Source organism: Carassius auratus, unplaced genomic scaffold, assembly GCF_003368295.1.
Source record: "Carassius auratus strain Wakin unplaced genomic scaffold, ASM336829v1 scaf_tig00217163, whole genome shotgun sequence".
Taxonomy (NCBI): Eukaryota; Metazoa; Chordata; class Actinopteri; order Cypriniformes; family Cyprinidae; genus Carassius; species Carassius auratus.
The window spans coordinates 123,841-186,402 of NW_020528924.1; the positions used below are offsets into that span (position 1 = coordinate 123,841).

General features: G+C 37.2%; 2 protein-coding genes across 2 annotated transcripts; both read right to left on the reverse strand.

The window, feature by feature from the left end:
- Positions 1–12,816: 12,816 nt before the first annotated feature.
- LOC113100087 (melanin-concentrating hormone receptor 2-like) lies at positions 12,817–21,660 on the reverse strand. Its single transcript, XM_026264960.1, has 5 exons — positions 21,359–21,660; positions 17,436–17,645; positions 14,791–14,985; positions 14,116–14,235; positions 12,817–13,200 (listed from the first exon to the last, which is right to left on the reverse strand). Exons 1-5 carry the CDS (start codon positions 21,574–21,576, stop codon positions 12,888–12,890), a joined length of 1,056 nt encoding a protein of 351 aa, XP_026120745.1. The 5' UTR covers positions 21,577–21,660; the 3' UTR covers positions 12,817–12,887.
- Positions 21,661–23,627: 1,967 nt separating this feature from the next.
- LOC113100081 (NADP-dependent malic enzyme-like) lies at positions 23,628–60,225 on the reverse strand. Its single transcript, XM_026264953.1, has 12 exons — positions 60,077–60,225; positions 42,904–42,979; positions 41,782–41,943; positions 36,415–36,518; positions 29,840–29,949; positions 28,654–28,751; positions 28,220–28,333; positions 27,500–27,605; positions 27,280–27,422; positions 27,019–27,192; positions 24,757–24,855; positions 23,628–24,648 (listed from the first exon to the last, which is right to left on the reverse strand). Exons 1-12 carry the CDS (start codon positions 60,211–60,213, stop codon positions 24,481–24,483), a joined length of 1,491 nt encoding a protein of 496 aa, XP_026120738.1. The 5' UTR covers positions 60,214–60,225; the 3' UTR covers positions 23,628–24,480.
- Positions 60,226–62,562: the final 2,337 nt, after the last annotated feature.

The following is a 62,562-nucleotide window of genomic DNA, read 5'->3' on the forward strand; positions in this document are numbered from 1 at the left end:
ATGCTGACATTTGGGAGTAGATGGTGTATGACCTGTTCTTTACACCACCCAACTCACAACCCATCTACCTGCCATATGCAGAGGTGTTGAAAAGCTGTTTCCTCATCCCTAACCCTAACCCTAACAAACTAATTTACAAACCAAGTCTTTGTTCATGACTATTTACTTCATGACGGAAGTTTTTATGTAGCTACTTGGTTGCGGTTGAGTGATTATGTGTAGAAAGCTGTCTGGTCCAGATTCTTTCTAGCCATTTAACTCTGCTAATGGTCTCTCTGCTGCACCAAACGGCTCTACTCTCCGCTCCACCACACAGTCGTCAAACTGATATGCCCTAATGTAAATATTTGGACCTGTACCCCCACCCCCTCTAAAGGGCAGAAGAGGAGCTTTTTAATTGATATACTGCACACTCAAACGGTTTTGGAACAAAGGACCCCATTAGAACAGTCTCTAAAGTGTTGGTATTACAGTAACCTTACGTGGGAATATCAATCTTTCTTCTACTCTAGGTACAAGCTGGTTCATCCCTGAATGGTTCAACTAATGGACAGTGCAAAATAAAACAACTGACATTGAAAGAATGAAGGGTTAAAAAAACAGCTTTGAAACATCTAGACCAACCTCCTACTGTGTAATTTTCATTTGCAAAGAATTTGCATATATATATATAGTTGTATATAAATATATTTCAGTTGTTAAAGTTCTGTTATCTATAGAGAAAATGAGACACATATGAGACACAAATGTTATTTAGCTTTTTGCTGTGATGGAATTCATCATGAATTTGATCTTGAACTTCTTCATAACTTCTCAAGGTTTAGCAAACATTAAATAGGCATCAAAATTTGAAACATGGAAATTATTCAAAACAAAGAATGAAATATTAGGAATATTAAGATTTGTGTTGTTTTGCAATATTGATAATAATTATAAATGGTTCTTAAGCACTAAATCAGCATATTAAAATGATTTGAGAAGGATCTTGCGACACAGAAGACTGGAGTAATGGCTGCTGGATTTCCAGCTATGCCATCACAGAAATGAATAACGTTTTCAAATATAAAAATAATAATAATATAATATTTTAAATTGTAATAATATTTCACAACATTACTATTTTAATGCATTTTTAAACAAACTTCATATATACACGGACATATATTAATGGATCACTGATACTGTAGTAATTTTATGAATTGTGGGTAAATTACTCTTCTTGTATTTTAAATGCCTATAGTACACAAACATATTGATGTGAATATTATAGACATCCTCTGGGTAATCTAGGTCAAAATGTCAGGAGTTCCATTGAGCCATGAGGCTCTGGATTGTCTTCACACCTTGCTGTGCTCGGGCTAATGGATTATAATTAACAAATTTACTGGTCAGTAATTAAATTTTGATTGTTTTACCCTCTCTCTTTGCTCCAGTGAATTTAAGAACCTTAGCCCTACACTAAGTGTCACGTCCAATCAACCTGGTGTGAGACAATACCCAATTAGCACTGTGAGCCGGTCCCAAAAAAACGGGGCCTAAAGGGGACATGTCCTGGGGACATAACTGAATTAGACAGCAGCTTCCATTTGGAAGGCAAGCTGGATTTGTGACTCCACATTTTTTTTATTTTAATTGTTTAATTTTGGATGGCAAAAAAAAAAAAAAAAAAAAAGATTATTTAGAATTCATCACTTAACAGACATTTACCCAACACAACAAATACAGTACACCAGTCATATAGGTAAATGAGTGACTTCTTGAATTATTTACCATGTCTATAGCTGGATTGTTGTTATATATGGAAATTAATTAAATTGCCTTCAAGCTCTAGCAGTCATGAGACCATACTAAAACTTACGTTTCCTTAAATAGTACCACAATCCTACAGTTTATATTCTATTTTACCTCCTCTTAGCAAAGTGTTACAGGCATTGAGGCAATCATCTCTTTTCCTCAGTATATAATTCTAACAATCTTCAATGCAGTGCTGAATCACTATAGAGAAGACCTTCAGATCATATTACTTCAGGACCATCCAAAGTGAAAGCCTGAACTTCTAACCTGATAGAATTTTCCCAGCCAGGATTAATGGGTCACCAGAGTTCCAGCCCAGTGTATTAGCACTATTCAGACCAATAACTTGCAGTCTCTATATCTGGGTCTATTACATGGACTTTACTTAAATGTGATGTGGCACTGCTGGGCCAAAGACCTGCCTCAGTTTACCAGTGCCTGAGGTCAAGGCCAGAGGTCATCTTAAGATGGGCGAAACCAGCAACCAGCCACACTATCACACAACCCTCTTGAGAACAGCTGGTGGGTCCCATCAAGGGTGTTTGTGAATAAACACTTCAGGAGGTGCAACACCTTAGCAATCAGCCACAAAAGAAGACATAGTGCACTTATACTCTTATCTTCAGAAGGAGATTTTAAAGTGGCTTATTTTAAAGTAGTGCTCATGATAAACTTTAAGGAGGAAAAATACCATAGAGAATCTTTCCAACAAGCAGAATTATAATTGTTTAAAAACAATTGCAGCCAAACAAGGGATTCATTTCCCACTCAGCATTAAAAGAAGCTGTATCTTTGAGTCTAATGGCACCGACAACTAAGAATCTAAAGGGGATGGAAATAAGGTCCTCACCATCATGTTAACCAATAAGTAGACAGAGAACAACCAGTAAATTTGCTGTACACACAGAAGTTGATAAATGAAGGAAAACCTAAATGGTAGAGTAGTTACAGGTGGGAGAAAAAAAGTACTTTAAAGCATGATATTTTAGATCTAATTATTTATCTCATAATACTCTATAAACATTTTCACACTCAGGATCAGTATTTTTGTTAAATTAACTATCTATGGGGTATTGTCAAGAGAAAAATGAGAAGCAAGAGACCAAAAAATGCAGATGAGCTGAAGGCCACTGTCAAAGAAACCTGGGCTGGCCAAAATCATCACAATTAAAATAACCAAAGACTTAAACTATTTCAGTCTGTGTGCATTGAATTTATTTAATAAAGGAGTTACACAATTTGAGTTGAATTACTGAAATAAATGAACTTTTCCACAACATTCTAATTTATTGAGATGCACCTGTAGCACTCTAAAGTCCCTACTGACACCCTCCCTTTCCAATAGTCTTTTATCTGATTTGATTAGTTTTATTACCACACACTGAGGTCAATTCATCATCTTCTTTTCGATCTTTCAGTGTTTTCTTGAGGGAAAATCCAATAGGCATAATGGATTTTATATTGTAAAAAAAACTGTATATTCTATCGCCCTTCACCAACCCTACACTTAACCCTAACCCTCACAGGAAACTTTGTGCATTTTTACTTTCTCAAAAAAAAAAACTCATTTTGTATGGTTTATAAGCATTAAGAAAAATGGGGACATGGGTTATGTCCTCCTAAGTCACCCTCTCCTTGTAATACCTGTGTCATACCCATGTCATTATACAAAGTTGTGTCCTGATATGGCACAAAAACAAGAGCACACACGCACAATCACACACACACATATACACATACTCTCCACCAATAGGTCTCTGCAATTTTTATATTATGCACCTATACAAGTCTATTATTGTTATGACAGCCTGGTGATCCCAGGGGCCATTTCCAATTAAGCTGCTGGCTGTTTACAGGTATTGTGCTGGACTTGTTGTACCCATACAGCCAGATGCTCTTGGCTATTGTGCCAGGCTACAATGGTTAATGAGCTACCTACCCACGAGGACCAAGCAGAACAAATAGACAATGTGCTCTTCCCTCCTACAAAACTCTCTTGTCTAACACATACACACAGACAATACACTGCACCTCTGCCACCGAACACACAAATACAAGACCGACTACTGTAAATATAGGCCACTGCAAGTTCTCTTCTTTGATCTCTATTTGCATTTCAGCATCAAATGAGCTGACCTAACCTTCCCCTTGGATAATTTAAATGGTAATGTTCAACAGGGACTGGTTTGGGCAGCCATTCATCTCAAGGTCAAGAGGGCTATCAGACATGCTCTCTTTGGGTTAGCTCATAACAACAAATGTGTTTTTAACCAACCAAATGCACAATGGAGTGCAGTTTTGACACTCTATGATGATTGCATGGGAGACGCTTTTTGGCCAGAACCGGTCAAAATAAATAAATAAAAATAAATTCAGAACAGGTGTGTAGCATTTGGACGAATCAGACAGACAACTATTTGTTACATTTAACAAATATTATCTAACGCCTCCTTATCTAACCAAAGGGTCTATGAACCCTTCCCCCAAAAGGCAACTATCACCTCAAAAAGGGCAGAACAGGCCTCTGGTTCCATAGTTATCATAGGCACACTATCAGTTAACATTAGGTTTACGACACCCAGGAATGTGGCTCTCAGAGTCTCTCAGAAACAGACACATAATGCACATAAAAAGGGACTCTTCTCTAATTAATTCATAGAAAATTTTTTCTTTGAATTAATTTACATATACTTTAGGGCATTGTGTATGCTGTCACTGTTCTTGTATATTGTGTTTTGTGGATTGTATATGTTTTATACATGCTTATGATGGATCACTAGTTAATATAATAATAGTTAATATAACCTCATCTATACGATGTTTGGTATCTATGAGTTCGTATATTAAAGATCTAAATGAGAGTGTATATTATATGTTGATGCTATATGCAACACATTAGTTTTATAAGAATCTTAAAGATTCTTCTCTTGAACCCCCCAATGTAATTTCATATGCAAGACACCAGATTAGAGACAAAGAGTTGTAAAACTTCCCTCCAAAAGGTAGCATTCCTCATTGGCTCACTCAAATCCTGAGGGTGTGACATCATCCCCCCTTCTAGATCACTGACCACCAGATCAGGGTGTTTCTTTTAGATTCAGGAATTCCAGGAGAAGATGCTGAGCTAAGAGCCTTAAAAACCACGCTAAGCTTGCGCTAGGCCTTTCGGCCTTGACTATTCATTCATCAAGATCCTCTGATTCTAACTGGTCTTACTCATTAACTCACTTCAGCAGAAACCAGCTGGAGCTCCAAAGTGCATCAGGACTCTTCAGACAGGCAAGACTTGCAAGTATCAAACTTAGTCTTATTAATTGATACATTAAGTATCATATTCACCTTTTACCAAGGTGTGTTTGAATTAAGAAACTGATGTTTCCTTCAGCCTGTAGATCTGCTGAATATCAAATTGTACGATAGCTTCATGCCTTTATTTCTTTTTCTCTTCACTGCTTAAGCTTTAACCCTTTTTCCTATGTATGTGTTAGACTAGTTTAAGTGTTTAAGTAGTTAATAAAGTCTTACTTGTATCACACTTGAGGTTGTTCATTGTTTGCTCATAACTGAAGTCCCTAATCCTGCAGATTTTTGCTACATGCTCCAAGTAGTATTGTACAAGAAAGTTATTTTCCTTAACCAGGAAATTAATATTCTTAGATTTGACAGACAGTTGACATTGAGAGGTCAAGTAAATACTTACAGTGGATCTAAATATTTATAATTACTTATAACTAATTATGATTGATTATTCATATTTCCCCTTTGAGCTGATTTGCTACAGTGTAATTGCATACACTATAATTTATAGCACACATATACACACTAAATTATACTTTTTATAATAATTAAACTAAAATAACTAAATTAAAGCTGCGGTAGGGAACTTTTGACGCTCTAGCGGTTAATAAACAGAACTGCTTGCGTCTTGCGGAAGAACATCGTAGCCGGAACTACTTCTCTCTGTTTATGTCTATGAAGAATCACAAAGGTACTGGGTTACTCCGCCGCGATACCCCCGAAGCAATCTAAAATAGTCCGAATATAAACACTTATTATAGGTGCACCCTAGTGATTCAGGACAAGCTAAAAACACGGTTTGGAAAATGGATTTATGGTTTACTCGCTTATTATATACATTTTTCTACATTTTGAACACAAACAAAGTTACGGACCGTAGCTCTGATTGGTTGTTTTTTAACGGGAGCGATGGATTTCTGCAAATGGCAATAGGACCAGTGGGAGGAGCCAGAGGAGCTTGATTTTTTCACAGATTATCTGTCTCATATTCTACTGTCAGGACATAATGACAGGTTTAACAAATATGTAAAAAATATATTTTTTACAAAAGTTGCAGCTTTAAACTACTTATACTTTGTTTGACCAGACAAGCATATGGAAGCCTGTTGCCATCTCAGCATAAAAATAAAAAGATATCCATCAAAAAGTTTAAACAGTTAATTTTATTAAAAGAAACACAGTAGAAATTACGAGAAATAAAGTTACACTACAAGACAAATAAGATGTAATTGTGAGATATAAAGATGAGATATAAACTCAAATATAAATAAAATTGCAGCTTATATAAAGTCACATTGTGACAGATAAAGACAAAACAATGAAACAAAGATACAGCTGCAAGATGTATGTGAGAAATTGGCAATTATAAAAGAAAAAAGTTGCATCTTCAAAAAAATGAAATTACAAGAAATAGTTGACAATAAGAGAAACGAAGTTGAAATTACTGAAATTGAGAAATATCACACTGCACTGAGAAAATATGTGACTGCAAGATATATAGTCACACTGAGAGACGTAAAATTACAATTGAGAGATATGAAGTCACATTTATGCTAAATAAAGTGCAATTCTAGCCTAAAGCTAGACAAGCCCTTCAGAAATAGAGCATTACCAGTGTTCATATTCATGTGTGTTACATTTACTGAATGTCATATAAAGAGAATCAATAACATCTAATGACGAGAAAAGCAAATGCAAACAGAAGCACATTCTTCCTAAAAGTATTTGTGAGAGGCTTGTTGGGTAGGTGACATCTCATGACTCATGCTACAACTGAATGCATATACAGACAGCCAGAACAAATGCAGTCGCCCTTGAGCAGGTAAGGAGATAAAATGCTGGCCAGATTTACATGCCACAAGTGAAGCAGAGAAAGAGCCACCTCACTCCACACTGCCACATCAAAGCAGGCCAGGTTATTAATGGGGCATGAAGAGCACTGGAGACCTCACTCATATCACACACACTATCTCAGCCTGATTCGAAATGGACAACACACACACAATATTTTAAATGTCTAATTCTGACATTAATGTGAGGCCTTGTTCACTGTCAATGCCCCTCACAATTCATTAAGCAACTTACTCGGCAAAAGATTCAGAATGCATGTTAATTTAATAGGGTTTCTGGTTGGGGGAAATTATATTTAAAAGAAAAAGCTTTGATGTTCACGAAGATTGGCAGTCAATCATTTTGCACTGAATTACAGCATTAATGAAGAATGGAGAAACAATGAGAGACGCTATTGTTTCAAACACATGCATGTTAATGTCCTCCATTAGAATGCATGCAATCATTTCAAAAACCATTAAAGCGGCATGTCTCGTGCGCGGTACAGGTGATTTCTGCGCCCTTTGTCTTCTAACCTGCTTCTAAGGTTAATCTGATTGTACATCCTAAACTGCATCATACAAAGCTACATCAGCCCAACAAACTGCAAAATGCAGGTCTTTATCCAAAAAGGTAAATATAAAAGGCCTCTATCCTCTGAAATTAACATGTAAACAATACTCTTATAAGACTACAGGCAGTATGCCCAAGGCAGAAGTATTTCAACAAGATTCACAACAACAGGTTATAAAGCAAGTCCACCCACACAGATTCAATTAACATGCAAACAAACTCTGATGAGGCTGTTAAAATTACTTTGAAGATGACAACAAGATTATGTTTTACTCCTTGAGTCTGAGAGTGGAAGCATGAAGACATTTATACAGGCAATCAGAAGTGATAGATTGAGGTCAGATGGAAAACGGTGTCTTGGTTTGTCGCATTTTCAGCATGTGTTGATAAATCTGGAGTTGTGGAGGCTGGATAATCAGCACAAGCCACACGAGCATGTGCTGCAGTTGTGGGAGCAAGAAATGTGCAATGTGCACCATTCTTTTGCATAGTCAAATCAACATTTTTTATCCACTAAACTTCATTAACTTCACACAAACTGAGAGTAGTTCTTATGTGGAAGAAAAAGCCTTAAAAGGCCTATTTTTTATGATATTACTTTCACTAAATCAATCTTCAAAATAACATATTTTTGTTTCCCACATTAGAAAGTAAGTCATACAGGTTTGGAACAACATTTGATTAAGTCAATTATGACAGAATTTTCAATTTAAAGGGTTAGTTCACCCAAAAATAAAAGCTCAGTTAAAATATGCCACTAAAAGAGATAAATTTACAAATATATCTAACACATACTGTATATCAAACATCTGATACATTACTATACACAGTACTATTCTAAATATGTATAGGTTTGACTTAAAGGGTTACTCCACCCCAAAATGAAAATTTTGTCATTAATCACTTACCCAATGTCGTTCCAAACCCATAAAAGCTCCATTCATCTTCGGAACACAATTTAAGATATTTTGGATGAAAACCTTGAGGCTTGAGGCTGTCCCATAGACTTTCATGTGTCATGGTCCATAAAAGGTATGAAAAGTTGTCAGAATACTCCATCTGACATCAGATGTGCAGTCTGGGTTATATGAAGTGACAGAAACACTTTTTGTAAGCGAAGAAAACAAAAATAACGATTTTATTACAAAAAGTGTTCACGTTGCTTTTACGGCTTTGGAACGACATGAGGGTAAGTGATTAATGACAAAATGTTCATTTTGTGGTGGAGTTACCCTAATGCCTCTTCTGGAAACTTAAAGGGTTAGTTCACCCAAAAATTATGTCATTAATGACTCACCCTCATGTAGTTTCAAACCCGTGAGACCTCCATTCATCTTCAGAACACAGTTTAAGATTTTTTAGAATTAGTATGAGAGCATTCTGTCTCTCCATTGAAAATGTATGTACGGTATACTGTCCATGTTCAGAAAGGTAAGAAAGTGTCCATGAGTCCATGTGACATTGCTTTTTCATGAGTCCATGTGACATCAGAGGGTCATTTAGAGTTTGTTGAAGCATCGAAAATACATTTTGGTCCAAAAATTACAACTTTATTCAGCATTGTCTTCTCTTCCTGGTCTGTTGTGAGTGTGTTCATGACGCTGCTGATGTGTTAACTTTGTTATTGGGCGCACCAGAAAACACGTCAGCAGCCTCATGTTTATTATAATGCTGTTTATTTTGTGCATTACTACAGTACTTCTACATTTGGTATTTGGCATGCTGTTTATTTTATACTGTTAAATACATACTGTTAATTTAAGTGGAAAATATTCTCAGACAGCAAGCAGTGTCAGTCCAGATCCAGCCCGAATGGATTTCACAAGGGCCAGATGTGAGCCGGATCTAGGCCAAGTGTTGGGTGTAACGCGTTACAAAGTAACGCGTTACTGTAATAATATTACTTTTTTCAGTAACTAGTAGTGTAAGGCATTACTCGTCTGAAAATGGTAATATTATTACAGTTTTCCCAAGCTAGTTACTTGCGTTACATTTGCCAGTAGCACCTTCATCACACACAAGGCACACAACACAGAGAACAGAAGGGAAGGGAAGGAGGGCGTGAATGGAACAGTGATTGGTCTGGGTTTGGCACGAGGTATCATTTACCATCACTGATTGGTCGACAGCCGGCAGCAGAGCGGCACGCTCAGACAGATGGGGAAAAATGGAAGCGTCAACAACGGCAAGCTCTTTTTCAGAGGAAGGTTCCCAGCAACAGAAAGCTAGTTTCGACGGGTGGAGATTCAGTAATTATTTTGTAGGAGTGCTCCGATCACGATCGGCCGCTCGTTAATGCGCATCTCAGTAAAGCCGGTTCTCTAATCAGCGGTTTATTCCATCAGGTGCGTGAACCATATGTTAATACAACCGTGCCAATAAACGCTGAAAATGAACGTGGATTTGCGAATCTTCTCAGTTAATAACGGCTCTGTGTAGTAACAGCTGCTCTATGTGAAATCACGCACCTGATGGAATTAACCGCTGATTAGAGAACAGGTGTACTGACGAGCAGTAATATAAGTGAGTTGTGTAAACAGTGATTTATGTGACTTCAATTATTTCTTATTAAACTGAAATCGAAAAGTAAAAAGTATTTTTTGGAAAAACCACATCCTGGTGTTAGTCTTCATATGCTGCTGAATAGTGTTAAGACGGATATAGAAAAATAAGGAGTGCAAGAGATTGATTCCTAATGTCAGTTTATTTTTAATTAATACTATAGTAGTTCGGTTCCCTTTACATCTTATTTACATTTATCAATTGAATGGGTGACCTATCCTCATTAATAGAGCAAACATTTGCCCCCCCCTGAGAGAATTGGCAGGAGCCGCCACTGATAAAGACCCTAAAGAACACTCCTCCTTTGTATGTTCTCCCTCCATCTGATGCATCTCAGGCAATCATAGAGTAATTAAGAAAAAAGATGTAACTAGTAATATAACTAGTAATATAACTAGTTACTTTCTCCAGGGAGTAATAAAGTAAAGTAAGGCATTACTATTTTTGAGAGTAATATGTAATATGTAATATATTACTTTTTTGAGTAACTAGCCCCAACACTGGCAACACTATATTGCTGTAAGGGTTGGCTTTTAAAAACATTTTAGGAGTTAGGGAGAATGGGAAAGTGTTCTTCCCATGAATGTAAATCCAAAATAAACATTTTAAAACAATTACCAACCACTCACTTACCACTATCGGTGTCCAGTGTTTCAGCTGAGCTCATGGGCAGGTGGTAGCTACTTCCAAACATTTATTATTAGACCTACACTGTGGCGGCGTACACAGCGTGTAACGCCATGCAACAATGGCTTTAATCTCTATGTGAACTCGACAGTATTTATGGTTTTCACCCTATACCTGTGAGGCAGGCAGCCCCGTATTGATTCCACAAACTCAAAGGCGCTTCCACGGAATACTGCAATCACGAGTTATTTCCAGGATATAAATGTATCACATACTGGCAAAGCACGGCACCCAAGGGAGAGAGGGACATTAATTAAACTTTACTTTGTGACGAATTAACTGATTATATTGACTATATTGATTAAGACTATGTATTTAGCCTCGTTTTCAAACGCGTCTTTTAACTCTGTATGCTGGAAAAATTGTCAGCACGTGCCCTCTACTGGCGAACAAAAATCCATTTTGTGTTATCTGTACGTTTAGCAGATGATTCAATGGGTCTGTCCAGTGTCTCCTAAATGAGAGATGTGGATGCGTTATTAGAAACTCCCCGTTTTTTGTGACAAACACGGCTTCACTTGACACCTTCTGTTCCAATTTTCTACTAGGCTAATCTTCTATCAATCCTACTACTAATAATCTGCCATAAATCTAATTTTAATAGTTCAGGGAAACATTAATAGTTCAGTAAACATTCAATAATTCATTGCAATAAATAATCTTTCAAAATAAAATACCAAACATAAAAACAAAAGCCAGTGACACAGACAGGAAGCCAGACTGTTGAGGTGGAAATAATAAGGTCAGTGTTATGTGTAGCAAGTTACAAACAAGGTCAAACAATGTCAGATTAGCAGCAGTCAAACACCTCGCTCCGAGACCAGAATGACAATTCAAAGTTTGAGAAAGATAAAAATGAATAAATAAAAATTTACGTAATGGGGAATATACAGGGTGAAGACTTAGCATAACATGCTTTAACAGAGTTACTGTAGAAACAGAAGAGTGTAAAACCACTTTGCTGCCCAGACAGAATACTTACTGCTGCACTGGAATTATTGACAAAACAGTTTGTATATTATTGTATTGAGTAGTATTATTGAAACGTAGGGCCTCAACAAGCTATGTTGACACTGAAACACAAATTTTGACAAGTATTTGAACACATCAGTTGGTATTTTGCCTCTGGCTGGTTTACTAGGCCATAAAAGGTACAACTGAGACAGAGAAAAAGCATTGGGGTGAGTTTCCAGCTATTGTCACCAGGCATGCTATAGGTCAGACATGGTCCCTGTCTGTCTCTGGTCTGAGAATTGATTCCTCTCTGGGAGCTGGGCTGCAAACAGATCCTTGCATATCTGCCGTCTGTTTGGTGACCACTTTTTAGAGCTGCCAGCCACTTCATCATGACATCCAAAGAGAAAAGAAACACCAAAACACCTAACGGAATACACACTACTATAATAGACAACCACGTAACATATTATTATACACATAACAATTATTATTATATTTTATTTTCTCAGATGATGAATACTGCAGACCACAAATTAATGCGGTCTGAAACTGACAAATGTCCTCAAATACATTAATTCAATTTCAATTGGAGGCAGGGTTGTTTGTCATTCAGAATTGAAACGAACATGCATTTTCAACTGAGAATATAGTTTCAGTTTCTCAATTGGAATGGCATAATTCCAATTCAAGTGAAATTAAGGGAAATAGACTTTTTAAAAAAGGATTGAAATTTTAAGACTTAATACATTTTAATGTAATTTTAGGTAGAAAAGTGAAGTTTGAAAAAAAAAAACTAACTTTGAATGTTGGCAAAATAAAGCCTTGTTTAAAATCTTAGAGAAATGTTTGAAGGTTTATAGGCATAATTACAGAGATAATTACATAGATAGATAGATAGATAGATAGATATCATGTAGAGTGAATTACATAAACTTAGCAGTAGAGGGAGCCAAAAAACACACTAAACAATAAATAACAGCACAACATTTACAACACAGGCCTACTCCAAAAAGTGCAAGACATGCATTCAAGCAGATGTAAAACATCTCATGCCTCCTGTATAAAATCACTCCCAACAACAAGAAATGAAAACAAGAAACAAGAATCTTTCTCCAAAACAAGTGTACTTTGCCTAAGATTGATTCATCCATTTACAGCGTAAATGTGTGTTTCAGTGTGAATTCAGTTTAAAAACTGGAGCGGGGGGCCTGGATTTCCCGTTCCACACTTGGCATGCTGGGTGCATCCCGACAGACCAGCCTGTGGCGGAAGTGTCCACTCAGCAGAATGTAGATGAAGGGGTTTATGCTGCTGGCGGCGTAGCTTAAGCACACAGACAGGTAGTAGCAGGTGTGGTATGCTAATGAGGGGCGTGGTACACTTAAGTTAACTAGCTGCAACACGTGGTATGGCCCAACACTGACCAGGAAAACCGCTACCAGAACCAGCACCATTTTAGTGAGACGGACCACACGTTCCCGAGGCAGGCTGGTGTTATACCTGAGAAAAAGTAGGGAATGAGGGATTTGGTCATACAGTAAATTGCCTAAACATTAACTGTAAGTTTAGGGTAATTACACTCAGGGCTGGATTCACAGACAGGGCTTAGACTAAACCAGGATTAGGCTGTAGTTCAATTAGGACATTTTACAAAGTAACTTTCATAAACGTGCATTTGAAAAAAAAAAAAACATTACCGGTACGCATCTTGAGACAAAACAAGGACACTGGCATATTCTAATATCAATCAGTGCAAGTTTCTTTCAGTTGAAACAGACTTACATATTAGTCTGGGACTAGGCTTAAGCCTTATTTGGGGTGTGTGTGTTGGGGGTGGTGGGGGGTTGCATTAGCATTCAATAGCATTTATGGCATATTGTTTAACACAGCAAAAAATCTTTAAAAAGACAACACTTGGTTACAGTGAGGTATGGCAATATAATGTCATAGAACCTAAAACCCTGAAACTGTCTAAAATGATTATTTAATTTTATTTTTAGATTAAGTACTTTTAAGAATTCTTAGCATAAACTTTCTGCAAAATTTGATGCATTTATGTTCACAGTATATGCATTTCTGTCATTTTTAGAAAACCTAGGATATTTTTTTTTATAGATTTGACTTATAATTCATGGTTTAGCCCATAAAATCTACATCACAAAATACTGTCAATCTTCAACTAAAACATTTATACTGTATAAGCCGGATAACTCTCAAACGGGATATCACATCTGACAGCTACATACAAGAAATTAACTTATTCACTTTCTATTTATGGATGGGGAATTAAACATTAATGAATGAAACCAGTGTAGACTTATTGTAGCTAGAATAGTCAAGCTTGTGACAGGCTTCACAAGCAATTCAATTTTCCAGTTTTATATCACATACTTGTTGTGATGAAGGTAAGTTCACCTGTGAGCCTTTTTGTTCTTGCGATACATTCTCCAGGAGTAGCAAAGGATCAGTATATAGCAGATGAGAATCAGAGGTAATGGCAGGAAGAAGGAGGTCACAGTCTGGTAGAGTGTATACCTACAGATATATGAAGACACATATTTAAACCCTTCAAATCTCCCTCTCTACAGCATGTTTCATCACACTTATTTTAATTAAACAAGAAGGCTGGATTCCTCAGAGCCACAGACTTCTGTACATGCAATTTTTAGTGAAGGGGAAAAGATACTGACAGAAAAATGTATTGTGTTGCTTTTAAGTGACTATAAGCCTATGTGCCACTATACTGAATAGCAGTTTTCACAGCAGATAACACAAAATAACTTATTTTTTAGTGTACTGCACTGGAAAAAAAAAATCTATATAACTTTGTAGGCTTTATAGCAGTTCTCAAACAAAATTCTGAAAATGGTATGTGAAAAACAGCTATTTATTTGTGAGCCACTTTCTTTTCCTTTTCAATAGAAGATTGTGTAACGATAGAGTAACAGAAGAATTGAATTCAGACTTTAAGGCAGAACTGTCAATAAAAATAAACAGAGGGTTGAGAGAAGGAAGGATAATCAGACCTGTGCAGCAGGTTATAATGCATGTATTACCTGCTGCATATACTTGTAAAGGAGAACCAATTACCAGAGCAATTCTTTGGGAGAGACCAGGTTAAGGGTACAGCTCTCAAGACCGTCCCTGAAGCGGATCACTTTAGCATGAACCCAGGCCGGCAGAACCATGATGAAGGAGGCCGCCCACACAAACAGGTTAATACGGATAGTCCTTGATCTGGTTCTGAGACTCAACAGACGAAATGGATGAACAAGGGCCAGGTATCTGGAGTACATCAATGAAAAACAATATAGATTTTACTCTCCATATGTTTTTTTTTGGTAGTTTTGCAATTCCTAAGAGGTATGCAAAATGAAAACAAAAGTTTCTAAGCTGTTGTACACATCGAAACATTTGTTTGTTTGTTTGCTTTTTCTTTTTTCTTCTTCTCCAGAATAGGTCCAGATAGATTTCAGCCTTTAGGAATTCCTGGATTGAATGACCAATTTCACATGTATTTGGTGTATTTTCAAAAAACATTTTTTTTTCCCCGTATTTGTATTTAAATTAGTGCTGTCAAATAATTAATAGTGATTAATCGCATCTGAAATAAAAGTTTTTGTTTATGTGTGTGCACTATATATATATATATATATATTTATATAGTATTAAATATGATAACATATATCTGTATTCATGTAAATATTTAAAAATATATATTGCATGAGTGTTTTTATATATACATAATAAATAAGCACAGTCACATATATTGTGTAAACAAAAACTATTTCGGATGCAATTAATCATGATTAATCATTTGACAGCACTAATTTAAATACATTTTTCCACACAGTATTTTGTATTTTTGTTTTAAATACATTTTCATGTATTTATGGCCATTTCTGTCCACTATAAATTCCAAGTTAACATTTCTGATTTATAATTGTGATAAGAGTGGCCTCTAGTGGCGAGTCAACAGTGTCACAACTTTAAATGAGACACTAATGCACCTGGTTTGAACTTTGTGCTGCATAAAAACACAGTAACTGCACTACTAGCCACATTTCAAAAATCATTTGCAATGCCCAATTGAGAAGCATAATCAAAACCTAATCAGCTTTCATCAAATTATATATTGTAGCTCTAACAATTCAGTAACTATTCATTAACTTTATTGAGGATATAGGTAAATATATTTATTTAATTTGCGATTAAAGGCATACACAAACTTTGAAGTATTCACTACAAAATAAGCCATTAAACATTTACATCATAATCGTCTGTGACAAATATACAGTTTATCACACTTATGTGTCAATATGTAAATATTCTACAATTTTTCAATAGTTAAAAATACAATATAGAAATTTTTGTTTAACTCCACCCTCATGAAGCTTATACAAATTATTAATAAAAAATAAATAAAACAAAATGGCTGATGAAAGTGGTTGTAACAAATCAAGCCTGTGTGGCTCCCTCCGATCACCACCAGAGGGCGCTGTAGTCAGAGTACTTATCATTTTACGGACTTCATTTCCAATCATCCTGTACCTGGTGCTGATTACACTCACAACTGAAACTGTCCCCTATCCCATTAAATATTTGGTCAGCATGCTCACACACTCTCTTTGCAAGGTTTTGTTTTGCCGTGGTTGACAATTCTGAACGCTATATTCCTTATTTATTACACAGCTCTGTGGTATTTATTCTGATTGGTCAGTTGCAACATTGCAAGTTATGTTATCCCTAGATAACAACCGGTAAAAGCTGATAACACAGGCTCATCCGAGTAACAGCAGTCCTCGCTGTACTCTTGATTGAACTAATTTTTCTTTGCGTTTGTTTAGCTAATAATGGGGGGGAAGGTTGGGAGGATTCCAAGGGCCCACTGAGGGAGAGGGGGCCCAGAACGTGATTTTTACCTAGGGAGATCCATAATTCATTATGCAGTTCAAGGGGCCCAGAAACCATAACAGAGGCCCTGACCTGAATCGCCCTGTTTACCTGGATTAGGTTTCAACTGTTTCCTGCCTGCCTTGACCATTTGCCTGCTTTGTGATTACGTCTCTGCTTTGCCTATTACATACCTGTAACCGGTGATTGAACCCTGCCTGTTTGTACCACAAGTACTTATTTTAAACAATAATAACATTTTCTTTTCCTTTTCCTTCCTGATAACAATTTCCTATTATTTAAGAACAACATTTACACATATTTATGATGAAACCAGTATACAAAACCACTGTAAAAGAAAACTTTTCTCTCAAAACCTCCAATAGTTACAGAGATAATGCCCTTTTAGAAACTTCTCCCTGTGGCAGTCTGCCTCAGATTTATCTGTCTCCTTTTCTTCTTCTCAGAATTCACAACATGAGCTGCTGTTTTCAGAAGAGAACAAATTTGAATTTAACATCAATGATTCAGAAATGCTACTTCTCTTTGAATATTTTTAATATCACGCATCAGGACACTGAATCAAATGGTGAGTCACAACCATTTCACATCACATTAGCTGCAGGAGTCTATATGAATGCATTTTTGGTTTTGAGTGCATCAATGCAATAGAGATGTTTTGAGTAGAATAAAATTGTGATTTAAACTGATATACTTTCACCAAATAAAAATGACTCTTTAAATGAAAAATGAATTACTTGTAAAATGTGTATTGATATATTTGCTGAAAACCCCACTTAATGCTCGTTTTATTAAAGACATTTTTCTGGAAATCTGATTACCTGTCCAAACTCATAGCGGTCATGACTGCAGCGCACGCCACCTGGTTGCAGTTATCAAGAGAGGTGATAATGGTGCAAAGGGTACTGCCGAACACCCACTGTCCTCCACGTGCCCACTGGTGAATCAGGAATGGCATGACAGTCACGTGGACCAGGTCTGCCACAGCCAGGTTCCCCATGTACACATCTGGCACTGTCTTTTTTGCGGACCTGCAAGAAGGACAAGAAAGAACTTGTGATCTGTGGTCTCTTGATCAGATACTGCTAAAGAAACAACAAAGAAATGTGTGAAAAGAAAAACTGCAAACTGCAAACAGGGTTACATAACCTCCAGTGAGTGACAGCTCCAGTGCGGTTGGGTCATGGCTAATTCCTGAGTGAATCCATCCAATGGAGCTGTGAAAATCCTCTGAGGAATTCCCCCACAGCTAGTTAAAGAGGCTACTCGAATCGTCATGGTTCACTGCTCACATCACTTTTCACATCAGCCTCAATACTGTTTTGTTGTGTCCCTTATGTGCCATATTTTATTCATGTATGCAGTATGTGTATGTATGTATATATGTATGTAACCTATGTATGTATGCAGTGGTGTAGTCTAGTTTTTAAGTGAGTTATTTCCCTCCCAGCCTCATACTCACCTCTCCCAGAGCGACACCACACAAGCACCACCACACTAACTAATGCATACATTATATCTACATATAACTGAGATCATTCTGAAAGACTGCTTATGGGATATCAACATGTCAATTTTGTTTTTGAGCAATACAAGATTTTAAAGGGTCAGTTCACCCAAAAATCTATATTCTGACAATAATTACTAGAACCCTTAAAACCTTCGTTCATCTTTGGAACACAAATTAAGATATTTTTTTGATGAAATCCAAGCCAATAACAATTACAGCTGGGACGACTGTACTGATTTTCTACTGTTTAGTGTTAATCATTTAACTCAGCCAGTTAAGAGCTACATTTATCATTAGATGTTACTGTATATGAATTTTGTTCCAGGAGCATTCCTGGCAATTTCCTATGCATATTTAAGAGTGCCTGTTTTTAAAATCCCTAGCCTGACATTCATCTCTCTCATCATCTGAAACAAGGAGATATAAACATTGTATTCGGTTTACTTCTGTACACAGACACACACATACACAGTATCTCAGTTATCTCTTCCCCTCTCCCACATTCACTGATCCACCACACTACAGTTAGTGAAAATACAGGTGCTGGTCATATAACTAGAATATCATCAAAAAGTTGATTTATTTCACTAATTCCATTCAAAAAGTGAAACTTGTATATTATATTAATTCATTACACACAGATATATTTCAAATTTTGATGAGTATAACTAACAACCAAGGAAAATCCAAAAACCAGTGTCTCAGAAAAGTAGAATATTATTTAAAACCAATACAAAGAAGGGATTTTTAGAAATCTTGGCCAACTGAAAAGTATGAACATGAAACGTATGAGCAGCATGTACAGCTCTCAATACTTAGTTGGGGCTCCTTTTGCCTGAAGTACTGCAGCAAGGCGGCGTGGCATGGAGACGATTGGTCTGTGGCACTGCTCCAGTGTTATGAGAGCCCAGGTTGCTCTGATAGTGGCCTTCAGGTCTTCTGCATTCTTGGGTCTGGCATTTTGCATCTTCCTCTTCACAATACCCCACAGATTTTCTATGGGGTTAAGGTCAGGCGAGGTTACTGGCCAATTAAGAACAGGGATACCATGATCCTTAAAAGCTTAAAGCTTTGGCACTGTGTGCAGGTGCCAAGTCCTGTTGGAAAATGAAATCTGCATCTCCATAAATTTGGTCAGCAGCAGGAAGCATGAAGTGCTCTAAAACTTCCTGGTATACAGCTGCATTGACCTTGGACCTCAGAAGACACAGTGGACCAACACCAGCAGGTGACATGGCACCGCAAACCATCACTGACTGGTGCCTCTCCTCTCTTCCTCCAGACTCTGGGACCCTGATTTCCAAAGGAAATGCAAAATTTACTTTCATCAGAGAACATAACTTTGGAACACTCAACAGCAGTCCAGTCCTTTTTGTTTTTAGCCCAGGCGAGACACATCTGACGCTGTCTGTAAGGAATGCGACAACTGAAGCCCATGTCTTGCATACGTCTGTGCAAAGTGATTCTTGAAGCACTGACTCCAGCTGCAGTCCACGCTTTGTGAGTCTCCCCCACATTTTGGAATGGGTTTTGTCTCACAATCCTCTCCAGGGTGCGGTTATCCCTATTGCACTTTTTTCTACCACATCTTTTCCTTCCCTTCACCTCGGTCGTGTGCAGGAAAAAGTGGAAAACCCCAGAATGCTCGATCAACATCAGCCATCTTGCAAACAAGAAGTGGATTTCGTCTCTATTTCGCTCTAGACGCGCGAATGCATTCAAAATGTTCAAGCGGCAAACTAGATGCGGTAGACGCGAATTTGACGCTCTATTCGCGTTTGGTGTGAACACAGCATTACAGTTTTCGTATAAATAATTATCAAGTATAAAACATTTCCCATAGACGTCTTAAGTTGGTTGAGCAAAATTGCCCCCTCTAAAAGACAATTGCAGTCCACTAGAGGGGGCATAGAGGATAAGAAATCTTACAACTCTCATTTACTTTCGTTTTCAGTTCCTTCAATTTACAAATAAAAGCATGCATTTCCTTTATGCTCCCAAGCAAAGCTAACATAGTGAAGTTGACTAGAACAGGACTCAAGAATAATGTCTAATGTAAAAGACTCGTATTTACTCGTATGGTATTACTAATTGTTCTTATATGCCATCAATACCCTGCGCCTGCTGTTAATAATAACACATATGCTATATTTTACTTACCATGTAACATTACTATATATTATGATTTTCTGTACCACGTAGGATATAGTAGCAGCCTCATCTGGCCTCATTTTCTGTAGTTTCTGTAATATTAACGTTTGTTGCACCTGCTGCAGCTTACGTTTGCTTTGGTTTCAAATCTTCTTTAGTGATTCACATTGAGTCAATTTCAAACTTGCATCTTGCACACACTCGATAGTCTACTGCGCAAAAGTTGCGCAATTGCATTGATTGGCAACATAAAGTGAGTGATTTTCGGGGTGAATTTATAAATGAACGTGTGAAAGTTCTGTAACAAAATGATGTTAGCTTCGCGCTTTTTAAAGTGAGTATATGGAACTCCTCGAACCTCCTAGTGCGTATACGGCTCATCACGTAGACTACAAACCTCTGTCTATGTATGTACAAGCAAAATTAATTGATACTGAATCAGTTTTACATTTTAATTAGAATTTTGATGCTCAGTGATTATGTTCATAATGAAAAGCAAATTAACAAATATGCACTGGATATACATATATATGTTTTGAATGATATAGTGGAAAGGAAATCTGGCAAATTGAAAGTAATATTTCTTTTAATCCGTTATTTGGATAATAAAAATCATTTTGATTAAGAAAAAAATTGTCAAATTAAATGATCTATTATTGTCATATAATTAAACTTGCATGACAAATGAATCACATAATATAGTGGCAGTATCTCACTTAGACTATCCAATTGTTAAAATCAAATCCAATTCTATCCTTTCAATAAGGATTACAAAAAAAAGTACATTTTCATAAACATGCATTATTATTATTTGTTATAATGTGATTACATTATACATTTTTGTTTGTCATATTTCTTTCTAACTACCTATACATATATAGAAAATCTTCAACCACAAATACCATTCCATGTAGAGGTATAGCCTACAATTTGAGGGAATAATGTATTCTGTTAGCAGCAACGAATTTAACTTGTCATTAAGTAAATGTATTTTTTATATTTATTTATTTCATATTTGAAAAAAAATGCTAAGTAGGCTAAATTTCTTAAAAATAGTTTTGCCTCGTCAACCTATAAACTCACCTTAAAATAGTCACCAAAACAAGAATATTTCCAACAAGCCCGGTGGAGCACAAAAATCCAATAAATGCAGGAAGAATTTTGGTTTCTGTGACGTGAACAATATTATAATACTCATCTGCTGGATATCCTGCTACTGTCTCGTTAGCGCGCGTGCTGTTGTCTGATTTGAGCGTAAAGTTCCAAACAACAGGTTCCGACTCCACCATGGCGCTCATCATTTGCGTTTCATTCTGATCGACGAGAATGCGCTGAATGCGGCAACATCACACGTAGTTGTATGTCCATGGAAAATCCTGGTAGGTTTCAGCATCCTCATCATACCACACACAGTGCGCACTGGCATCTCCACTCTCACCAGCGCGCACGCAGCCAGCCACTTGTTACCAGTAGTGACTCACTCCAACTCGATATCATTGACTGAAAATATTGACAAGGATTTTAAAGATTTTGTCGCGCATTCGTTCCTTCTTCAATAGCCAATCAAATTAAGGCAATTGTCCCACTGTTAAATGTATTGATTGTTTGCACTGAAGTGGAAAGAGTGTGATACATTTACAGTGTCATAATTTAGCAAATTCAAATATACATCAAATGTAGCTTAACTGTCGTTAGAATCAAATCACCATATTAAAATGATTTCTGATGGGTCATGTGACACTGGCGACTGCAGTAACAGCTGCTGAAAATCTTTGCTAATATTTGCGATCACAGGAATAAATTACATTTTAAGATATATTATATCAAATAAAAGAGTTATTTTAAATTGTATATAATAGTTCACAATATTAGTGTTTTTACTGTATTTTTAATCAAATTAATGCAGCCTTTGTGAGCCTAAGAGACTTACATATACAGTACATATATGCAGTCTAACAGAAAACTGAAATTTAAGAAATTAGGATTTAATCAGTGCTTCATAGGGACCTCTTTTATTTCACCTTGTAAATAAAAAAAAAAAATTATATATATATATATATATATATATATATATATATATATATATATATATATATATATATATATGTATTTATATATATATATATTATTTAACATCATTTAACATATAACATTTATGCATTAGTACAATTTATTCTAAATTGCTTTTTTTTAAGGTTTATTTCATGAATATATGCATTTCATTGCAACTGAACAATGACCTCTGTGTTGCTAGAATGACATTGTTTGCGCTACAGAAAAAAAAAAACACTTAGTCTACCATTTTATCATTTTTTTTAGGGACATTTTGCTCTTAGCAACATTTAAACTTTTGGATGTGAAAAAGTATTAATGAGATTCATTGGCATAGCTGTAAGCAAACTCCCTGATTCCTCTTTAAATGAAGGAGCCTTAATGAAAAGCAAACGGTGCTATCATGCAGTCTTCCTGCATGTTACCTTGGTTACATTTGTATGATGTGTCATCAGTGGGTTTTCTTTGAAAAATGAGCACTCTAGATTACATTCATGTACTAAAGCAATAACTGTGCATATAGTTAATATGAAATGACAGGGAGAGACAGAAAACTTGTTTTGAGTACATTAAAAATTAATCAAAGCCTTTATCTTATCGAGGGCTGTAGATCTCACAGTGTGGGTTCCTTATCTTTTTTTTAGATTATGGATACTTCTCATTAAACATGATTGACATGCAAATACCATTGTTTCCCACTGTAGGAATGACATAAATGTGCAACTAAAGAATATATTCTTAGATTATAATTTCTGTTTCACAAGTTTACACTTACATATGATGAGATTAAGGTTATTCATATCTGGTGTCCTGTCTGAGGGGATAGCTCTGAGGTCAGCATTTGGCCACGACCCAGATTACTACCCCCATGCCCCTAGCTGGGAAGAGGATCAAGCCAAGAGTGAAGAGATGGGGTAGGGATGGGATGTGGAAAACTGTTGAGGAATGTAGATGTGTCGGCTATGAATATATATAGGTCTCAAGCTGACTGGGTAGATCATTTGAAGATGCTCCTCCCGAACTTTGCTTATAAAAAAAAATCATGTCTTAAAATACCAAAGATTTTGAGGGTATTCCTGGAGAAACATCATGTTCCAGCAGCACAGATCTCAGCACTTGGCAAATGTGCAAAACAATTACAGTAATTTAGATGATTATCCGACCAAACCAACAGTGATGTAATAAGTGGAGTGTCTGCACTGATGACAGGAAATTAATTAATATTACACAATACTCTGTTTGAAGAGGAAAGAAATTTTTACTATGGTCATGTAAAGGTAACGGAAAAACAGTGGCCAAGTAGATCAAGATGGGGAACAGACTGCTTTGTTGAGCAATAGTTTAACCAGGTGGAAAAAGGGATTTTAGTTTAAAATACAGATTTATTTTACAGTTGTTGACAAGTTTTATTGGTAATTCGAAAAATGTTATTAAACCGTAATGTTGGCAGTACTGAAGTTTTTTTTTCTAATACAGAATTTCTCACCTAAAATAGATAACTATGGAAAATAACTGGCCGCCAAGTGAACCGATTTGCCTTAAAAGGACTTATTAAGATACTTTATTTAAATAAATAATTTTGTCTTCAGATCTCACTCCAAACCTGACATTTTAAAAGATGATTTAGACAATGTTGTCTCATTAATACATCACCTGTATTAATACACACTAAGAACAATGGCATCAAAAAAGCCTTTATAAAGCACTCAGCTGGCAGCAATGATGGCTCATTAATTTCTGCCAATGTTTTCAACACAAAAGCACTTCAACAGATTCAGTGTAACTGCTACAGGAAGTGTCCCAACTAATTAGTAGTTGCAGAAACATCTACAGCAATTTGTTATGGTGTTAAAATAAAGTGCACGAAGCAAAAATCTCTGCTTTATAAATCTGGAGGCATAATTTTGATTTTATTGAAGAGAGTGACTCATTAGGCAAGATTTAGATATTATTTTAAAGGTAAAAGTGGCTTGATAATTATGGTTTGATAAAGCATTTGTATTTATAAAGCATATGTATATATATATTATGCATTTTATTTAAGAGTTCTTTTGCTTACAGTACTGTTCGGTATTATAATCATGTCAAGAAATCACATTTAAAACAGAATTGTCATATTCTAAATCTCATTCTGGTCTGTGTTGTTTGGGACGTCACAGTTTGCATGCTTGCACAGCCATGGCATTCTCAGGCCAGCTGTACGAATCCACTGCAAACTCTTCGTAGTCTGTGCTGAAGATGAGCGAATGAACAAAAGCCTCTTTATCATGTGGCTCCGGATGCAGCGTTGCCATTTGGTTTTTGTAGGCGTACTCCACAATCTGTCATGATGCACATAAAATGATTACGTAAAAAGAACACACAAGCACAAAGAATCTGTAAATAGCGACATGCATGAATCAGGTTTGTGACTTGAGAGTCATGCTCACCTTCACAGCCAGCTTGATGGAAACTTCCCGGATGCTGTTGAGAGGAGGATACAGACGCCCCTCTGCAAGATCCTTCTCAGTCACCAGTTCCGCTATAGTCTGTAAACATAGGTAACACTGATGAATTTGAATGGACTAAACATGTAGACAATGTGTCTACTTGTGCACACACACAATAGATGTGGATTACACAGGCAAGAACAAGTGTGTTTTTCTTCCCTGTAACCAGCCAGATTCAATCAAAAACAGAAAGAGACCAAAATAATAACTAAAATATTTATTTGGTCTAGATTTAAATCTGATTTTCTGTTCAGCCTCTGGTCTGTGGTACCAGTATTGTTACTGTTAAAAGGATAGTTCACCCAAAAATTATAATTATGTCATGATAAGCATGCCTCATGTCATTGCAAACCTTTCAGAAGATAGTATCTTAAAGAATGTTTGTAGTTAAAAGGTGTTGGTTCCCATTGACTTCCATTGTATGTACAAAAGATACAATATAAGTCAGTGGGAACTGAAACTGCTTGGTTATCAACATTCTTCAAATTATCTTCTTATGTCTTCAGCAGGAGAAAAAAAGGTCATACAGGTTTGGAAAAACATGAGGATGAGTAAATGATAAAACAACCTTAATTTCTGGTTTGGTCAGCAGAAATAAAATACAGAGATGAAATAGGAAATGTAGCCCTGGCAAGTACCTGCAATTAACTAATAAAAATGACAAAAGCACACAAGATTATTAAAACTTAAACTAAAATGAAAACATACAAAAGTGATGAATTCTATAATAGTATTTAAAGAACACTAAACAACACTAAGTGATGCAGAATTAGAACAACAGGTCAACTGGTTAAATAGCTGCCAGAAGCTCTTGGAGCATTAATTAATCTAAAACCAAAGCACAGCTGTGGTGCTTCATTGTGATCATTTCAAGATAATTCATTTTTGTGAATACTAACAGTCTCCAAACCTCTTGGCTCTACAACAGCAGCACTGACCAGCAATAACAACAAGGCATAATACATCACAATTAACTTTTGTTAGACCTAATTAATACAGACAACAAAATTCTCCAGCCACCATCCGCTGTAGTCAGTCATTATTCTTGTTGCTCATTATCTTATTGCTTTATTTACATCAATCCCCATCTCTCCCTCTATTTCTCTCAGTTAGTTTGCTTTATGAACCACTTTGCCATTTCACATTCACATTCCATTCCTGAGACTCGATAATCCTGAACCATAACTTATTGAAATACACAGAAGGGAAGTACGACCAGCAGGGATTGTGAAATTAAGCATTACCTCCTGCTGCCCAATGCTGTTTGAAGTTCAGACATCCACACTGCAGCTACACTGAAGCAGGAGAAGTGATCCAATTCAAGATCAGAGTACATCACACCGCTCTGAGTGGTCCTAAAGAGATAATTCTCCTTCATTGGCACATGCTGATATGACACGTGGGGCTGAATGGCCTTGACTGAACTTTTAGGCTGCAATGGGCATCAGTTCTGCTTCCAGCAGAACAGGACAGTGGTTCATTGAGATTCAAAGCAGCTCTCTTGTTTACTCCGACTGATTTGACCATCTACAATACCTGACTACAACACTGCCTGGCTGATATCAGGTGAAGAACGAAAGACAGCTAGACAGATAAGTTCAGCAAAACACAAGATGACATTGCACACAGTGATAAGGTGGAAGATGTTTGCATATTGTAATGAGATTTTATGGGTTATTTCAAGCATGTAGATTTAGAGTAGTTCAATCAGCGGATCCATCTAAGAGCAGATATTAGGGATCCGCTGATAGACGGATCAAACACTCCCGTGTGTATTTGTATAAGCACTCGATGTAGAGAATCACAGACATATCTGTTGAGTGTGTGAACACAATGGTCAATCAGAGGTGTAAGGATTCACTCAACAGCACTCAAAATGCTAGCGAGAAATGCTGGTATCACCACATTTATTTATTTTTTTTTAACCCTAACCCAAGTCGGTACTTTTGACAACCTTGTTTCTTATTATTAAATAACTGTCCAAGCAATTTAAATGAACATGTAACTGACCACATGAGAAGAACATTTCCAGGTTTGTAGGATACCAAACACACACCTCCACTGTGAATTTGTCTTCAGTTGAACACATAAGTTCTGAGGAACCATGCAGACTTATTTTTACAGATGTCCCCATGAGAAACTATTATCGTCTGAATGGGGCTTTAGAGACTGACAGAAAAAAAGCAAGAGAGATTCGATCACCTCAGCCGTAACAAGGAATATATCCTCAGGGATATGTCTCATAGCACAAGCGGTGACCCCCAGCCCCACTCCAGGAAACACATAAGCGTTGTTGCCCTGACCAGGGTAGAACTTCTGCCCATCGGGAAGAGTTACTGGATCAAAGGGACTTCCGCTTGCAAATATCCCCCGTCCCTGTAATATAAAACACAAAGAGTAGAAAATGAAACCAACTGTTTCACTCACTCACACAAATGTACATATGTAACTCCTTAAAAGCACCTCAGTGAGTGTGTAGCACTGTTCAGCGGTGCACTCTGCTTTGCTGGTGGGGTTGCTTAGAGCGAAGATTATAGGTCTCTTATTGAAGGATGCCATAGCCTTGATTATCTCCTCTGTGAAAGCACCAGTGATAGCTGCCACCCCTGAAGAGAAGAGAGGAAATTGAGTACAATAGTGCTGGGAAAACAGCAGTGTATATTTATTTATCTACAGTATATACCAATTATAGCAGTAGGTTTCAGCTCCTTTACTACATCCTCAAGCTTTTTCATTTGAGCATGCTCATGTGCAAACCTCTCTTTCTCATGGGTGAGGTGATCCCGACCCTGAATGGGAGACAGAGAGATGACAACAGAGAAAATGACAGATGATGAAAGTGTATCAGAAACATATTATAGCACACCTCGCCGCAATTATAATGAACACAGATAATGAAGGCACAAAGTGAACGGTGGGTTGAGAATAATAAATGACACACAAAAGTAAGGTTAGTACTGACCTAAGATCCAGAATCGAAAGATTCTTGAGAAGGACTAGCACATGGCATTTGGTTTGATATTTTATCTAAAGCAATTAAATTTATGTACTTTTCATTAAAAATAAAAGTGCAATCAAAAGCAATAAAAAGTATAATACCCAAATACTTTTGGTTATTTTAATGCTTTACAACATCTAAGTAAAATTTTAAAGACATAGCACCAGGCTGCAGATGATGTCTAGATGATGTGTCACTATCAGAACCTCTCTGATCTCTCTGTCGTTAATAATGTAACATGGGCAAAATGATCTGTTCAACTGAACTGCTAGTGAAGACCTACAGTAATATTCATGGCCAATCAATTAACAAGATTCAGTAAGAAGAGTATAAACTCCAATACAAACCACATGGTGTGTTTGAATGTCAACAGTAAATGTAAAAAACCTTTAATAATAACCTAACCTTAACGATAAGTCCTTTAGAGTCCACCATCCAGATTTTCTTTAAACACTGCTCACGAGGAAGCCCCTCTTTCTCCATTGCCATAATGATGAGCTCCGCTATGCCCATTGCGGCCTGAAAACATAAAAATCCTGTTACAAATCTACATTTCACATAGACTTGAACACATCTAAAGAGATGTGTGAACTCTGTGCACTTCGCAATATTTCAATAAAAATCTCACAGCTTGACTCCAATAATGAATCTTTAATGAATTCATTCCATAGACACAAGAATCATTTAAGACATTTTTAAAGTCTTATTGACAGAAAAGACGAACTGTGGTATATTTGTGTCCTTGCGCTGCTGTTGCTCACTTAATATGGATTAACAACCATCAAAACACTGAAAAATTGGCATTTAAAACTGCCAATCTGTGCAGCCAACACACTCACCTCCCCTGCACCCTGAAATACAATGGTATGGTTGTGCATTTTGCTCTTGGTAATGCGAAGGGCAGCCAGCAGTCCCGCCACAGCCACAGCAGCAGTACCTATGGGACAGGAAACACAAATATATTTCACTCAGGAATTATCTTATCTCTGAGGTAAACAACAGAGCCGTTCATAAAAAGATGAGCTGAGCCTTGAGACTCAACTCTGGAAGCTTATTAATTGTAGACAAAGATGGAATCAATATGGAGATGGATTTCCGGAGGAATTGTCAAAGGAGTGAAATAAGCAGACGTTTATATATTCTGTCAAAGAAGAAATCCGCTCTAAAGATGGCTAGAGATCTGCTGATTTGGGGGTAAGTCAATTAAATGTACAGCAGTGTGGCTGTCTTTAGACAAGTCTATTATCATTATAAATCATTATAGATATCCGTAACAGCAGTTGGAGAATTGTAAACCTTATTTTTGAATGGCCCATATATTTACAATGTAAATTATATACAACAGCCACAGCCTAGACCAGTGGTTTTCAATCAGGAGATGACATCCGTACACGCCGATTGACTGTTGCACAACTGAAAGTCAATGACGGCTATAATGTGATCACCTAAAAAACTATGGTGAATATGTGAAAAATATGTGAATATGTATGAAATATGAAATGAGCACTGATATGAGCACAAGAAACTCCAAAATCAGTAGCTCCCATATAGAATAAGCCCCCTCAACCTGCTCGCTCCACTCCAGTGGACACATGGTTAACTCTGTGAACTGTGAGATTAACTCAACATTTCAAATAGTGCGAATGTGTTCAAGTTGTTGATTGGAATGTGCCTGCAATGATTGTTTAAAAAAGACTGAGAAGGGAGGACGGTAGAAAAGAAAATAGAAAAAAAAAATACTCCACATAACCACTCATTGCTACTGAACCATAAATATCAGAGGGATATAACAGTAGGAAGGAAAATCAGAGTGAGAGATATGGTCTGAAAGAATAACTTCCAATCATTGATTTCTGGACTACACTATTTACTGAGAACCAGCTTAAGCTTATTATTATTACTCTTTTTTTTATTAACCTAGACCATACTTAGACTGAATGTGTTCTGTGAGCTTTAATAAATTTTGTACAAGAGAAAAAAACCTAAAAAGTAGTGTGCTACTAAAACCTCTCTTTGTGCCCATACCTTGGATGTCATCATTGAACGTGAGGTACTTGTTGCGGTATTTGCTCAACAGACGGAAGGCGTTGATGTTGGCAAAATCCTCAAACTGGATAAGGCAGTTAACCCCATATCTGTACATAACAGAAAAACCAGTGTATATCTCTTTAGAATGCAGAAACACAAAAAGACAAAAGACAAGCTCAAAGCCATTTGTTTTAAGTACAAAGAATCTTTACAAAATGGTCCAAATCCTCACAGTACCATTTCATGTTAAGTGACTAGTTAAATGCACTCGGTTTCAGCCTGCAGAGGGGGCCATCCAACTGCTCCTTTCACAGATGGGGTGGTTGTGGGCATTCAATCCTGAAGGTTTTTGTCTTCTCCGAGTGGTCTTGAGACTGTTATCATTACGTTTTAGTCGTTTCCACAGCCAAAAACAACTCTTAATGGTCAGAAAAGCAAATAACAACCTTTGTGTGATCAGTCAGCAAATTCTGTGCTAACACCATGGCATCTAATTCTCCCATTGGTAAATAAAAACCTACCACAATGATATTCAGAATCAATAGTGAATGATCTACACGCCCACAATCCTCTCTCTCTTGAGGACAGATCTTCATGAGAAAAACTGTAGATCTGCAGCGCCAATTCAGTGGTTTCTCTGGTTATTTATCCAGTCAGCAGAACAATTGAAAGAACGGTACAGAGCAACCAACTGATTTCCCAGTGGAATATAGAGAGCAGATTCAGGTCCGTCATATTTTGATGCAATTTTCGAGGTCGCAGACACCTAGACATGTGAAACAGGATGGGTAAACAACACAGTGTGGCTCCATAGAGAGCTGGCCTGTCACTTAACCCAATGCAAGAGGAACAGAGATCTGCATTGCTGTCAAGAGCTGTCGTGTATACATGTCATTCAAACACACAGGGGGGAAATCGCTGACTGTATTCACAATGACAATTGTCTGAAAGATCCAGTATCCAGGATCCAAACTTAAAGGCACAGAATAAAAATCTGTGTACTGTATAAGAGATACAGATTGTACCGCTTGTTAGCTTGCTTATTTTGGTCAAGAACATGATCAAGTCCTCGTGATACTAGAACTATGCTTCTAAACACAGGTCGAGAGCTTCAACCACAAAAATTTGCGATGCTGATTGAAAATGTTCGTTGAAAACACAAATTCATTCAATTATGTTGCTAACCATAATTGGCCAGTGATGCTTTGGGAAACTTACCACTGAGCAGTTCTGTAAATTGGATCAATTTACTTAAGTTTTAAGAATGATTTGTACACAAATCAGACACTCATTGCTTTTCTCATGAACTCACAATGCAGAGCTTTGGTGGTTGTTGAGATTTAGTGAACAGATCCCACAAAAGCGGTTGTATAACTTCAGAAGACTTGGAAGAATTCATATACAATAAATATTTTTATTACACTTAAATGGTGCTTCTACAGCAAAATTGTAGACATACAGGTGTAGTTCCACATGCAGAAAAAAAATATTTTTGTTAAGTCCCAGTTAAGCTGCGGTAGGGAACTTTTGACGCTCTAGCGGTTAATAAACAGAACTGCTTGCGTCTTGCGGAAGAACATCGTAGCCGGAACTACTTCTCTCTGTTTATGTCTATGAAGAATCACAAAGGTACTGGGTTACTCCGCCGCGGTACCCCCGAAGCAATCTAAAATAGTCAGAATATAAACACTTATTATAGGTGCACCCTAGTGATTCAGGACAAGCCAAAAACACGGTTTGGAAAATGGATTCATGATGTACTCGCTTATTATATACATTTTTCTACATTTTGAACACAAACAAAATTACGGACCGCAGCTCTGATTGGTTATTTTTTACCGGGAGCGGATGAATTTCTGCAAATGGCAATAGTACCACTGGGAGGAGCCAGAGGAGCTTGGATTTTTTTCACAGGTTATCTGTCTCATATTCTACTGTCAGGACATAATGACAGTTTTAACAAATATGTAAAAAATATTTTTTTACAAAAGTTCCCTACAGCACCTTTAAGTAATATAAATTGGTTTTGTGTATTCAGACTTGCTACAAAAAACTGAAAAATGCAATAAAAGTGTTCATCGTCTCCAGAGAATTTCCAGCACCAAAGAACTCAAGGTAAACAAGTTTAACTGAGTTCAGAATCTCATCTAAAGTTTTAGGAAACTCTGTCCTGAGACCCGGGCTCAGATTGGTCCTTCTAATCAAACTACAGTGTACACTCTGACATATCTGCAGCTGGAGGCAGGAAAGCAGTCAAGAGAGACCGACAGAGTTATTGCTCATGGATTTGGAAGAGAACTTGACAAATATAAATAGGACGTAGAGAAAGTGAGTCATAATCACAGCATGCTCTCTGATCTGTTGAAGTGCATCATCTGGAAGATGAATAATGAAATCGTAACCTCCTGATCTAGCACAACAATGATTGTAAAATATGTCAATATTAGCATAATAACAAGAAAAACTGATGTCAACTAAATATGGTTTAATATTTGAGGTGATACAGAGTTAACTATGGCTCTCAGGGGTTTATTTTGAATAAATGTGATAGAGAGAGACAGAAAAAGACAGAAACTACTAGCCTACAAAACAAAGCACCCATTCGGTGCACTGTGGTCTCATTCTCACAAAAGCTTGTTGTTGTTTTTCTGGCGCCATGTTCAATGAGATTCATAATGCACCTCTGCTTCTGTTGTAAAACTCAAACAAAGAGCTGGCTGGGGATCAGCTTCACTGGTCCTCTCCACCAAAATTCAGGCTAGACAATGACAGACACTCCCGAGCACATTGAGAGCTGCTGGAACTCTGTCTCTTCTTATTTGCCTTTACCTCCAGACAGGACAAAAAATGTTGCTCAGTGCTCTAGGACAGCTGTGCCATGCTTTTCAGACCAGGCTGCACAAATGGCTACTTGCTTTGATTCTGTAAGAGTTATCCAGATCAACAGATCAGCATCTGAGAATGAAGAAACTTCCTAGGTTGGAATAACAACTAAACACCTGTACATTTATTATTTTCTAAATTCTACCATGCAACACATTTCACAATTTCCAAATCTATTTGTCAGGCATTTTGAAGCTGAAGATTCTAGCCAGCAAATTCTATACAAACCATAAGACACTTCAGTCTCTGTCTAAATGGTTTTAGTAAAGAAAACCAGGCTTCCTCCCAAAGAGGAATGCGGCAAATGCACTCAGATCCCATTAGAGACTGCTAAACTCATTTTTAGTTTTTTCCTTCAAAGATAAACTATTTGACCCAAACAAAAGTGTAGATTGAGTCTATTTCCATACATCACTGAGATTTGATGCTAACCGTCCAAATTTCATTGTTGCACTTCAGCATTCGTACACTTGTAACAGGAACAGAGCTGTTGGGAACTAAGTATTTCTCATAAAGTGGTGCACAACAAAGAAAACAGAAAAGGGAGGCAAAAAACACAGCCACTAGGGTTTAGATTTAACTTAATCCTACTGGGCCATTACTGACCACACACACACGCAGGATATTTGCTGAGATTGGGTCTAAGAGTTCTGGAGTAGCTGAAAAGCTCTCAAAGATTAGCTTTTACCCGCATGACTACCATGCAGCCTACAGGCCTTTCAAATTAAAGATCATGGTGAGAATTCTGTCCAAACACAGCTGTTCAACCAGAGACTTCAATACACACACACATACACATCATATTTTTTAAGATTCCAGAAAGGTTTGCCCACATTATCAGGTTTAAAGTCAAACTGATATATCCACAAAAGTTTTGAGATTCATAAAATCGTATATTAGCCAGAATTTTAGACAGGAATCTTTTATAATATCACAAATGTCTTTACTGTCACTTTTAATCAATTTAATGCAACTTGCTGAAAAAAAAAAAAAGAATCTTACTTCTTTTCTATATATATACTTTTTTTATATAATATATAGTTTAAGTAAATTAAACACAAAAAAAATACTGGAAACAGAATGGATACTGATAAAGTTAATTTTTTTTTATTTATTTTTTTGCAACATAAAAACAGTTTTGCATCAGAATATAACTGAAAGACCATTAAAAAAAAAAAAAAGAAAACTTACAAAGATTCCTGTATCCCTGACACCTTAGATCAAAACACTCTTGAAATGGAAGCCATTCTACAGTATTTCAAAATGTCAGAAAGACCTCATATAGTGTAATTTTTCCCATCAAGGTTATGTAGGACAGGCCATTGACTCATGGTGAGCATTCACTGCTGCTCTGCAGGATCCCACGGGGCCCATGGGGCTTCACAGGCTGCTCTTTCTGTTAAACACTCAATTTCTCAATTCCAATCTGCAGACAAAAATCAAGCGACATTTCCCTCTACTCCTTGTCCTAACATGGCTTCGTAACGTTGCCCTGAGATGACCTGTGTTACCATAGAGATGAAACACTGCCACCACTGCAGCTCTGTGAAAGTGACGAGCTCTAATGAAATCGTTTGACATGGGAATTGTAGCGGTACACACAAAGGGGCTACAGGAGAACAAAACTTTTCAGTCTGTTCTGGGAGAAGATCGAAAACAAAATCAACCCCCAACAAATTACTGCAGCACACAAAGCCGGAGAAGCAAAAAAAAAAAAACAAAGAGAAAGAAAATCTATTCTTGAATTAACTACATCATAAAAGAAGCATAGCAAAAAAAAAAATCCCAGCATTTCCCGCATAAAATGCTGCTTTTCTTCTGGGTGTGTGTTTCTTTATATGGTGTTATACACTCTATAACCAAAATAAAGACCTCAAAGAGCGTCTGTGCACCCCATTAGCTCCAGTTCTCCTTGCTAGAGCCATTGTGGGACAGAAAAGTGGCCTGACGGGGATTGGTGTCATTATTCTTCATCATTTGTGTCCGGACTTACAAAAAGGCTTGATGGGAAACAGAACACCTGTGGGCTGACTTACAAATTTACAGTATGAGAGCCTGAACTTCAACAATGAAAGCTAAAGAATTTACCATGTGCATTTCATGGTTCTGCTTTGTCTTCTTTTCACATTTTGTTTCAAACAGCCAAAGCTATTTTGCACAAATGCTATTTATCTCAACTCGTAATTTGCAGTGAAATATGGCCTTTTGCCTTTCAGTGACCCTAAGAAGAACAGCTGGAGAGCTATCCCCCAATAAACTGCTGGGTGCGGTTTCTTTTAAAACTTAAATTGTAGAACTGAAAGAAGTTTAGAAATTTTCACGTACCTCACAGAGCAGAAAATGGTTCTCTCCATGTGATAACTATTTCTGATTCCTGAGTGTGAATAACTGTTGAGGTTTTGATGCTCACAATAGCACGGTCATGGTTTGGTTCCCAATTAAAAAGGTCTAAAAAGGCCTTGTCCCTTCAATGCAATCAAAGCTGTTTTAGATAAACACATAAATGTATTTTAACCTTCATTCAGAAAGCAAATTTTACTTTTCAGGATTTTTCCTGAAACACTGAGTCTCTTAAATTTAAAATTATAAAAGAGTTTATTAAAAATCACCAGGACTATAATCATTTGTTCAGTCAGCAACCTAGAATAATTTGTTTTCCACCAACTCTGCACTTTTAGGGAAAAGTGATGCTGTTGCCTGTAGTTTCATTTCCACCCCATTATTATAGAATCATGGAAATATTCAGCCAGCTGGAGGGAAATCAGACACTGGGGTTTTTGAGTTCTGCTTTAAATACAGCCATGTGTTGCACTAAAGAGAAGTGACGTGTGTCTATGTACTTATGACAACCACTGTCATACCAGACCACACCAGAACCTAAAGCAACTACGAGAACTTTGACCAAGACCCTGGTTCTTAAATGTTAATGTTGTTTACAAGTGCAGAACTTCCCACTATGTTCTTAGGTGGTTGCCATGCTGTTGCAAGTCGGTGGCTGTTGCTAGTTGATATTCTGGTCCCTAGATCCCATTTGTGTCCCTACTTCAATGCAAGTGATTTTTTTAATTCCCCAAAAGTATAATGACTTCGAAAAGTAACAGCACTAATCTCCTAAACAACCCACATGATTTAAATTATCATTAATGTCTGTAGCACAACTAGTGTGATTACACATCAGAATTTGTACACTAAGTATGAGTTAAAGTAATGGCAATGCATGCAATAACAAACTCCACTTAAAAAAGACCTAAAACCACTCAAAGTTTATTTCTCCATGCAAACAGCACTTAACTCCATCATTCACTGAACATACTAAAGCAAATATTAATCTTGCATCATCATTCAGAAAGAAATAAAAGATGAGCTGTCAAAGAATAAAACTGCATAAAACAAACAACGCAACGCAAACTGAGCCATCAGGCAGTAGGGCTGGTTATGGGATGAATTACATCACCACATGGCTCAGTATTGAGCAGGACATATGGGGAGAGAACTGATGAGGCGTGCAGTCAGCGATCCGGTTTGGGTCCCTGCCACTGAGGTCGTTTCTCAGAGCCCACAAACCTAGAGGCACGTGCTTCACCATGGCTCAGCTTCAATGGCTCAGCAATGCTCTCCAGGCATTTCCATCAGTGGCCTGTGGAAGGAAGTGTGTGCTGTGTGGGAGGGGTACACTGGGTTTACTATACCTGTCTGTGATGGCCTTCATAAATTCCTCCAGAAGCTCATCATAGGCCTGTCCACGTATTCTTTTATGCCTCAGACCAATGTAGAGAGGGTCCTTTAGGAGTTCCTAAAAGAAAAGAATAAAAAGAGAGAAGATATAGGTTTTCATTTCGATAATCCCAGGCATCAAGTAGAAACAACAGCATGACATTGCAAATCATCTTTTTACTCTAACCTTAGATCAGGATAGGAATAAAAAAAAAAACTAAAGTACAATACTAACAAAACTCAAAAAGTGAATGTTTATTATTTGCACAGCTCCTCTTTAATTAGATTACATTTGGTAATCTGGTTACCCCACAGCTGAACCGCCCACAGTGCCTGTAAGCATAATAGGTTAAAAAGGAAACAAAGACTGAGAACAAGAGAAAGAGAAATGCACGAAAACATAAAAAGAGACAGAAAGAGGCCAACATACAAAGGAAAAAGAACTACACTGCATTTTCAATTAGGAAGTCTAGCAGCTGTCGCTCTTGTACAGATCTGCAGACTTCACACTGAGAGTCACAAACTGTGCGAAACTATGCGAAAAACAGAAGGAAAGTAGAGAGATAATGCGACCATCTTATAAAAGTTCTATGCGCCCCATCACTGAAAGCGTGCCAGTCAACCAGAGAAGAAAATGGATTAACAGAGCACCTGCATTACTCTCAACAATATTTGAACTTTTTCCACGTGTTTTGATCATGGTGAATGAGGAAGTGCTTTCATCAGAACTCATTCCAACACAGCACACAAAATTTCAGGCATAATATTTTCTGATTAAAGCTTCTTTAATCTGATAGGACTGAAAGAGGAAAAATAGAAAAGGTTGTGTGGGACTGGAAAAACAACAAACGGCTATGAAGTTGTGTTCTGTTATATATATATATATATATATATATATATATATATATATATATATATATATATATATATATATATATATATATACACACATAATTTATACACATAGTTTCTCATTTAGCAAGACTTTCTTCTGTGTAACAAAGGAAGACGTTTTGAATAATGTTAATAAAAGTTTTGGTCACCATTGACTTTCAATGTTTGAATAAAAACACTGAGACATTTCTAAAAGAAAGTAAATACATAAATAATAATAATAATAATGCATGCTGGCTGAAAAAATATGCAGGAAGAGTGAAATTGACAAAAGGGATATTTTTCTTCCAGCACTACTTTGGACTTTTACATAGCAAGTGAGCACATAAAGGTGCCCTTAACAGAGGACTGTCTGGTTTCAGACGGTAAGTAAATTCATCAATGTGGGAGAAGAAAACAGAAAGTGCAGGCTGTGAAATGAGAAGGTAGCTGCAGGCAGATTTATTGTGTTCATAATGCACTTTTAAGTGCACACTCAGTGGGGGGAGGAGAAATAAATATAAGAGGGTCTGGTTTGTTGTGACTTTGTTTTTTAATCTAAAAAAGTCAACTTCAACTAAAAAAGGAGCGTCTTTGAACCTCACAAGAAACTAAACAAACATCAAACTGCCACACCTCCTCAGAAGTGGATTGTGCCAGTGATCCCATCAGTGGGGCGGAGACAAAACAAGCCCCTCCCACACTGCATTTATAGGTTAGTGAAGTGACATTCAGCCAAGTATGGTGACCCATACTCAGAATTTGTGCTCTGCATTTAACCCATCCGAAATGCACACACACAGAGCAGTGAACACACACACACTGTGAGCACACACCCGGAGCAGTGGGCAGCCATTTATGCTGCGGCGCCCGGGGAGCAGTTGGGGGTTCGATGCCTTGCTCAAGGGCACCTAAGTCGTGGTATTGAAGGTGGAGAGAGAGCTGTTCATGCACTCCCCCCACCCACAATTCCGTCCAGCCCGAGACTAGAACCCACAACCCTTCGATTGGGAGTTCAACCCTCTAACCATTAGGCCACGACTTCCCCCAAACCTTAAAGTCTGATCAAAAAGGTAGTTCTGAGTCCAGCAAGGATCTAGAAACATGTCCAAATTCACAAATCTTTTTACCATATTAAATTTCCTATCCATTATCTATTCACCTTCTCACCATTTGATGAAACCAGAAGCGACATGATAAAAAAGCACTGCAATAAATGTAACGTCTGAAAATGTAATTCATCAGATAACAAGCTAGGATAATTTCTAAAATAACAGATAAGCTTTGACAGAAATCCCACTCTGTGTGAAACAGATCCAGATAATGCAAGCGAAATCAGGACAAAATCTGATCCTAGACCTGCATAACTACTCAGAAGTGCTTTTGAAAAAATGAGTCACTAAGTGATGAGAGGAAGCCTTTCTCTCTCAGGGATTAATACTGGGTTTTGGTGAACTACACTCTGTGTGTGTGAACTGTACGTGTATGTAGTCTTTCAGGTGAGACTAAGGCGCAGGAACAGTCAGGGTCTGTTAGCCACAGTCAGAGAATAATGAGAAAATGTGTGTGTGTGTGTGTGTGTGTGAGAGAGAGAGGAGAGAGAATGAGAGAGGTAAGTCTCTTTGCCTAGGCCACCCACAACCACAACAGGCAGCACATTGTTTGTATGTGAATGTATGCGTGTGGATGAGGTCATATGAGGTGATAGCGGTAAGTGTTCCTGCTGTCAATCAATATAAGATAAATATTAGAGACCATATAAGAGATCATATTCCCCTTTTAAACCACAGACACAAAACTGATGTGGTGACAGTTATCATAATCTGTTGTCTGGAGGTCTGCAGTTTATACAGAATCTCAAAGATCTCGATGCAGTCTAACACTGTTTAGACAAGGCACAATACTCCAGAAACACTCAAAGGAGGTATTTACATAAGTTCACAGACAGTGTTTAAATGGGTTTGATCAAGCTATTAGCTTTTGTTTGTACAGTCTGGTTCTACACTGCAGCTACAAAATCACTGAACTTTGAAAAAACATGTATACTATAGCTAGATAGATATATACATACATACCGTACAAACATTTATATATCCAGTTTGCTGACACAAGCAATTAGCACATTTAAGCTCTTCCAAAAAGCCTGCACAAAGCCCTTCCATGATGTTTGCTCATCTTGAACTTTCTCTAGCACCCAGACCACAGGCAGCGTTCTTTACGGGTTAGAGTTTAACCAGAGCGTACCAAACACCTTTAAATGATGTATGCTGATCATAGGGTAGATCAGATTCCTCATTGTCTGTATTGGTGTTATTGACTGTGTTTGGAGAGTCAAAACTGATCCAGGTGCAGTCATTCAGCTCCCTCTGAGGGGCTCAAAGAGACGAGACAGCCTGACCTCAGTAGGCGTCTAGCTCCTTTAGAAATAACAGTAGACTTAATCTTTTAATAACCCTCATTTAATCATCAGACTACACAGTCCTATGAAACGCAAACACAGCTGTGGGGGTATAAGCCTGAATTCATCAATCACTAGACCTGTCATCTCTTCAGAATATCATGAAAATTAGATCTTAATTACCTGACTTGATAGAAACTGTCTTTAAATTTTTGACTTGAAGAGGAATAGAAGACTAAAGAGCAAGCCATGTGTGTGGGTATGAAATACAGCTTTCTGTACATCTACGTTGAGATCATTTTAATAACAAAAGCAGACTCTTTATCGTGAACAAATGCATGCAACATTAACCCAGACAGCGCAAAGTAAACAAATAAATATGTATAAATGTATAAATAAATGAAACAAAATTGGGGGGGGGGTCTCTCCACTCCTCCAGCTGGATACACTTGGACGCAAATGCAGATGGGGGAGGGGGGGGGGGGGTCTAGAGAGTGAACTCATTAAAAAGTGTTTAGATGCCCGAGGGTATGTTGAATAGCTGACTGGCCACTCCGTATTCTGCAGCAGAAGACACATGTGGAGCTGTCCTGCTGGATACTGAAGCAGAAGTGAATGGGAAAACTGACTCAGAGCAGTTACACAACAGTGTTTAATGTGCTTTTACCCTCTAACTCATTTATGAGCTTTCTGTACAGACTTACAAGAGTGCGAAGCTAAAAGGAAAAGCAAGATGCTTTGGACAAAAGCATATGCATGTTTCATCTTTTTGAATTCCTGCAGCAGCCTTTACTTTACTCTAGTTATTAGTGTCCCATGATCTTTCAAAAATCATTCCAATATGTTGATTATGTGCTCAGTTAATATTAGTTAGTTACTATTTCACCGCAATCTTTTGAATGATAGTGTATCACAATTTTCACAAAAATATTGTAACTGTTTTCAACATTGATAATATTAAGAAATGTTTCTTAAGCACCAAAAAATCATGTGACACCGAAGACCGATGTTATAGCTGCTGAAAATTCATCTTTGACATTAAAGGAATATGTTTTCATGTATTAAAATAAAACTGTAAATTGTAATATTTAAACATTTTATAGTCAGACTGTTTTAATCAAATAAATGCAGCATTGGTGAGCGACATGCAGCATTTTTTTCATTACTTTGCTTGTAGAATAATTCTGATTAAATTAACCCACTAAACTGAAAGCTCTAATTAAAATGTTAAAGTTAAAAAAAAGTGAAGGTCAATAGTATGATTTATTACTGATTTTAAGAACCACAACTATGTAAGAAATCATATTTCACACTAAGTGATTTAATTTTCAGCAGTAAGAAAAAACAGTTTTAAAGTTTTGCCAAATTACTTTGTCCTGAACATGAAATCCTTTGTTTTCCATTACTAGTTGGTTGAATACAAGTATTTGGACTTTATATTTAAACATTACTTCAAGTTAGCATCAAGCAGCTAGTTAGCATTATCTAACAAAATTCTTCAAATAAGCTATTAAAATGTTGTATTTCATTATTTATTTTAAGCTGAAACTGCCTGTACTCTGATTTAGCTGTAAATGTATAAAGCAAATTGCTTTGTCAAACTGGAGGCAATTTACCCCACCCATTGGGCCATTTTTCTCCCTCTCTCCATCCATGTGAGATTTGGCATCTACAATGGCATGGATAAGCCACTGCTCTGGCACAGATGGAAGTGCCAGGTGTCCACTGGCACAAAGCCTTGGTAGATGAGGCAGTGGTTTTCTATTTCTGAGGCGCCACACCTTTGGCCCTGTTAAGAATGACATAGACTTCATGCTCACTAAATTTACTTCTGAACTCACGGGGCTATTCATAGCCTACAGCTACTGCAGCAGTCACCTCTGTCCTTCTGCTACAACATTGCAATGCTGAGACCAGTGAAAACAAATATGCTGGTGGATTAGAGTCGTGAGAGAGGATGCGGCTGCTAAGGATAGTTAAGTCCCTCTTTGATTATGTCAGAGTAAGCGAGATGGCAGGCGTGTGTCAGCAGTCACGGTCTGGTTGGCTGTGGTGCCACAGGTCTGCGTACCTCATTGTCTGTCCCTACGTCCAGCATAACAGGCAGGCACTGCTGAGGTGGCATTCCACCACAGGCCGTGTAGAGGGCCAGTTTACCCACAGGGATGCCCATGCCATAGCAGCCCAGATCCCCCAGTCCCAGAATCCTCTCTCCATCTGTCACCACTACAGCCTAGAAAAAAATACAACCAAAAATACAAGTTTAGACAATTCACAAACAGACTACATTAATGACCAATTGCTGTGTAATATCCCCCCCCCCCCCCTCCGAACCAGCTTTTATAAAATAAGGGGCCATTTATTTCTTTAAGAGGCATTTACACATACACAAACTTACATTACTGGTCAAAAGTTTGGCAAAATTAACGTTTAATTTTTTTGAAAGAAGTCTTTTATGCTCAAAGACTGCATTTTTTTATTATTAAAATTACAAGAAATACATAAAAAACGAGACACATTAAAGTGACAGTATTGAATGGCAGCGTGTATAATATTTTGGACATTATATACTGAAGTAACTACAATAAAGCAGCCTGCACTTTTTAAACCTCTCTACTAAGCTTGCTGACCTAATTTATCAGCAAACTTTATGATCAAATTACTTAATTATAATTAAAAAAAATGTTTATCTAGGATATTTATATCTGTGATTGGCTAGGTTGGCTTGTAAGACTGCCCTCCAGCAAAAACAGATTTTCTGCTTTTATAGTCACATTTTCACAATAAACTACAAATTCAAAATAACAGCATGAGCTATGTAATTGAATCCCATTACCGGACGTAACTTTTTTACTGCTTCATTTCATACCACCCCGTACATCATTACCTTAATAACTTTTAAATGCTTAACGAGCAGATTAATATTACTTTTTGGCATATTATATGAATGTGACATAATATGACTTTTTTTCATACCACCCCGTACATCATTACCTTAATAACTTTGAAATGTTTAACTAGCAGATTAATATGACTTTTTGGCATTGTTTTTATGGTGCAAGTCATATAAATTTGGAATCAATGTCTTTGGAATTGGTGAAGCCCTGGAGAGAGTTCATTTGTCTGACAGTGAGAGTTCTGGTACATTGTGTAATAGTGCAGGGTGGTGTAATTGGGAGTGGGCAAAACTCACACGAATGTCCTTCTCTGGCCAGCTCTGAAGAAGTGTGGAGATGTGGGAGCGGTCATGAATTGTAATAAAAAGGCCCCTACAAGACAGAAAAACAGAGTAAGTGACAAAACATGGTCAACTGAATTGATTCTGCTTTGTGTCCGTAGCGCAAGAGCTTCCATTCATTATATACATAGGAAATCAGATTAGCAAAACAACAGTGGACATCTAAAATGAGGAAGCAGAGTCTGTATTTTTAAGCTATTAAGTATAAATGCATGTTCCAGATCCATTTGGAACAATTCAAGCATCAAGTTCTACCCTCAGCTAATGTACAAAGCTCCTTGCTATAAGGAGACTTATTCACCGATTTATTCATTTATTTATTTATATTTTTTTATTGATTGATTTTGGTAAATTACAGTTTCTCCTGTTACCCCCTTTCTGTAACTGAAATAAAGCTGAAATAAAATAAAATATAAATGAGGTGAAAATCTAATTTATAACAAGAAATATTTCTTTAACAACTAACTGAAATAAAATAATTAAAGTTGAAGTAATTACTAAAACTGAAATAAAAATAAATTTAACCTAAGTAGCAATATAAAAAAATTATACAAATACAAAAAAAAATACTAAAATTTAAAATGTACATTTAAAAATAAAAGGCACATTAACATATTAATAAACAGTATCATAAGTATATAAATAATATTACATTTCTGAAACACTGGTCTGTTTCATGAGCTCAATGGAAACACTTTGAGCTCCTTCTAAATCTTTATCTGCTTCTGTTATTGTGTTACTAATTTTCTGATCCAAATTAGTTTTTGAGATAGCCTGGCCTCTTTAAAGACAACAGCCCTGAATAAAAATAAAATAATAAAGGTAGAAAAAAACAACAACAACACAGATAACACAGATAACCCTAACCCTAACCCAATAATGAAGTACACAGGAAATTATTCTTTTGAGCAGACAAAACTTTATAATCAGTATCATCAGTCTTGCGGTGAACAAGAATTAATTGATTCTAATCGACTTCAGTCTATCTGCCCATTCTATAATCCCCAAGTGTGCTAATAAGGAGAGGTTTTTTTATAACCACCCATAACCTTCTCAACATAAAAACATTAACTGCTTTATACCTGTGCTACTGGAGAACGGTTTGTCAAAAAAGCTTCTCAAATGCAGTTCCCATTACCACTTGTGACTTATGAGTGTAAAACAACTTTGATAATATTTAAGTAAAGGTTACATTTGACCAATCCATGTCTAGAAAACAGATAAATGCTGGCACTCAGATTTTCTGATTCATATTTAATGCAAGATTTACTCGGATGTGTCACATGTTTGAACAGTTTAATGCGTGGTCTATGAATGGTGTTTGATCTGGGTGTGTAGTGCGTCTAGGTTCCTGATGCTTGGCTTGCTTTGCTGATGACTTTAGAGTCAGAAGATGCAGTAGATAAAAACAAATGCACTTCACAGTGGCATTTCACATGTTCTTGGATTTGGAAAGACTCTCTCTGTTGCTCAAGCTCCCAAAACTGACCACTTTTTTGGTCTTAAGTTTTTCTTTTCTGGTCTCATGAGATCCACTGACCATAGCTGACATTCCTGTGACATCTTTCATCTTGAACTCATAGGTATCTTGAGGACATACACCTACTGTATATGTTTCTTTCTTCCACCCATGGATTCATGGAAAACTTCCAATCTCTCAGTCAGCCTGAGTTCACAGAATCCATAAAAAACAAATAATTCTTACATCTTGGAGAATCTTCTAGGCTACACTAGGTGGACTTGATCAGAGTCCAAGAATCCTGGTTAAAGAAGAAATAAATGGAGGCCATCTTTTGACAGGAAGAACCCAGGCAATGACAGGAAATCTTAAGATCAGTATATTATAAATCGTCTGACTCCAGGAATAACATTTAGACATCCTTATAGACATCTACAAAATTCCAGTGCAGCTGAAAAAGCACATAAGAGCTTTTGCTCAGCAACTGACCCACGGTCAAATGAAAAGTACACGCCTGGGAGCAGGGATCATGCTCAAAACACAAACATAATTCAGAATGGATGCTCCTCTGACTCGGAGTTCTTTACAAGTCATTTATTACTGTACTATTTTCCTTGTCAGCTATTGTGGAAATATTATAATATTACTCACAAACTCAGGGACACCATCCATTACACATTGCAAATTCTGGAAACCTCTTTTATTACAATACTAATCTAAGGACTTGGTGTTAAATGAGAAATTAGTCCCATTATTAGCTAAACCAGTATACTAAGTTGCCTTTCTCTTAGATAAGCTCACTATGATGTCCCATAGTTCTGTGAATGTGGTTCGACTCTTGGTTGTAAGTATTTAAAAAGCATCTAAAAGAGTGTTTTAAAGAAATTTAATTCATGATTGTCTATTTTCCCCCTTTTTTTCCAATGTATGATACCAATTCTACTGGGAAATAAGCATAGTAGTCATTAACATTTTACTTCGTTATGTCTAAAGTTATTTCAAATTTGTTTGACATTATTGCAAATAATGTTATGACGCCTTGGAAACCTGTTTCCCTCTCAAATACACTAAAAACTAAAAAGTCCCTGGTTTTCATTGCTCAGTGATGTCCTCCTCCACAGTGAATCATCATATGCATGATGAGGGGAAAACCATAACAGATCTTTTAAACCATTCTGAATCATATACAGACAGCCTGCAAAACTTCCCCCACATCATGTCTGACATCACCTACTGTAGGTACCCACTGATAGGCGGCTCAAACTTGTGTTTTTAAAGCAGTGAGCACTGTATCCAATCACAGACATTTCTGTTGAGCCCATGAACTGACTGTCCACATCCACTCAGTAATGTCAAACCACAAGTGAAAAAAAGGTGAAATCATTTAGCATATAAATGTGAGCAATTTGTATTTATACTGAAATGTATCCATAAATACAAAAAAGTGCCTGTGTACTTTTCCAGACAGTCAAAACGCAGATAGTTCCGAATTTATTTTATAGATTCAAAATCATTGTAAAATCATCTGTAGATTGTATTGTGATACTGTTTAAATACAGTGTATCTCTGTGCTCTGTGCATCACCGTTGCAAAGAAATATCTTCAAAATGATTTTCTCATGTAAATCGCACACTATTAAATGAGAAACCTTCAAATCTGGTACATACTGCTTTGACTTCAATCCTGAAATGAACCCACTGTTAAGTTTACGAACATTATCAACTCTTTATGCATCGGAGTAATCAGTATAACTTCATGTAACAAACTTACAGGCATACTGTGACATTTCTGCAGCATGGGATCTGGAAGCAGTCTAATCAAATTCATTTATTCACACATGAATTTTAAATCGCAATATTATTCCCATGTACCCCCGCCCCCAGACCCCCAAATTGCAATCATCCTCATAATCAGTTCAGCTCTCCCTTAGATTTCCTTCAGGATATAAAAAATAATAATAATTAAACTATATATATAGCTGTGTGTTTCCTCCTTTTGGTGTCGGCATCTCTCAGTGCTTTTATGAAGAGAGCGCATCTATGCACCTTTCGAATAGTGCATCAAGAACCGGGTTGACTGGGTACTCTGTACCACTTGGACTCGGTACCACCTGTACTGTAAAAAACCTGGTAACGTAACATTACATTTTTTTTAGTACTGACTTGGTACCGAAGTACTGGGTCTTTTGACAGCACTACTGTATATATATATATATATATATATATATATATATATATATATATATATATATATATATATATATATATATATATATATATATATATATATATACACTATCCGAAAGGTGCGTGGATGCGCTCTCTTCATAAAAGCACTGAGAGATGGCGACATCAAAAGGAGGAAGCACACCAAACTAACAAAACACTTTACAGAAAGACACCCAGATCAAATCAAAGAGTTCAAGCTGGTAAGTTTCATACATACATTGTTTCCCATACATTGATTTATTTGTGGCGGCCTGCCACCATATCAAAACTGACCACCACAAAGGCTTTTACTTTGTGAATAGACATGAGCACTGCACGTGTCAAAGTCGAAACCTAGTGCTGGTGTTTTTATATCACTGTATTTCTGAAGGAAACTGGCTGTCTTTAGAAAATTATGGATGTCACTTTTATTTCATCTTGCTGTAATGCCTGACCAGTGTTTGTGAAGGTTGGCTCAGCATTTATTTAATTACAGCCATTACCGGAGAAACCTCTCTCACATGCTATACAAGCACCTTCTGCTGGCAGAGAATGAATTTTGCATATATGCCAATACAAATAAAGTGCAAGGTATTTTGTAATAAACGTGTTTTTGTGCTTTGCTTTGGTACCTAAACTGGTACTGAGAACTGTGGATTTTCACTGGTATTGGTACCGAATACTGAAATTTTGGTATCGTGACAACACTACAACACAGACAAAGGAAGTAAAACAACACAGGCTACAATCCTGATAATATATACCCCCGGAAAAAAACTAATTTTTGTGAGGGAGGGCAGGGGCTCTGGAGGAGGCCATGGAGCAGGAGCAAGGCAAGGACTGGAAAAGGTGATGGCGGGAGGAACCATGGTGGGAATGACAAAGGGAGGAGCAAGATGGTAAACAAGAGTCCACCCATAAAGGAGTCATGGCGTAGAAGCCCTTGATGACACCATGGGGCGAGCAATAGAGATGGATCCGCTTGAGGTGGAGATCCAGGTAAAGCCGAGCAGATAGAGAACCAGAGTGACACTGCACATCTGGAGGCCCAAGGCGAAGCTGACAGCTCATGTTACTGAGGCAGAGATGGGGACCTGGAAGACAGTGGTGGAGCAGGAGTGACTGCGAACAAAGGCGAAGCCAGAGGAGTGGAATCCCATGGCGGAGGCAGGTTGATGACTGACCAAGGTGGAGTCAGAGGGACAAGCAAGCCCGGTTGAACAAGTGGGAAGATGGGCCATGGTGGAGACAAGAGAGCCAAGGCAGAGCCAATGGGTCAGAGGGATGTCATAGAGTCCGGGACTTGGAGGCAGATACAAGTAATCCTCATGCCTAGGCAGAGGCACATCCACATAATAGGGTACAGCAGACTTAGGATGAGCAGAGGGACAGACAGGAGGCAGTGGAGATGAGGCCAAGGAACCGAGTGAACCAGTGGAGACACAGGAGGTGCAGGAGATAGTATGCTGGGCGGAACTAGTGGAGATCTTGGAGATTCAAGGCTGGGCAGGGCCAGAGGAGATGAGAGAAACAGGGGATCAGACTCTTCCAGAATCTCCAAATGGCTCAGAGGCCAGCAGCAGCTCATCCTTACCCTTGTACTCAACAATAAGCCTCTGGGGCGATAAAAGACTCAGTCGCTTCCTTTTGCACTTGATCACGAATCGAGGCAAGCGATTGCTCTGTGGAGCGGGGTGATGGCTGGATGAGCTCTTGAATAGGAGTGGGGCTGGTGATGTCCTCTGATGGGCAGACAGTGAAAGGAAAGCCACAATTCACCAGCATCCACTCTCTCAAGGACCTCCCCGGACAGCTTAGCCTTTGTCGTGTTGTTGAGCCCAACATAGTAAAAGCTACACAGGCAGCTGCATGTAGAAATCCGGTAGGCGAGATCTAAAAATTCCATTGTGTGGTCCTCGAGGTAGAGATAGTCTTGCTCCAAACAGAGCAGACATACAGCTGGTATATCTATAGCAAGGAGGGAATTAAAATAATACTACTAATAATCTACTAATACTACTAATAATAATAATAGTCCAATCTCCTGTCACAGTTGGTGGCTGTAATTAAGCACACGAAGATAGAGTATTTAATTAAATAGTCTTTTATTAAGTCGTTCCAAATGGAACAGGAATACTCACGAGCAGGGAAACAAAATAGATAAAACAGATGTGAACGGACAATGGTACTAAGAAAATTCAGGGTATAAATGCACAAAGAAAGTAATCATGCAGAACAGAAACAGGTGTGGGACCATAGAAACTAACAAGAGGAGGAAAAATAAATCAAGGAAACAGGCAACACAGGCACAATATATTATATCAGAAATTCTCAGAAACAGCACACCGTGTGGGTTGTTCAAGTGCTGCTGTAGTGAGTATATATCAAAAGTGCTGCACAGACGGCCAATCAATGAACCTGTGTCCAGGGCAATGTGTTAAAGCACACAGTTCATCACAACCTTCTGCATATGGGCTTGCGTAGGCGACGACACAACCGAGATGAGCCCAAGATCACAAAAAATGGACCATGGATGATTGGAATAATGTGGTCTGGTCTGAAAAATTTAAATTCCTGGTGCATCACATCAACAGCTGAGCACGGACACTCCAATTACAAACAGAGACTATGGCACCTGGATGCACTGTTGGGCAGACACAGGCTGCCGGAGGCGGCGTTATGCTGTGGGCAGTATTTTCTAGGCCCCATTATCCCAATAGCACAATCACTGACATGTGTCAGGTATCTGAACTTTGTTGTGGACCAAGTGCAGCCATTTATGGCAACTGTGTTCCTGCCAGTGATGTCCATTATCAACAGAATAATGCGCCATGCCACACTGCTAGTATTGTCAAGGAGTGGGTTTGAGGAGCGTGATGGTGAATTTCTGTTAGTGCCTTGGCCTCCAAAATTGATAAATCAAGTATTTGTGGTTCAGTTTGGAAAAGCGAGTTCGTGCTACATCACCACCACCACCCCGCAAAATACAGGATCTGGAGGACGTGCTGTTGACTTTATGGTACCAGATACCAAAAGAACTCCTATCGGCACCTCATTGAATTAATGCCTTTCCACTTGGTCGGTGTTTTGCGGGCTAAAGGAGGTCCTACAGGTTATTACGTAGGTGGTCATATTGTAATGGTTCATCAGTGTGTATATAAATATACATACATATACATGCATAAACACCCACACAGACACTCAAAATCATATTTACATTAGGTAAAATCCAGAAAAAGCTATAAAAATGTAAGGAATAAAAAATATACATAAATGAATATAAATTAGAAAAATCTAAATAATGTTAATATCATTAATCATAATCATTACATAGTATGTATTAATATATAGAAATGTCTAAATAAATTGCAGAAGAATTATGTCAACTATTCCAAAGAGAAAATGATCCCGTGGAGATCCTCTGGTTTAAATAAATACAGAAAAAGAAACATGTGATGATAAAGGACAGCAATAGGAATGGGGCATGCGATTACTGTAACTTATGTGGCTGGATATGACCAATTTCTGGCCCCAAAAAAACATTGGCAATACAATTTTTCAGCATGTGGTTACTGGTTTCTTGACACAGACTCTTTCCTAATTCTGATCTATGAGATAATTACAGGACAGAAAGTTAATATGAGGAGAGGAGAGGAGAGAAGAGGAAAGGAGCGACAAAGACTATGCAGGTATTGTGCAACGATCCCACAAACATGACCTCAGCTGATTGTTATGCACATCAGTGGGCACTTTTGGTCTTGAAAAAGAGGGCAAATGTAGGTTCCTTAATGAACTGCCTTACAATAATATTTATGATATTTAGTTGGCAAATGGAAATGTGTGTAGAACAAGCTGTAACAAATAAAAGTTCTGTAACATCAACTGTGTCTTATGTCATTGTGTGGGCACAATCCAATAACAATAAAACAGAGCCTAAAATCTGTGAGAGCACTATGTGGGAGTGTGCAAGGCATGCGTGTGTGTGCTTTGAGGGATGGAAAAGTGCTTGGCTGGAACGAGATGGGGGGATGTGGATAAAAAACAAAGAATCAGCTGGACAAACACACCATTAATTCTTTCCAAGTCCCTCTCTTCCGCTCTGTGCAGGCCACTAGCAGCAACAATAGACTGCTCTCCACCAAGCTGCCAATGGCGGCCAAACGTTCCTCTTTTCCAGTAAGAGGAGTGCATTGGATAAGACCTTCATCTTTCTGAAACCACCACCCTTTTTGGTATAGCCTGTGCAAGGTGCAAAGCCATTTCAGATCCTGAAGAATTATAATCCCAGAATATCATCGTCAGACCTCAAGTGCCAGTCTGAGGTTTGCCTCAATCTCTCGATGAGCAGTGCAGACACAGCTAAGGGTTTTTAGAATAAAAATGATAGCCAGAACGAAACAATGATTGCAGTGCATGTAGATGGTACTGGCCTTTCTCCTTAGATAAAATGTGGTGCAAATCAGCTGCATTTTAATGTCTGTGGGTCAGAGTAGGCAGCCCGTCTATGTGGGAGTCACAGGTCTTCGACCCAGCATCCAGACAGCCAGTAGAGTCAAATTACCCAAGCTTACATAACAGTGAAATACACACACACACACACACACACATACAAAGAAACACAACACTAATGGAATAAGCCCTCTGCAGTCAAAGTAAAAAGGACAGATAAATTACAGCCATGCTCCATTTTTCCATCAATTACTTTGCAGGAATTGTTGCATTTTGCCGTAAAGTCGACTATTAAAGAACTAACATGCTAAAAACGCTGCATCAAATAATGTGAATGGCTAATAGCATAAGATGACTTCTACTCTACATAAAAGGCCAAAACTGCACCAACATCCCATATGAAAATAGTATTAGTGGTGTCTGACCACACAGAGATTCTTTTAAGGAAAGTTCATTCAGAAAGCCTTGGAAATTATATAAAAGGCAAAGTTACAGCATTATTAAATGTTGCTTGTGTGACTATAATTTATGGATTGTGCAGATTTGTTAAATTTTATAGATGAATGTGGACTGCATTTTCTACAAGCATGTAAAATCTAACATTGTCTTGTGGGACGACTGTACACAAATCAATGTTAATGTGATCCAGATGTCTCATCGGTCCCCATTTCAACAGAATATTAATGTAAGGATCATGTTAAGTAGTATACTAAGCATGATTTGATTATTTAGTAGTAGAAAAAATACATCTTACTCAAAACAGCTTAAGATTCTCTGAACTCTTACGCCGCCTTCACACTGGCAGTTGAAATCCGCTCCGTAATATGCAATACTCCCCCAGTGGACATCGTACTACACAGCTGAAAATCTTCAGAAGCGAGTGGAACAAAAATGGCAGAGAGATTAGAACGATTGATATTGTCTGTACCTGAATGTGCATGTCAGGTCAGCTAAATGTGATATAGTGGTATATAGGGCTGCAACAACCCTGCACTCCAGCGAGAGAGACCGAGTGTGTCCGAGAGAGGGGGGCACGATATTTAATTATTCATTTTAATTGTATTAACTGCCCTTATAATGTTAGAAAATCATTTAAAAAAAAATGACATGACATGACAACTTATCGTTAAAAAAATCATTATTTATTTTATTAAAAGTTATGAATTCAGGTTTGTTTATCAGTACCATAGCAACGCCAACTTCCACTGGAATTGTCGGATAGGAACCGTCCGTAGCCTTTCGCAAGAGTTAAATTTTTTTGAACGCATCCGGATGACCAACGGACACGATTTTTTTCGCACCGCACTCGTTCGGACCCGGTTCGTAGCCATTTGCATGCGGTCTGCGAATCTCCATAGGAAAAAAATGACTTCCGGTCGTTTCGTAGCCGTATCAGAGCTAATTTCAACTGCCAGTGTGAAGCCGGCATTACAGATATACAAAAATATAAATAATTCTACGCAATAAAAAATATATGTATCTGTCATTTTCTTAAATGTTTTTTTTTTTTTATCTGAAGGGATACATACTTAAGGATGTCACACAATAATATTGCATAATTTACAGTGGCCATTAAAAAAAATGGGCATAACAATTTACCCAGTTTTTTCAACTTTACAAAACATTCTTCATCGTCATCACCAATTCCATCATGGCGGAGTCCTGCAGAGCTAAAATGTAAATAAAAATGTAAATGTTCAAAAAACTCCCCAGCCCATTTAACCTGTGATTCAGTGGTGCATATTCCCTATTTGGCATGTGGGTACAAGTAAGAAGCTTGGGTTAGGTGCAAAGTGGACAAATCTTATAATCTCAAGGGAAATATAAAAAACAGCCTGAATTGTTCATGACATGTTTATTTAGGTAAAGCTTTTTCCCAAACAAATACAAGAACAATATATTCCAAAGCATCCTCTGTTGACTGTGGGTGTGCTGCACCCACAGTGCCCATTGATTCTCTGCTAAAGCGGCGATTACTGCAAATTTTCCCCCAAGCAAAGCATCCAAATTATCTTGAACAGCTGTGTTTATGTATCTAATGAATATAAATATTCAAAGAAAAGGTCTATTGAAACATACCATGGGCAAGGTACACTGCATATAAAAAGGATTTCGTAATTTAAGTAGAGCAGTACAAAAATCTTCTTAAAAACTATTGTAAACAACAAATAACAGCTTAAGAGTTTGCCATATGCAGTCAAATTATCCATTTAGTCTGGTCTTTGCTTGCATGGCATGGTGGTCCATGACATTTGTTAAGTTTCACATCTCTCCAAAATCTTGACGCCATGGTGATGTGAGCAAAAAATAAATCTGACACCAAAGTTTTAATGATGATAAACTCCCACATTTCAGAATTATATGCACTAACTGAGAAGTAAATTGACACTGAAGAGTTCCATTTCTTTTTTTTACCTCCAGTCATGCAATTTCATTTGTGCTGAAATGCCTGTCAGGATTTTTGTGTCCTCATTAAATGTGATTAACATCCTGAGATATTTATTCAGAAATGTTGCACACATCACCCTTTCTGAAGTACTGAGTGCAACCTCTTGATGCCTTCCAAGTTATAAAACTCCAAGGGCACAAACATGAAACATAAATTCTTAAATAATGTCCCATAAAATGTAATGTTTTTAAAGACACAAGTCCTTATCCTGGTACACATCATTATTTAAAGGCTTGCATCCGGAACCAAACATTAACAATTTTGCTAAAAGGAAAAAAAAACTAAATGTCAAGTCAAGATTAATGAAATGAAGTAAATCTGAGTTTTTGTCCATAAAGGTTACTTTCTCACATTTTTGATGAGGACAAAATTGCAAACAGGCTTATTTATTTAACTAAATCACATTTAAAGTCTCCAGGCTGGAATTCTATTTTGGACTTATTGCAGCTGATAAAATAATGAGGCACTAAAATTAAATGTAGAAGCGTCCTATTTTGACCTATTGGACAGGGCCTTTTTAAATTATGACACCACATAGAGTTATAAAATGCTGCAATATTGTTCTGCACTGCAATAGAGCATGAAAAAGAGGGTTCTTTACTCCCCTTGAGAAAATCATAGCATGCTGCAAAGTGTTTCACAAGCCCTTATTAATCCTACTCTGGCATCTTCAGTTCATTCCCAAACTATTAAAAGATCTCTTTACAGTTAGGCCAAAGATTGTGTGCTGTGACTTTCCTACTTCACGTCATTTCAGAGAAACAGGCAGACCGGAGTCTGGTGCTTGACTTAGTACTAAAATTCATACTGTATAAGGAGTTTTTTTCCTCCCTTGGTCATTAGGTTTAAAGAATTTAAAGTTCACCTAAACATGAATTCATTATTGTATGACTTTTTGTTTCTTCCATTAAACACAAAAGGAGAAAATTTTAAATATACAGTTTTTCCCCCCATGCAATTACAATGTATGGACCATTAAGTAGTCTATTCAACAGGTTCACCTGAGTCTGAAAGGGCTGAATTTAAGTCATCATTCACAAATGTTTGGCTGGATCATTGGGAACCTGATCAGTCCAGTTTGTGAACAAATCCTTGAGCCCAAATCAACAACTCAAAAGAATGATTTATCCTCTCAATGGGCATTATGAATGTTGCATGTACTTTTAACGATACTTCAGTATTAGGTTGAGTAAATTAATGACAGGATATTCATTTAAAAATATTCCTTTAAAATCTTCTAGCCATAAATTCCGTACATTTTAGTAAACGTAGCTTTCATATTTATAATTTTCATCCAACTGAATTGTACTTTCCTAAGCTGTTCCATGACAAAACCAAACAATAATTGCACAAATACACTCCAATCCAAGCCTCAAAAGAAAGAAGCGTTGTGTGATTTGTTAAGCACAGATCATGGTATAATGTCTTATCTCTGCAAAACAGGTGAAAATGATTTCATAACATTATTAAAAATATTCTTAGCACTGACAGATAATGCCACACATGGCTAAGACCTTAAAACCTCTAAAACAAATGAGCATTATGTTCAATTTGATGTTATTAAAGACTGCTTATTTAATTTATGTCCTGCTAAACACTGCTTAAATTTGCTACACTACTTTATAATCAACCCAGCCAATGAGCAGAAGCATATTGCCAAGGTAACTGGAAATAAAAATCAATCTCCAAAATCAAAGCAAAAAAAAAGGGATACAGTCCCCGTCTCCCTGAGTGGGAGATTCCTCAAAAACTTTTTGGACTACAAAGGGATGTATAGCTCAAATACATATTCAAGAGGTCTGGTATCAAACTCTGATCAAGGTAACTTCATTTTTGTTTTTGTTTTTTATAAATTGCTTACCAGGATTTTGTCATCACAGGAATAAATTATATTTTTAAATATTAAACTAGAAAACTAGACTTAACTAGATCAAAATCTTTTAAATTATCTTCATCTCTTAACCTCTTACTGATCGCAAACTTTTAAATGGTATTGTAAACACACCTAAAATTGTCTGAATGTCATTTCATTCGAAAGAAAATTGAAACTAAGTGGCATTTATTTTCAGTAATAAACTCATATATTTTCACATATTTTTAAATATGAATTAAATATATTTTGGGGCCACTGCACAAGTCTTTTAATAATTTCATGCTAAATTATTTCATCAGCCTAAACTTAGCATATCCTGCAGCCTCAATTTAAATTTCTGATACAAGAACCACAGGATTGCTCTATGACACATGGGGAAGCAAACATGCAGCACATTTTAATAATTCTCTGTATCTAAAAAAAAACTGACAAGAAAGTAAACGCAGCAAACTGGAACAATGTCAAATGCTCAAAAACAGCTAAATCTTCCTTCCATAATTTGCCTCACAGAAGTTTTTGCTGTTGTTTCCTTATTATCTGATAAATTTTCATAACGAAAAGTAAACTATCCCACAGAGATGATTCTAATTCCTACTTGGGATAAAGCAAAAAAGCATAACATGTCTGCATGTCAATGTGGTTGGAAAATAAGGTTTCTGAGTAACTGGAGAGCATTCACATCCATCACAGAATGGTAAATCATTCAAACTCTTACCACTAGGAAATAGGATCTTATGAAATGAGTTTTATGATATTCAGTTCTTCAAATACTCTACAGTAGATAAACTACAGTGCATGCAAATTCACAGGACAGGAGAATGCTAGGAGCCTCTAACACAAATGTTATCATTAACAACTATATCAACCAATACTGTCAACATTATGCATGTAAACAAACATTATGTAAAGTTCTACAAATTTACAAGGGGGAAAGGAATTTCAACAGCCAATTTCAATGATTTGTTAGAGAGAAACACTGGCCTGGAATTGGGTAATATTGAATACTGCACTTTTAACAAAATCTGCTATACAACACTGTGGCTTCAAACTTTGCAGACACCCATAGAGAGAAAGTCAAAAGTACTATATGTTATATTTTTTGTGATGTCCATAACAATGCAATTAAATGTTATAGACCTATATATCTCGAAGTTGTTTAGTGACTGAAGATAATGCCAAAGCATGACAGTGACAAGCCCCTGAATGAATTGCTAAACACAAAGTGCGACATTACGATGGTACATTAAGAAGTATACACCAATTGGAACAGAGAGAGAAATTAAACTTTCCACAACCTACGACTGTGTGTTTAGTCTGGATGAGATTTTATACCCCACCAAGCCTATACTATGTGAGCTCCAAAATATTACACAATGTCCACAAAAAAAAAAAAAAAAGATAATCTTAAACTGACGGTTTTCTGGAACTCAACGCAAGTCCTATGAAAAAGATACAACTGCTCCCTCAAACAAGGGGTAAATGAAGGAAAAGGGAGTTACTAAAAGCTCATCAATCCAGTGTGTGTGGGCCAATAAAAGATTGCATGTTTAAAAAACCTCTTTTTGAGAGCAACAAAGTTTAAGGATACGTGCACCCTATATTCTGCATAAATGACAACTCTTATAAGCAATCTCTCTGTCATTACCTCAGGAATAAAAACAGGAAAGATCTCCGGCCTCACACTTAATCTATGTTGTTTTTCTAAACAGGCCAAAAAGCTACTGTAATTAGACTGTTTTACACCTAAGCAATTAGACAATTGCAGTTTTGACCTTTGGAGCTGCAACTGCAAACCCATGTTACTCAGAATCTAGTCAAAATTAACTAAACTAAATCTAGAAAAGTCCAAATCTATAATGATGCTCTTCTTTCAAAATATTTTTTTTATAAACTTAGTAATACACCAAACCATTTCACATTTGCATCTACTTACAGCTTATAGTCTGGTATGGGAACTGCTCAGAGGCACCGCAGACAAAAATCAGCCAATGCATCACAGGGACAAGACTTCCTGCTATTGAGGAAATCCAGAGAAAACTCTGTCTACATCGAGCTGCCTCATTCTTAATGACTCCTTTCACCCTGACCATAGGCTGTTCAACCTCCTGGCCTATGGAAGGAACTTCAGGAGCCTCCGGACAAGGACAAGCAGACTCAGGAACAGTTTTTTTCCCTACAGCTGTTGCCTTACTGAATTCTGTCCTCTGAATACCACATAATTTTTTATTTTTTTTTATTTCCCTTTTTCGAAGCTGCTGTATATTAAAAAAAAAACACAAGGTGTGTGAATTTGCATGCTATTTAGAAGCTTACAGAAGTTTATTACTTTCACACAAGTTAATTATTTTTTAGCACCCCCTCTGAACTGTTAAGACACTCCTTAGCAGCTCAAAAATCCAGGAGCCTTCACTGACCTTCAGAAATGAGAAATTCTCTAGTCTGTTCACTTGTGTCTGAAGATCAATGGTGGGAAAAGAGGGTCAGCGAGATCATGTCACACCAAGACACTATGTGGGGTTCAAAGATCTGATATGAACTGGGAAAGCACAGGAAAGCTGACATCAATTTCATCAAGCTTTTGTAAAGTGTGGCGAATGAGAGTGATGATAAACTGTTTTATTATGCAGTGTTGTCTTTAAAAAAACATTACACTATGCAACACTGCATATAACACCACCTTATATATATCTAAAAAATTTCTGGTTAATACATTTGTAATTAATGTACCGGTCATTTTTTACCCAAGGCCATTAATTATCTGAAAGACTTCCTCAGTTTTTTCTTATTAACATTTAGTAAATATGTGTAAAATCCCTGGCTGAGCACTTAATGTGACTGGAACACACTGCTGCAGTGTTTTATCTGTGTGGTATTAATAATCCAACAGTACCTCACACTGTGCATTTCACATTGTTGCGATAAAGTCCCTTTAAGTCATGTCACTCGGCAGCCATCTTTGAAATGCCTCTTGGGCATGCATTTGCAACTCCTTTGATCTCTTTGAATGGGGAAACACCAAATTCTCCAAAATTGTTCACTAAGCTTACAATTAAATTTCATATTTGAAATCACCAAAGAAATCTGACAACAACTGTGTCATAAAGATTGTTACTTTTGCTCAAATAGGGCTGTTAAAAGCTTATTTTTCAGGCTATAGTGACATGTCTTGGGTATTCTATAGTCTTTGGTTGCGATTAGCTGCTCTAACCTGAGATTATTGCTCCAACCTGGTGGCTCCAAAGAGAAAAATCTAATCTCACACACACACACACACACACACACACACACAGTTTATCTGCTTTAAAAAATCATTTAGATCATTACCACTGAGAAACAGAGAATATCAAAGATTTAACCTTTTAAGACGGCAAATTCTCTTGGAGAATTTCCTTGTTTATCAGAAACAACAGCAAAACTTTTTTTATTTACAAGCTTAAAGAGTTAAAACGCCCAAACATGAAACCTCTGTCATCATTTACTGATGCTCATGTCGTTCCAAACCTGTATGACTTGCTTTCAAGGCTATGAAAAACAAAATACGATATTTTGAGGGATTTTTTCTAAAACAATGAAAGTCAAAGGAATATATACTGAATCTGAACTATTATATTTAGTAAGTTTTGAAATATCTGTCCTTGTGTTTCCAGAAAAAAAGTAAAGTTTTAGAATGATTTAAGGTTGTAAATGCATCTTTGGAATATATAACATGAGAAAAAAACACTGGGTCAAATATTCAAGTGATATTATTAAGTGACAGATGAATTTGCAGCAAAATACAGTAGTTTGAATGGCCCTCAGTCTTTAACCCTTATCAACAAAAGAAAGCTTTTTTCCTTCTTTTTTCCTTCTGTTTATCTCACTATCCTAACGATGCACAATTAAGTGGTTAGTTGCATTTTAGCATAGTATTTTCCCAGCTGTCTTTCGACCCTATCAGAACAGACTTGTGGCAACATTTTTGGGTTGCAGTCCACCAGTTAAGAACCACTGCCTATATCATACAATCAGAAGTAATGAGTCTGCTTGGCATTCTTTTCGAATACTTTGCATTTAGGGAGACTGCGAAAGGCTCTCTTGTAACACTGAGGGAAAGCTCTAAAAATGTCCCCTCATTTAAGGATCCTATAGGAATTCCCTCAAAATGAATCTGAAAACAATAAAAAGACTTGAAATGCATTCTTATTTTTGATTATGTCCAGATCTAATTCAATCCACAAAGTACAGCAGACAAAAAAAAGAGGCATAATTTGATATATAAAATAGGTGAATAAGACTACTAATCATAAGTTGACCCAGCACAGGAAGCTGAGAATGATAACAATCTCATAAAATACGCCAAGCTCATCAATTAACTGAAGGTTAAGCTTATTTATACTGGAATATACTTCAAGGAGTCTAAAAAAATCTAACAGAACAGCTTTCAAATTCCACCATACAATAGATTTCTGTTATGACAGGATGTATATTCAACTCTCCAGACACATGTTTCAACTTTCCAGAGTTATTCGTTTCATTTGCCTGGAGGCGAGATATTCAATGATTTGTAGAACAATTCAAAAAGCAGAGCGACAATGCCAGGAGCTGTAAGAGAAGCTGTCAGTTTGATGGATGTGCTTGCTTAAGGAGTTAAGGTGGTTGAAGGAGAAAGAACTTATTTTAAAAAAATTCAGTTACATTCCGCAGTCTCTTACCTAGGTCTCCTGAAGGTAAGGCCGTACTGCTGGCACGCTAGGCCGACCGTAGGTGTGTACACAATGGGCATGAATCTCTCGATGTCTGAGGTCAAGACTCTGTAAAACAGCTTCTCGTTTCGGTCCTGAAGGCCCATCAGAAAGACGTATCTGCAACAAAGCAGAATATAAATCGGACCGCTGGGATTATATTGCTTAATATTTAAGGGATGATTACCCAAACTACCTTCCAAAACATTTAAGCTGGGTGTCACAGACTTATGTAAATTTATTGTTAAAGTTTTGGCTGCCAGAATGGGGTTTTGGATACAGTATGTGACAAGGAGTCAAAGGGAATATCAAACGCATTGGTTTAAATCAGTCATATCTCTTTAATTCTTAATCTGTGTTTGCTGGTAAAAAGGGGCGAGATTTTCATCAACAGCAGTCAGTAAGGTGTGACATCTCACACACATTTTGGAGTCGTTTCCAATTTAGCTAGTGTGACACCCAGCTTAAAGTCATGCCCAACATCCACAAGAGAGTGAGAGGTTGTATAAAAAGGAAACTGAAAATATGAGGACTGAAGAGAAAATTGGTGAGACAGAAAAAGAAAAAAAAAAAAGACTAGTAAACCCTGAATGTTAAAGAAATCACCCTCGCATACCCGCTTCTCGGACAACAGAATAGTCATGTTGCCTTTTAACTATACAGGATTTAATTTAGGATTATCAATAATATTATTAGAGTGGCTACTGTGGCAATGTTGGAGAAAAACAGACTGAACAGTTTCTACCAAAGCTTGTCTTTATTTTTATTTTATATGATGTACTTACTGTAGTCAACTTAACCATTTTTAATATACTATACACAGTAAATTATATTTAATATATTCATTAATTACAACAATGGTAACAGCAGATTGGGTTTACAGTGTGGGCAGAGGAACATTTAGGACAGAAAATTACATGAAACTGACATCAGAAGTAGTACAGAGTTGACCAGACTATCACATTAAAAAGTCTTGACTGTTGCTTGAAACAAAGCGCGAGAATAATGGGGGATTCTCCCTGCTTATGTCAAAATGCTAGGAAAAATCCATACTGTACAAAAATGCCCCCAGAGAACTTAGACACAAGTTCCTTGCTACAGAAATATGTTCAAGTTCTACATCTGTTCCAAATGAACAAGCTTAAAAAAATTAACCACATCTCATTCCCCATCAATCCAAGCAAGCTTTCCATGAAAGCAAGTGCATAATATCTCGCTTGTTTGGCTCAGGAAAAGTGTGCCCACCATCCAGCGGCAGGAGAAAACAGATGTTTAACAGGGCTGTAAAAGGTAGGAAGAGAAGAAATAGAACTCTATATTAATGTCAGCTCTGTCATGACAGACATGTTTAACTTAGAATGCAGCATTCTGACAGTGTTTGTCTGGGTGAAATGTGTGGGTGAAAGCCATGTCTCAAGAATTACGATTGCTTTACTCTCCTGAGATGCAGTTAGGCAATAACAGCATCTCAGGAGAGTAAAGCAATCGTCATTCTTGAGACACGGGTATGTTAGAATCTAGCTGGACTGGCCTTCTTCTATTTTGGCAAAGCCAACTGCTGTTGTAAAGCTGTATGTATTCCCAAAAACTTTTGGAAGTAATGGCTTTCACAGAGTACTATTCCAACATGTTAACAAGCGTGATAATTCTGGACCTTAAGGAACGTTTTCCTTGTGTACGCTTGATAAATCAAACAAATGATCAGAACGAGAAGCTGTGTATTATTTGATGAATTGTATTTGCTGTGAAATGTCTGTTTCTTTCTATTGTCTGTTGACCACTGCTTATGGCAGAGACTGGTTTCAAAGGCCTTTGTTATCAAACTGTCAAAAATGAATGTCTCCCAAATCCAAGCCATGAAAGCACTAACTCTCTTTTTTTAACTTTGACAAAATAACCTTCAAATGTGTTTTTTTTATTTTTTGGCATGCTTCTCATCCCTTCAAAAAAATACAGGCAGCAGAACTTCAAAATAATTTGGATAGCCTGGGAAAGAATCCCTCATTGCTCCAGCAGTCAGTAATATGCGTGCCGAAGTCAGATTGACTGAAAATGACCCATCCAGAAATAAATCACATCCACTGTCTGAAAGGACAAATCAAAGACTGTTACACGACTGGTAGCCTTGAGATATGAAAGGAAAAAATTTCAAGAAAGGTCAGGCCTGCAAAACATGTAAACAGATCCCCTGCTGTTTTGGAGTGACTTAACAAGGGGCTAATGAATTCTGGGAAAATCCTATAACTAACAAGATAGTTGAAGATCTGTTGATTTTATTTAGATGATATTTGATGATGCCTTTTATGTTCCATCAACCAGCAGGAGTATTCAACTCTTGATGTCCCTTTGCTTTGGAAAAAAACAGAGAAAGCAAAAAAAAAAAAAAAAAAAAAAAAAAAAAGAAATCCTACTTGAGTAACAAAGGATCAACTTTTATCATCCAAATGGCAGCAACA

Excerpts from the sequence above, each read along its gene's own strand:
- LOC113100087 (XM_026264960.1), bottom strand. The coding sequence starts at position 21,576 with ATGATGAGCGCCATGGTGGAGTCGGAACCTGTTGTTTGGAACTTTACG. Across the intron at positions 14,986-17,435 it reads ACCGCTATGAGTTTGGACAG|ATACCTGGCCCTTGTTCATC; the intron begins GTAATCAGATTT and ends GATGTACTCCAG. Across the intron at positions 14,236-14,790 it reads TCTCCCAAAGAATTGCTCTG|GTATACACTCTACCAGACTG; the intron begins GTAATTGGTTCT and ends ATATATCTGTAG.
- LOC113100081 (XM_026264953.1), bottom strand. The coding sequence starts at position 60,213 with ATGGGCCTTCAGGACCGAAACGAGAAGCTGTTTTACAGAGTCTTGACC. Across the intron at positions 27,423-27,499 it reads GAAACCTACTGCTATAATTG|GGGTGGCAGCTATCACTGGT; the intron begins GTATATACTGTA and ends TCTTCTCTTCAG. Across the intron at positions 24,649-24,756 it reads CCATCAAGCTGGCTGTGAAG|ATTGTGGAGTACGCCTACAA; the intron begins GTGAGCATGACT and ends GCATCATGACAG.